A 59,611-nucleotide genomic window follows, 5' to 3' on the forward strand; every position below is an offset into this window, starting at 1 on the left:
CTGTTGAATATGTATACCTCTGAATTCACATCACCGTAGTCATTTTTATTTTATCTTGTTATACCTTTTAACGTCTGAAGTGAACCAGAAATTAAATTACTTAGAAAATATAGCACTATATCAAAATATTCTCATCAGAGAATAGCAATAAGCCTCGATAGACCTTCATGGTTTATTTACATATGCAATAAAGTTGCTAGGTAACATGTTTAATGTTTGACCTATTATTTATTATTTCCTTTGTCAGAGAGGTGCCCTGTAGTCCACCTCCTCCTGTGAGTATGGCTGACCATATGGTGATCACAGAAGCACTGGCGGTCCTGAAAGGAGCCAAACGGACTTTACTCATCATTGGCAAAGGTAGGCATTGCTTTTTTAATAGCCAGATAATCTGGGGGAAACAGAACTAAAATCTTGCATAATTGCGTCAGATACTTGGATAAGGTCTGGGGAGATGTTAAGAGAAAGATACTAACGCCACTTGCGAACTCTCCACCCCCCTAAACGGAAACTCTCTGCAAGTTTCCGGCAAGTTTATGGGCCAAATGTCCCCTCCCGTTCTGAAATTGAAAAGATGCGAGCACCTGCGAAATCGGGATTTGTCCAAATGATTAGTGGTGAAAAATCAGCGTACCGGAACAAAGTTGTCACATCCCATTCTGTTGACAGACGCTACTTCCAGTTATGTTACGTGCGTCTGTCCAAGAGAGATCAATAGCCAGCTGAGACGCACTGTAACACATATAGCACTGTACCACGGTTCAGTTGAAAACTGGGCCACGTTCAGTCGACAAATGTTGTTGACATGATTTCTCATTCTACCTGTCTGAGAGGCACGTTCGTTCTACATGCTATATTTCTATCTGAACGTTGCACAACGTTTTGCTCAGCTGAATGCATCCCAGTTGTGAAGACCAGTCTGTTGAAATCCGTGTGGCAGTGCCCTCTGTCTGTGTCCCTCTGCAGGTGCAGCCCATTGAAGAGCAGAGGGGGCTCTGAAGGAGCTGGTGGAGGGGTGTGACCTGCCCTTCCTGCCCACCCCCATGGGTAAAGGGGTGCTGCCTGACGATCACCCCAACTGTGTTGCTGCTGCCCGCTCCAGGTCAGCCTCTCCTTCTCTCAGCTGGCATCATATTCATGTACAGACCATTGACTGTATAAGTAGGACCAAGAATTTCCCTGACCATTTGAACGGACCACGAAACTCCTGAAATCCCTATCTATAACTAGTCTCTCCTGGCCAGGTCATGTCAATGTAAACTGGTGTCAATCAAACAACTACACTACTCCTATAACTAGCCTCTTTTCATTACATTTTGTTTTGTCCCTGCTCTCCTCCTCCTCTCTTCCTATCCTCCTCCTCCTCTCTTCCTATCCTCCTCCTCCTCTCTTCCTCCTCCTCCTCCTCTTCCTATCCTCCTGGTTCTATGGTCTTGGTGGGGACTGCAGAGCTCTGCTCCAGTCTGATGTTGTGGTCCTACTTGGTGCCAGACTCAACTGGATCCTGCACTTTGGCCTTCCCCCCAGGTTTGACACCCAAGTAAAGGTCATCCAGCTAGGTCAAAGGTCACCAGTAGGGTTTCTTTTTTTTCCTTCTTTTTTTCGGATTCCAGATTTTCTGCTTATTCCGTTCTGATTTCTGGAATCTTCCAACAGGGATTTCTGGGAATTTGGGGAAAGTAACTGTAATTTTGCAACCCTAGTCACAGGTCATTTCATAGTGAACTACATTTCATTGTAACCAGGTATAAAGGTATTTGACTCAGTCTATTGGATTTAGTCTATCAATTATATAGCTTCTCTATAAGTCTTTGTGGTCTCTCCAAATAATGTCATGGCTGTCTTAGTGCTGTACAGTACATCTATATTTAAGCAATAAGGCCCGAGGGGGTGTGGTATATGGCCAATATACCACGTCTAGGGGCTGTTCTTAAGCACGATGCAACGCAGAGTGCCTCGACGATACAGCCCTTAGCCGTGGTATATTGGCCCTATACCACAAACCCCAGAGGTGCCTTATTGCTATTATAAACTGGTTACCAACGTAATTCGAACAGTCAAAATAAATTTCAAATCAAATCAAATCAAATTTTATTGGCCACATGCGCCGTAATACAACAGGTGCAGACATTACAGTGAAATGCTTACTTACAGCCCTTAACCAACAGTGCATTTATTTTAAACAAAAAAGTAAAAATAAAACAACAACAAAAAAAGTGTTGAGAAAAAAAGAGCAGAAGTAAAATAAAATAACAGTAGGGAGGCTATATATACAGGGGGGTACCGGTGCAGAGTCAATGTGCGGGGGCACCGGCTAGTTGAGGTAGTTGAAGTAATATGTACATGTGGGTAGAGTTAAAGTGACTATGCATAAATAATTAACAGAGTAGCAGCAGCGTAAAAGGATGGGGTGGGGGGGCAGTGCAAATAGTCCGGGTAGCCATGATTAGCTGTTCAGGAGTCTTAAGGCTTGGGGGTAGAAGCTGTTGAGAAGTCTTTTGGACCTAGACTTGGCACTCCGGTACCGCTTGCCGTGCGGTAGCAGAGAGAACAGTCTATGACTAGGGTGGCTGGAGTCTTTGACAATTTTGAGGGCCTTCCTCTGACACCGCCTGGTATAGAGGTCCTGGATGGCAGGAAACTTGGCCCCAGTGATGTACTGGGCCGTACACACTACCCTCTGTAGTGCCTTGCGGTCGGAGGCCAAGCAGTTGCCATACCAGGCGGTGATGCAACCAGTCAGGATGCTCTCGATGGTGCAGCTGTATAATTTTTTGAGGATCTGAGGACCCATGCCAAATCTTTTCAATCTCCTGAGGGGGAATAGGCTTTGTCGTGCCCTCTTCACGACTGTCTTGGTGTGTTTGGACCATGATAGTTCGTTGGTGATGTGGACACCAAGGAACTTGAAGCTCTCAACCTGTTCCACTACAGCCCCGTCGATGAGAATGGGGGCGTGCTCAGTCCTCTTTTTTTTCCTGTAGTCCACAATCATCTCCTTTGTCTTGGTCACGTTGAGGGAGAGGTTGTTATCCTGGCACAACACGGCCAGGTCTCTGACCTCCTCCCTCAACGTGACCCATGTTATACGGTCAGATATACCACAGCTTTCAGCCAATCAGCATTCAGGGCTCGAGTCACCCGGTTTATAAAAGGGAACGTGTGTGTGTCAGCCTTAGCATTATGTGGTGGTGCCTGGTTATTTCTGTTGTGTTTAGCTTGAGGTTTGGCCACTCCTCCAGCTGCTGTTACATGTGTCACGCACGGCGCTCTTCCTGTCGTGTCGTTGCTGGTATGTTGTAGTAACGTTCCACATACGTTATTTATGTCAAGGTCAATGTCAAGGTTGATCTGTGTGCTGAGGAGATGGGGAACAACGTGCAACCTGCTGCTGCTCTCCTGGGGGACATCAATACTATTGTCAAGCAGGTAACACAACACAGTCCTGGGGGACTGGAGATCCTGGTTTGAATCCAGGCTCTGTCGTAGCCGGCCGCGACCGGGAGACCCATGGGGCGGCGCACAATTGGACCAGCGTCGCCTAGGGTAGTGGAGGGAATGGCCGGCTCAGTTCGTAGAGCATGGTGTTTGCAACGCCAGGGTTGTGGGTTCGATTCCCACGGGGGGTATGAAAAAAAAAAGTTATGTATGCACTAACTGTAAGTCGCTCTGGATAAGAGCGTCTGCTAAATGACTTAAACATGTTAAATGTAGAGGGCCCCGTAAACAGTTCCACAAACGTCAGCATGAGTGCGCTGACTGTGGAAGCACTAATCACTGGACCAAAGCTCACTGTCAGATGCACCAGCTGTGCGTCAAGTGCTTTTCTCCGGGCCACATGAGCTTTGACTGTAGTGAGGCTGGGCAGCGACAGAACCCTGGATGTGGACAGACTGGCAGGTCTCAGGAAAACTAGAAAGCCTCCGTTCTGAGGAGGGCAATGTGGGGCATTCTTATTTTTCCTCCACTGATGATGATATCCAATCTGTTTATTCTTACTTTTGTGAGTCAGTACCCAAGAACAACACAGTCATTTTTCAGAACACAATGAGAATTACTCAGAATGACAGTTTGTTTTACACCACTGTGCTAGTACAGGATAAAGTTGAGCTGAAGGGGATGTTAGATAGTGGGTCCATGGCTACTACTCTGCGCGCAGATATTGTACCTCGGTTGAGGGAGGCAGGAGTGGTAGAGGGGAACTTTCTAGCTCCTTCAGACATCATCCTGGTGGGTTGTGGTGGGAACAAACTAGCCCAGTGGGCATGTGTGACTTAAAAATGCAACTTTATGGCTTCTGTTATGTAGTCCCAGTGCTTATTGTTGATGGGCAGGTTGATGAACTCATTGTGGGAACTAATGTGTTGAAGTCTCTGATTAGACAGTGAGTTTCTATGTGCTCACGCAGGTGCCCGAGAGCTGTGGCTGCACCAAGGGCTAAGCTATTGTGTGTTGTCTCTTCGTGTACAGGTATGTCATTTATTTTGTCAGAATTATGTTGTATATCATTTTACTTGTATTGTATAGTGTGTTGTTAGGCACTGAATGTGTCCCCTGTCGGTCTGTCCCCCTGTCGGTCTGTCACCTGTTTTTCTGTCTGTGTCCCAGGAGCCAGAGTAAATGCCAAAGACAACAAGTGGCTCACTCCTCTGCACCGGGCCTTGGCTTCCTGCAGTGAGGTACGTGTACTGATACTGTCAGCCCTCACACACACTCCTGTGCATATGTGTTTGACTGTTAAGTGTGTTGTGATTTTTAAATGCACTTTAAACAAAGTTGAACATGATTTGTTCAACTTTGGACTGTGGTCCTCTGTAGCTCAGCTGGTAGAGCACGGCGCTTGTAACGCCAAGGTAGTGGGTTCGATCCCCGGGACCACCCATACACAAAAATGTATGCACGCACGACTGTAAGTCGCTTTGGATAAAAGCGTCTGTTAATGGCATATTATTATTATTATTTGAACTGTGTTCCTGTAGGAGGCTGTCCAGGTGTTATTGAAACACTCTGCTGATGTGAACGCCAGGGACAAGAACTGGCAAACGCCGCTCCACATCGCTGCGGCCAATAAGGCAGTCCGCTGGGCCGAGGCCCTGGTCCCTCTCCTCAGCAACGTGAACGTGTCAGACCGGGCCGGGCGCACGGCGCTGCACCATGCAGCCTTCAGTGGACACCAGGAGGTTAGCAATTAGCATGGACATGATTACACACTGTAGTCTACACTTTATACCTGTCCTATCCCCATGTTGAGCTTACTGTGCATCCGATTACTTACAATGGTTGAATGTAGGGCTGTGACGGTAATTGGATAACCGTGACATTGACGGTTTTGGATGAAGAACACCATGAAAATAAAATTACCGTCAAAACCAAAAAGAAGTATGATTTTCTCTCCATAAAATGTTTTATCACCTTTATTTTAATGTAGATATACTTTATCCATAGCGGGAGTGTTGACTATTGATTATATGGTATTGTTTTGCTGACTTAGTTGGAGGAGATATAGACAGTTTAATAGATGGACTATCTTTTGATGCACCGCAATCACCAAATCTGCTCTATGCGCGAATAGGAGAGAATCTTTGAAGGTCAATTCAGGTTAATTGAAGAGGGGGGGGGGGGGGGGTGAGGTGAAAAGTGGGGACCGGGGGTAACTATAGTACCTCTAGATCTATAGCCTACAGGCTGGGGGTGGGTGGGTAGCCTCTGACCTCTGACCTTCACCTCTGACCTTTTTCATTGTTACAGTAGATCAGAGGAGTGAGGTGAAAAAGATGGCTCTCATAGCAAAAAAAAAAACATAACAACCTGTTTGGGCACATTTCAGTTTCACACCTAACGACGATGGAGAACCAGATGACTTGGCCAGCCTGTTTGCAGAATATGCGCAAAACCCATAGGCTACCTACTAAGAATTCCAGCACCACAAACGGGACACCGATAAGTGGCGAGCACTGCCAGACACTGGAACTCGTTATTTAGTCATAGGAATGGTGCCTTTACGAACGGTGGAGAAACCCGCCTTCAAATAAATGCTCTGGAAATTTGACAGACTATACGAGTTACCGGGGAGAAAGTATTTGTCTCAAACAGCGGTCCCTACCTTGTTCAACAAGGTGAAGGGGGAGGTTCAGGCATGTCACGGTTTCGGCCGAGGCGGCTCCTCCTCCTTGTTCGGGCAGGTTTCGCCGGTCGTCGTCTCCGGAGTTCTAGCTGCCACCGCTCGATGTTTCTTGTTTGTTTGGTTTTGTTTGTTAGTCACACCTGTTTTGTGTTAGGTCTCATTTAGCACCCTATTTAGTTTCCTTGTTGTTAGGTTTGTGTTGTGTGTGATTGTTCGTGTCGTGGTTGCGCTACCCGTGTCGGTACGCTATTTTTCCTGAGCTTCCTCCTCGTTTTGTGAGGAGAGATTTACGCACCTGTGTGTGCGCTTGTATTTTACGCCTGTGTGCGTCTTTTGCCTCCGGGCTGTTTTGGATTAATTTTCGTGCTCAGTAAAGTCTTGTTGGACTTACCCTCTGCTGCCTGCGCCTGATTCTACACCACACCCATACACAGCACCGTGACAAGGCAGAGCTAAAGGACGTAGATTTGTTTATTTTTGCACTGAATATGGACATGTGGTCAAGTGTAAATATGACTCCTTACATGAACCTAACAGTGCACTATCTGACGAAAGACTGGACACTGAAATCCAACTGTTTGGAAACAACCTACATTCCGGAATTCCTTGACTGGGCCCTTGACGAAAATCTAATGTCCTGTATCGCCACAGACAACAGGGCCAACATTGTGGCTGAAGTGAGGCAACTGAACTGGCCTTGGCTAAATTGCTTTGGCCACAATCTCCATCTCGCTGTCACCATCAATGTGAAGCCAGAGCACAGGCCGTGTTCTAGGCCTATGTAGAACTCTGGTGGGCACTTTTTAGCAGAGCTGGCGATTTAAAAGAGGGACCTAGTAAGGCCCAGACCGAGCTGAACCTCCCAATTCACAACCTCATTCTTGTGAGAAATTAAGTTTTAATAACTAAGCTGTAATAACCATTTATAGGCTATTCAATGTTAAAAGAATAAGCTATGCAAAATTATTGTTCATGAATAATTGTAATTCAGATGCCCGAGCAAATAAACAAACAAAATAGGCTAGTTTCCTTGAATCACTTAATGTTGCATTACCATAGGCCCATTGTTTTATTTAGCCAATCATACTCTAATTAAACCACTGATTATAATGAGTTAATAATGAGAATATAGAACATATTCTGGGAATCCTACATGTTACGTGTGTATACTATACCAGAAAGCATGATCATTAGCTTCTTCTGGATTGTTTTAAATCGCGTAGCCTGTCGGAAGGCAGCGGGTGCGGCGAATAGGCTTCCAAATAGATGACTGTTGAGTTGTGAATGTCAGTGAAAGAGAGGCTCAACCAGGCATATCGCAATTTTTCAAAATACAATGGAGGGAAAACAGTTTGGAAAGCAATTGGCTTATTGCTTCAAAGAGAAGAAGATGAAAATACTAATGTCTTTTTAATGATCAAAATCCTCAACTTAATTGAGGGAACAGTATTATTGGCATCGGCTATATCCCCGGTGAGTGTGCATATTCACTGTCTTTATCACTGGGTCAGTGCCACTTGAAAGTCGTGTTGAAAAAGATTCTGCTAATCTCTCTAGTCATATAAAGTGTAGTAGAATTGCGTGATTTTAAAATAATAAAAGGCCACATTTTTCCAGTGAAAAGAAACCTACTCCACCACCCGCTGCATTGAACAGCCTGTGATTGAGTTATATTATTAGCCTAAATTATGACTATCCAATTTACTAATCACATTAGGAATAGTCAGCTATTTTACATAAGTTCCGAGCTGGTCATGGGTGCACTTCAGCCACGCTCAAGGTCCTAAACGATATTATAACCGCAATTGATAATAGACAGTACTGTGCAGCCGTCTTCATCGACCTGGCCAAGGCTTTCGACTCTGTCAACCACCGCATTCTTATTGGCAGACTAAATAGCCTTGGTTTCTCAAATGACTGCCTCGCCTGGTTCACCAACTACTTCTCAGATAGAGTTCAGTGTGTCAAATCGGAGGGCCTGTTGTCTGGACCTATGGCAGTCTCTATGGGGGTGCCACAGGGTTCAATTCTTGGGCCGACACTTTTCTCCGTGTATATCAATGATGTCGCTCTTGCTGCTGGTGACTCTCAGATCCACCTCTACGCAGACGACACCATTTTGTATACATCTGGCCCTTCATTGGACACTGTGTTAACAAACCTCCAAACGAGCTTCAATGCCATACAACACTCCTTCAGTAGCCTCCAACTGCTCTTAAACACTAGTAAAACTAAATGTATGCTTTTCAATCGAACGCTGCTGGCACCCGCCCACCCGACTAGAATCACCACTCTCGACGGGTATGACCTAGAGTATGTGGACAACTACAAATACCTAGGTGTCTGTTTAGACTGTAAACTCTCCTTCCAGACTCACATAAAGAATCTCCAATCCAAAGTTAAATCTAGAATCGGCTTCCTATTTCGCAAACAAAGCCTCCTTCACTCATGCTGCCAAACATGCCCTCGTAAAACTGACTATCCTACCGATCCTTGACTTCGGCGATGTCATTTACAAAATAGCCTCCAACACTCTACTCAGCAAACTGGATGTAGTCTATCACAGTGCCATCCGTTTTGTCTCCAAAGCCCCATACACTACCCACCACTGTGACCTGTACGCTCTTGTTGGCTGGTCCTCACTACATGTTCGTCGTCAAACCCACTGGCTCCAGGCCATCTATAAATCACTGCTAGGCAAATCCCCGCCTTATCTTAGCTCATTGGTCACCATAGCAGCACCCACCCGTAGTCTGCGCTCCAGCAGGTATATCTCACTGGTCATTCCCAAAGCCAACACCTCCTTTGGCCGCCATTCCTTCCAGTTCTCTGCTGCCAATGACTGGAACGAATTGCAAAAATCTCTGAAGCTGGAGACTCTTATCTCCCTCACTAACTTTAAGCATCAGTTGTCAGAGCACCTTACCGATCACTGCACCTGTACACAGCCCATCTGAAATTAGCCCACCCAACTACCTCATCCCTATATTGTTATTTATTTTGCTCTTTTGCACCCCGGTATCTCTATTTGCACATAATCTCTTGCACATCTAGCATTCCAGTGTTAATACTATTGTAATTATTTTGCACTATAGCCTATTTATTGCCTTACCTCCATAACTTGCTACATTTGCACACACTGTATATATATTTTCTGTTGTATTTTTGACTTTATGTTTTTTTACCCCAAATGTAACTCTGTGTTGTTTTTATCGCACTGCTTTGCTTTATCTTGGCCAGGTCGCAGTTGTAAATGAGAACTTGTTCTCAACTGGCTTACCTGGTTAAATAAAGGTGAACAATTTTTTTTTTTTTAAATAAGTTTGCAAATGTGATGATGCATGGAATGCTTGATATTTTTCATGGAGAAAATTAGCTTCCCCAAACTTGAGAGCAAGACTGGCCTAAACGCGCTAATGTTTTCCTTTGCTAATGTCCGTCCCGCCCCCCTGTCAGCTGTCAGTTTTGTCGATGACCACGTACATAAGACACGCCAATCACCGACACCTGAAGTTCCATGACCATCACAGCCCTAGTTGTATGCTTGAGTTTGTTCAGAGGAGGCTTTTAATAAAATCCGATCTGAGTGTGAAATGCCTTACTGAGGGTAAATGGAAGCTCCTCTTGTGCCCGGCTCAGCCTTATACAGTTTAAGGTACTTTACCGTATCCATTTCAGTAAGGCCAGATTGTCCAAATTCTACCCAAATATTGATGGTACATGTGACAGGTGTAAAAGCTCCTTGGCGGACTTGACCCACATGTTCTGGTCCTGTCCCCGTCTGGCAGATTATTTGTCCACTATTTAAAACCCTTTCTGAAGCATTTGATATAAAGTTGCAGCCTAGTGCAGAAATTGCTATTTTTGGAGTACCAAACAACAATCCTTCTCTGACCAATAGACAGCTAGATGCCATTGCCTTTGCCTCCATGTTAGCCCGCAGAAGGATTTTATTGGATTGGAAATCTATCAATCCTCCCTTAGCCTCTCTTTGGCTCAAAGATCTGAAGCTGTTCCTAAAATGAGAAAAAATGAAGTTACCATTCGAGGGTCAACCAACTCATTTTATTCCTCCTGGGACCCGATGATATACTATTTTGAACAGCTCCAAACACTTCCTCCAGATTAGTACTCTTGGCCCCACCTTGAGATTACTGCTATATAGGCCTATAAAATCACTTAATCACCTGAAATTGTTAGGCTATTAAATTTTTGCTTGAAGTAACGTTGTTGTATACTTTTGTTTTGTTTTCTGACATGTAACTCAATTACTTTCCCTTTCTTTTTAAATGTGTTTGGAGGCATTCTGGGGGGAGGGGTAGGTCAAAGGGGGACTAAAAGGGGAGAAATGTACCATGTCTTTACATGTTATCTTTCATTCATTGTGAATACAAAATATATAATTTTAAAGGGAAGGCTTTGAAGCCAGATTTAGCGGATTTTGCTGTTTAGTTTTCCTCAACCTGTGTTTTGTTTCTCTCTCCTCTCCCTGTTAGATGGTGAGGCTGCTTCTCTCCAGAGGAGCCAACATTAATGCCTTTGACAAGAAGGATCGCCGAGCAATCCACTGGGCTGCTTACATGGGTGATGAGTTTACCACATCATTTACATTCTGACTAATGTCCTTTATACCAATGAATGAATGAATGAATGGACTGTGTGTTAGTCTCACAGCTCAGCTGTATGAGCCACGTCTAGTGTGTTATTATGTCAGAATCATGTACTAAGTAGGTTGATTAGATGTTTTCAGTTGTACTAACATGATGTAGGTGTTGCTTATGGTGCTGTGTACCACTGTAAACTAATCTATCTCTCCCTCTCTCTGCCTATCTCTCTGTGTTTGTATCTCTGTTTCTCTCTTAACCCCCTTACTATCTCCCTCCTCTCTCTCTCTCTCTCTCTCTCTCTCTCTCTCTCTCTCTCTCTCTCTCTCTCTCTCTCTCTCTCTCTCTCTCTCTCTCTCTCTCTCTCTCTCTCTCTCTCTCTCTCTCTCTCTCTCTCTCTCTCTCTCTCTCTCTCTCTATTTATCCCTCCCCTCTCTCTCTACCATAGGGCACATTGAGGTGGTGAAACTGCTGGCCTCTCATGGATCAGAGGTGTCCTGTAAAAACAAGAAGGCCTACACCCCTCTCCACTCTGCAGCCTCCAGTGGAATGATCAGTGTGGTCAAGTACCTCCTGGACCTTGGTGTGGATGTGAGTCAACACGCATTCAAATGTGTAGGGGGTTTTCATAATAGTAATGAAGAGAGAGAGGTTAGAGCCAGTGATTTGGACCAGGGGGTTTTCATAACCAAGTAATGAAGAGAGAGAGGTTGGACCAGGGGGTTTTCATAACCAAGTAATGAAGAGAGAGAGGTTGGACCAGGGGGTTTTCATAACCAAGTAATGAAGAGAGAGAGGTTGGACCAGGGGGTTTTCAGAACCAAGTAATGAAGAGAGAGAGGTTGGACCAGGGGGTTTTCATAACCAGGTAATGAAGAGAGAGAGGTTGGACCAGGGGGTTTTCATAACCAAGTAATGAAGAGAGAGAGGTTGGACCAGGGGGTTTTCATAACCAAGTAATGAAGAGAGAGAGGTTGGACCAGGGGTTTTTCATAACCAAGTAATTTACATTTACATTTTAGTCATTTAGCAGACGCTCTTATCCAGAGCGACTTACAGGAGCAATTAGGGTTAAGTGCCTTGCTCAAGGGCACATTTACGTCATTTAGCAGATGCTCTTATCCAGAGCGACTACAAACACCCTATAGCCAGTGGGATAACCACTTTACAATTATACTTTTTTTTTTTTTTTTTTTTTGGGGGGGGGGGGGGGGGGGGGTAGAAGGATTACTTTATCCTATCCCAGGTGTTCCTTAAAGAGGTGGGGTTTCAATGTCTCCGGAAGGTGGTGAGTGACTCCGCTGTCCTGGCGTCGTGAGGGAGCTTGTTCCACCATTGGGGTGCCAGAGCAGCGAACAGCTTGACTGGGCTGAGCGGGAACTATGCTTCCGCAGAGGAAGGGAGCCAGCAGGCCAGAGGTGGATGAACGCAATGCCCTCGCCTGGGTGTAAGGACTGATCAGAGCCTGAAGGTACGGAGGTGCCGTTCCCCTCACTGCTCCATAGGCAAGCACCATGGTCTTGTAACGGATGCGAGCTTCAACTGGAAGCCAGTGGAGTGTGCGGAGGAGGGGGGTGACGTGAGAGAACTTGGGAAGGTTGAACACCAGACGGGCTGCGGCATTCTGGATGAGTTGTAGGGGTTTAATGGCACAGGCAGGGAGCCCAGCCAACAGCGAGTTGCAGTAATCCAGACGGGAGATGACAAGTGCCTGGATTAGGACCTGTGCCGCTTCCTGTGTAAAGGCAGGGTCGTACTCTCCGAATGTTGTAGAGCATGAACCTGCAGGATCGGGTCACCGCCTTGATGTTGGCGGAGAACGACAGGGTGTTGTCCAGGGTCACGCCAAGGCTCTTCGCACTCTGGGAGGAGGACACAACGGAGTTGTCAACCGTGATGGCGAGATCATGGAACGGGCAGTCCTTCCCCGGGAGGAAGAGCAGCTCCGTCTTGCCAGGGTTCAGCTTGAGGTGGTGATCCGTCATCCATACTGATATGTCGGCCAGACATGCAGAGATGCGATTCGCCACCTGGTTATCAGAAGGGGGAAAGGAGAAGATTAGTTGTGTATCGTCAGCGTAGCAATGATAGGAGAGGCCATGTGAGGATATGACAGAGCCAAGTGACTTGGTGTATAGGGAGAAAAGGAGAGGGCCTAGAACTGAGCCCTGGGGGACACCAGTGGTGAGAGCACGTGGTGCGGAGACAGCTTCTCGCCACGCCACTTGGTAGGAGCGACCGGTCAGGTAGGACGCAATCCAGGAGTGAGCCGCGCCGGAGATGCCCAGCTCGGAGAGGGTGGAGAGGAGGATCTGATGGTTCACTGTATCAAAGGCAGCAGACAGGTCTAGGAGGACAAGAGCAGAGGAGAGAGAGTTAGCTTTAGCAGTGCGGAGAGCCTCCGTGACACAGAGAAGAGCAGTCTCAGTTGAATGACCAGTCCTGAAACCTGACTGGTTTGGATCAAGAAGGTCATTCTGAGAGAGATAGCAAGAGAGTTGGCTAAAGACGGCACGCTCAATAGTTTTGGAAAGAAAAGAAAGAAGGGATACTGGTCTGTAGTTGTTGACATCAGTGGGATCGAGTGTTGGTTTTTTGAGAAGGGGTGCAACTCTCGCTCTCTTGAAGACGGAAGGGACATGGCCAGCGGTCAAGGATGAGTTGATCAGCGAGGTGAGGTAGGGGAGAAGGTCACCGGAGATGGTCTGGAGAAGAGAGGAGGGGATGGGGTCAAGCGGGCAGGTTGTTGGGCGGCCTGCAGTCACTAGTCGCAAGATTTTATCTGGAGAGAGAGGGGAGAAAGAAGTCAAAGCATAGGGTAGGGCAGTGTGAGCAGGACCAGCAGTGTCATTAGACTTAACAAACGAGGATCGGATGTCGTCAACCTTTTTTTCAAAGTGGTTGACAAAGTCATCCACAGAGAGGGGGGGGGGGGGGGGGGGATTCAGCAGTGAGGAGAATGTGGCAAAGAGCTTCCTAGGGTTAGAGGCAGATGCTTGGAATTTAGAGTGGTAGAAAGTGGCCTTAGCAGCAGAAACAGATGAAGAAAATGTAGAGAGGAGGGAGTGAAAAGATGCCAGGTCGGCAGGGAGTCTAGTTTTCTTCCATTTCCGCTCAGCTGCCCGGAGCTCTGTTCTGTGAGCTCGCAATGAGTCATCAAGCCACAGAGCTGGAGGGGAGGACCGAGCCGGCCGGGAGGATAGGGGACACAGGGAGTCAAAGGATGCAGAAAGGGAGGAGAGGAGGGTTGAGGAGGCAGAATCAGGAGATTGGAGGGAGAAGGATTGAGCAGAGGGAAGAGATGATAGGATGGAAGAGGAGAGAGTAGTGGGAGAGAGAGAGCGAAGGTTGCGGCGGCGCGTTACCATCTGTGTAGGGGCAGAGTGAGTAGTGTTGGAGGAGAGCGAGAGAGAAAAGGATACAAAGTAGTGGTCGGAGACATGGAGGGGAGTTGCAGTGAGATTAGTAGAAGAGCAACATCTAGTAAAGATGAAGTCAAGCGTATTGCCTGCCTTGTGAGTGGGGGGGGATGGTGAGAGGGTGAGGTCAAAAGAGGAGAGGAGTGGAAAGAAGGAGGCAGAGAGAAATGAGTCAAATGTAGACGTGGGGAGGTTGAAATCCCCCAAAACTGTGAAGGGTGAGCCATCCTCAGGAAAGGAACTTATCAAGGCGTCAAGCTCATTGATGAACTCTCCAAGGGAACCTGGAGGGCGATAGATGACAAGGATATTAAGCTTAAATGGGCTAGTGACTGTGACAGTGTGGAATTCAAATGAGGAGATAGACAGATGGGTTAGGGGAAAAATTGAGAATGACCACTTGGGAGAGATGAGGATTCCTGTGCCACCACCCCTCTGACCAGATGCTCTCGGGGTATGCGAGAACACATGGTCAGACGAGGAGAGGGCAGTAGGAGTAGCAGTGTTTTCAGTGGTAATCCATGTTTCCGTCAGTGCCAGGAAGTCGAGGGACTGGAGGGTGGCATAGGCTGGGATGAAGTCAGCCTTGTTGGCGGCAGAACGGCAGTTCCAGAGGCTGCCTGAGGTGTGTGGTGCGTGCAGGGACCACCAGGTTAGAGAGGCAGCAGCCACGCGGTGTGGGGCGTTTGTGTAGCCTGTGCGGAGAGGAGAGAACAGGGATAGGCAGAGGCATAGTTGACAGGCTGCAGCAGATGGCTACAATAATGCAGAGGAGATCGGGATGAAATGAACTAAACATCAGGGAAAGGAGAGAGCAGGCCTCCCTCACCAAAAAAAAAAATATATATATAACTCTCCCAACTTCCACCTCAGAAACTATAATTGTTTCACTGAACCACCCGAGTAAAACTCTCCCAACTTCCACTTTAGAAATTAGAATTGTTGTAAACTACAGCAGACTGTTATCAGTAGCTATAATTAAGTACAGCAGCTACCAACCACCTAACGTTAATGCCTCGGATGAGGTTAGAAAAACAGCTGAATGGTAGCAGCTAGCTGGCTCAATCACAGGTACTCTTAACCATGAAATAACATTGGAAACAATTAACCATAGTTGCAAAGAGTTACCAGTAGCTACCCGCTAGCTAGCTAGCTAGCTTTGTTGGTCCAAGTAGTGGGTAGGCTAGCCTCGTGCTTCGCCGGAGTCCGCCGAATACAGTCCTTACCTACAATAATTACCTACAATAACCTTCAATAACTACCTGAGTAAGCTACCTATAATACCAAACTACAATACCTACCTACAATCTAAATACATGGTTTAAGCTTAACTCAACACCATATAAGAAGCCAAGCTTACCTTTCATAACGCAGCAACGATTAAACGTTGGGTAGCTAGCACAAAGATATTGTATTTAGCTACCACAGCCTGCTGGTAGTGTTGGCTGGCTAGCAATGGCTACTGTGTTGACTTTGTTTGAAAAACGGCGTCGCTGCGAACGAATGTAGCTGGCTAAAAGGATATTGTTTTTAGTTGCAACCGTTGCTATTAGCAACTCACCAGCTAATCCAGGAGGTGTGTTAGCTAGCTAGCTTAGTAATGAAGAGAGAGAGGTTGGACCAAGGGGTTTTCATAACCAAGTGATGAAGAGAGAGAGGTTGGACCAGGGGGTTTTCATAACCAAGTAATGAAGATAGAGAGGTTGGACCAGGGGGGTTTCAGAACCAAGTAATGAAGAGAGAGAGGTTGGACCAGGGGGTTTTCATAACCAAGTAATGAAGAGAGAGAGGTTGGACCAGGGGGTTTTCAGAACCAAGTAATGAAGAGAGAGAGGTTGGACCAGGGGGTTTTCATAACCAAGTAATGAAGAGAGAGAGGTTGGACCAGGGGTTTTTCAGAACCAAGTAATGAAGAGAGAGAGGTTGGACCAGGGGGTTTTCATAACCAAGTAATGAAGAGAGAGAGGTTGGACCAGGGGTTTTTCAGAACCAAGTAATGAAGAGAGAGAGGTTGGACCAGGGGGTTTTCATAACCAAGTAATGAAGAGAGAGAGGTTGGACCAGGGGGTTTTCAGAACCAAGTAATGAAGAGAGAGAGGTTGGACCAGGGGGTTTTCATAACCAAGTAATGAAGAGAGAGAGGTTGGACCAGGGGGTTTTCATAACCAAGTAATGAAGAGAGAGAGGTTGGACCAGGGGGTTTTCAGAACCAAGTAATGAAGAGAGAGAGGTTGGACCAGGGGTTTTTCATAACCAAGTAATGAAGAGAGAGAGGTTGGACCAGGGGTTTTTCAGAACCAAGTAATGAAGAGAGAGAGGTTGGACCAGGGTGTTTTCAGAACCAAGTAATGAAGAGAGAGAGGTTGGACCAGGGGGTTTTCATAACCAAGCAATGAAGAGAGAGAGGTTGGACCAGGGGGTTTTCATAACCAAGTAATGAAGAGAGAGAGGTTGGACCAGGGGTTTTTCAGAACCAAGTAATGAAGAGAGAGAGGTTGGACCAGGGGGTTTTCATAACCAAGTAATGAAGAGAGAGAGGTTGGACCAGGGGGTTTTCATAACCAAGTAATGAAGAGAGAGAGGTTGGACCAGGGGGTTTTCATAACCAAGTAATGAAGAGAGAGGTTGGACCAGGGGGTTTTCAGAACCAAGTAATGAAGAGAGAGAGGTTGGACCAGGGGGTTTTCAGAACCAAGTGACCTGATCAGGAATGTATTGTTTTGTTCTCCCCCCCCCCCCTCTCTCTCTCTCTCCACTCTTTTCCCTCCCTTGCTCCCTCCAGATAAATTAGCCCAATGGGTACGGTAACACCCCCCTCCACGTGGCATGCTACAACGGGCATGATGTGGTGGTGAATGAGCTGATCGAGTGTGGCGCCAACGTGAACCAGGTGTACGAGAAGGGTTTCGCCCCACTCCACTTCACGGCCGCCTCGCGCCATGGGGCGCTCTGCCTGGAGCTGCTGGTGGGCAACGGGGCCCTCGTCAACATCAAGGTGAGGAGACCGGATGACCAACACTGTGTCTGAACTAAATAACACCCTATTCCCTATGTAGTGCACTACTTTTGACCAGGGGCCCATAGAGCAAGGAGCCGTGATGACACTGCCTGTGTCCCAAATGGCACCCTGTTCCCTTTATAAGTACACTACTTTGGTTCAAAAAGTAGTGTACTTATAAATAGGGTGCCATTTGGGACGCACACACTGACGCAGCACATGGCTTAGTATTTGGCCCTGGTCTACATTCAAATACCAATGGAATAGGCCTAACAATGCAAACTAAATGCCATCAAGCGCTCCTCCAATACGTGTTTGATTTTGCCTGTGGTCAGCAGCACAGACTGCCGTGTGAACCATCTTTGTCTTTCTATCTGCAGAGTAAAGATGGAAAGACCCCCCTCCACATGACGGCCATCCACGGACGCTTCTCCAGATCTCAAGCCATCATCCAGAATGGTGAGTCGCTGTGAATGCTCTCAACTGAATATATATGAACCAGTAGGCTCTTCAGCATTGTCTTTTGTCTTCAAACCATGATTCACTGGCACAGAGCAATGTTACTTGCAATGTGGTTGAACATGAAGCTTCATGAGGCCTCTAGGGTCAAGTGGTTGACGTGTGTGTGTGTCTGTGTGTGTGTATGTGTGTGTGTCTGTGTGTGTCTGTGTGTGTCTGTGTGTGTGTGTGTGTGTGTGTTCTGTAGGTGCTGAGATCGACTGTGAAGAAAAGAATGGAAACACACCTCTGCACATCTCTGCTCGCTACGGCCATGAGTTACTCATCAATACACTCATCACGAACAGAGCTGACACAGCCAAGTGAGAACACACACAGTTTCCAGCAAAAATGCAACATGCATCTGCAATTCTGTCATTGACCGAATTCCCGCTTGGAGACTATGCTCAACACATTGTGGTGTGTGGGGGGTTGATAGACAGGGCATTGCAGCATGCTGATGTGTTGATCTGCTGTGGGGTTTAATGAGGACTGTGATGTGGTGCTGTTTCCAATCTTAGCTGAATCAACTGTAAGTCGCTCTGGATAAGAGTGTCTGCTTAAAGTCTAAAATGTAAAAATGTGTTGCAGGCGAGGCGTCCATGGGATGTTCCGCCTCCACCTGTCTGCTCTCAGTGGGTTCTCTGACTGCTGTCGGAAGCTCCTCTCATCAGGCTTTGATATAGACACCCCTGACGACTTTGGAAGGACCTGTTTACATGCTGCAGCAGCTGTTGGGTGAGTGGACTGGTCCAGGCTTTACACCAAGGAATATTTAGTTCATGAACTGGAAAGAGAAAAACTACAATCTCGTGTTACAGTTACACATGTGTTTGTTTATGAGACATTTCTTGGTAGAACTTTGTCGCTTTAGGACATACGATTTATTATTGCATTAATTTATAATTAGATGATATAAGTGAAACTTCTCCTCCAAGGAGTGAATGTCCCGAGACAGAAGAGTCATTTTCCTGGGCGTTTTTGCTGCCAACTTTACTTTATTTTCCTTTTTTCCATCGCAACTTTTTTCCCTCATTCAACTTTTTCACTCCGGACGCTTTATCTGGACATGGTTCGTCAACATCTTCAACAGCCGAAGCTAAGTAGTAACATTAACATGATGTCTTCTAATTGCAGTCGCTGTACTCATAATATACAGGAGAACGATCGCCTTACGGCGAGAATAGCTGTGCTACAAGCCCAGCTTCAGACGCAATCGTTAGGCAAGGGTAATTTCAGTGTAGGAAAGGAAGAAACAGCGTCTGTGCCACCAGTAAGTACAGATAGTAACGTTAGTATAAATCCCCCCGCACAGTCCCCGCAGCCGGACAACTTTCTCATGGCTTCTGGAGGGAAATACTGTTGGAATGCTCAACCGGTGTCGCTCATTCAGCCGACAGAAACTTTCAACCGGTTTTCCCCATTATGTAGCGAGTCGAAGTCTGAGTCTGAGTCTTCTCTTGTCTCTACTCCTCCCGTTACGGGGTCTGAGACGCCGAAGGCTCCCACCATTAGCTCTGACAAATTGAAAACCCTAGTCATTGGCGACTCCATTACCCGCAGTATTAGACTTAAAACGAATCACCCAGCGATCATACACTGTTTACCAGGGGGCAGGGCTACCGACATTAAGGCTAATCTAAAGATGGTGCTGGCTAAAGCTAAAACTGGCGAGTGTAGAGAGTATAGAGATATTGTTATCCACGTCGGCACCAACGATGTTAGGATGAAACAGTCAGAGGTCACCAAGTGCAACATAGCTTCAGCGTGTAAATCAGCTAGAAAGATGTGTCGGCATCGAGTAATTGTCTCTGGCCCCCTCCCAGTTAGGGGGAGTGACGAGCTCTACAGCAGAGTCTTAGCACTCAATCGCTGGTTGAAAACTGTTTTCTGCCCCTCCCAAAAGATAGAATTTGTAGATAATTGGCCCTCTTTCTGGGACTCACCCACAAACAGGACCAAGCCTGACCTGCTGAGGAGTGACAGACTCCATCCTAGCTGGAGGGGTGCTCTCATCTTATCTACCAACATAGATAGGGCTCTAACTCCTCTAGCCCCACAGTGAAATAGGGTGCAGGCCAGGCAGCAGGCTGTTAGCCAACCTGCCAGCTTAGTGGAGTCTGCCAATAGCACAGTCAGTGTAGTCAGCTTAGCCATACCCATTGAGACTGTGTCTGTGCCTCGACCTAGGTTGGGCAAAACTAAACATGGCGGTGTTCGCCTTAGCAATCTTATTAGGATAAAGACCTCCTCCATTCCTGCCATTATTGAAAGAGATCGTGATACCTCACATCTCAAAATAGGGTTACTTAATGTTAGATCCCTCACTTCAAAGGCAGTCATAGTCAATGAACTAATCACTGATCATAATCTTGATGTGATTGGCCTGACTGAAACATGGCTTAAGCCTGATGAATTTGCTGTGTTAAATGAGGCCTCACCTCCTGGTTACACTAGTGACCATATTCCCCGTGCATCCCGCAAAGGCGGAGGTGTTGCTAACATTTACGATAGCAAATTTCAATTTACAAAAAAAAAAATGGCGTTTTCGTCTTTTGAGCTTCTAGTCATGAAATCTATGCAGCCTACTCAATCACTTTTTATAGCTACTGTTTACAGGCCTCCTGGACCATATACAGCGTTCCTCTCTGAGTTTCCTGAATTCCTATCAGACCTTGTAGTCATAGCAGATCATATTCTAATTTTTGGTGATTTTAATATTCACATGGAGAAGTCCACAGACCCACTCCAAAAGTATTTCGGAGCCATCATCGACTCAGTGGGTTTTGTCCAACATGTCTCTGGACCTACTCACTGCCACAGTCATACTCTGGACCTAGTTTTGTCCCATGGAATAAATGTTGTAGATCTTAATGTTTTTCCACAAAATCCTGGACTATCGGACCACCATTTTATTACGTTTGCAATCGCAACAAATAATCTGCTCAGACCCCAACCAAGGAGCATCAAAAGTCGTGCTATAAATTCTCAGACAACACAAAAATTCCTTGATGCCCTTCCAGACTCCTTCTGCCTACCCAAGGACGTCAGAGGACAAAAATCAGTTAACCACTTAACTGAGGAACTCAATTTAACCTTGCGCAATACCCTAGATGCAGTTGCACCCCTAAAAACGAAAAACATTTGTCATAAGAAACTAGCTCCCTGGTATACAGAAAATACCCGAGCTTTGAAGCAAGCTTCCAGGAAATTGGAACGGAAATGGCGCCACACCAAACTGGAAGTCTTCCGACTAGCTTGGAAAGACAGTACCGTGCAGTACCGAAGAGCCCTCACTGCTGCTCGATCATCCTACTTTTCCAACTTAATCGAGGAAAATAAGAACAATCCAAAATTTCTTTTTGATACTGTTGCAAAGCTAACTAAAAAGCAGCATTCCCCAAGAGAGGATGGCTTTCACTTCAGCAGTAATAAATTCATGAACTTCTTTGAGGAAAAGATCATGACCATTAGAAAGCAAATTACGGACTCCTCTTTGAATCTGCGTATTCCTCCAGGGCTTAGCTGTCCTGGATCTGCACAGCTCTGCGAGGGCCTGGGATCGGGAGAGACACTTAAGTGTTTTAGTACTATATCTCTTGACACAATGATGAAAATAATCATGGCCTCTAAACCTTCAAGCTGCATACTGGATCCTATTCCTACTAAACTGCTGAAGGAGCTGCTTCCTGTGCTTGGCCCTCCTATGTTGAACATAATAAACAGCTCTCTATCCACCGGATGTGTACCAAACTCACTAAAAGTGGCAGTGATAAAGCCTCTCTTGAAAAAGCCAAACCTTGACCCGGAAAATATAAAAAACTATCGGCCTATATCGAATCTTCCATTCCTCTCAAAAATTTTAGAAAAAGCTGTTGCGCAGCAACTCACTGCCTTTCTGAAGACAAACAATGTATACGAAATGCTTCAGTCTGGTTTTAGACCCCATCATAGCACTGAGACTGCACTTGTGAAGGTGGTAAATGACCTTTTAATGGCGTCAGACCGAGGCTCTGCATCTGTCCTCGTGCTACTAGACCTTAGTGCTGCCTTTGACACCATCGATCACCACATTCTTTTGGAGAGACTGGAAACCCAAATTGGTCTACACGGACAAGTTCTGGCCTGGTTTAGATCTTACCTGTCGGAAAGATACCAGTTTGTCTCTGTGAATGGTCTGTCCTCCGACAAATCAACTGTACATTTCGGTGTTCCTCAAGGTTCCGTTTTAGGACCACTATTGTTTTCACTATATATTTTACCTCTTGGGGATGTTATTCGAAAACATAATGTTAACTTTCACTGCTATGCGGATGACACACAGCTGTACATTTCAATGAAACATGGTGAAGCCCCAAAATTGCCCTCGCTAGAAGCCTGTGTTTCAGACATAAGGAAGTGGATGGCTGAAAACTTTCTACTTTTAAACTCGGACAAAACAGAGATGCTTGTTCTAGGTCCCAAGAAACAAAGAGATCTTCTGTTAAATCTGACAATTCATCTTGATGGTTGTAAAGTCGTCTCAAATAAAACTGTGAAGGACCTCGGCGTTACTCTTGACCCTGATCTCTCTTTTGACGAACATATCAAGACTGTTTCAAGGACAGCTTTTTTCCATCTACGTAACATTGCAAAAATCAGAAATGTTCTGTCCAAAAATGATGCAGAAAAATTAATCCATGCATTTGTTACTTCTAGGTTAGACTACTGCAATGCTCTACTTTCCGGCTACCCGGATAAAGCACTAAATAAACTTCAGTTAGTGCTAAATACGGCTGCTAGAATCCTGACTAGAACCAAGAAATTTGATCATATTACTCCAGTGCTAGCTTCCCTACACTGGCTTCCTGTTAAGGCAAGGGCTGATTTCAAGGTTTTACTGTTAACCTATAAAGCGTTACATGGGCTTGCTCCTACCTATCTTTCCGAGTTGGTCCTGCCGTACATACCAATACGTACGCTACGGTCACAAGACGCAGGCCTCCTAATTGTCCCTAGAATTTCTAAGCAAACAGCGGGAGGCAGGGCTTTCTCCTATAGATCTCCATTTTTATGGAACAGTCTGCCTACCCATGTGAGAGACGCAGACTCGGTCTCAACCTTTAAGTCTTTACTGAAGACTTATCTCTTCAGTAGGTCATATGATTGAGTGTAGTCTGGCCCAGGAGTGTGAAGGTGAACGGAAAGGCTCTGGAGCAACGAACAGCCCTTGCTGTCTCTGCCAGGCCGGTTCCCCTCTCTCCACTGGGGTTCTCTGCCTCTAACCCTGTTACAGGGGCTGAGTCACTGGCTTGCTGGTGCTCTTTCATGCCGTCCCTAGGAGGGGTGCGTCACTTGAGTGGGTTGAGTTACTGACGTGATCTTCCTGTCTGGGTTGGCGCCCCCCCTTGGTTTGTACTGTGGTGGAGACCTCTGTGGGCTATACTCGGCCTTGTCTCAGGATTGTAAGTTGGTGGTTGAGGATATCCCTCTAAGTGGTGCGGGGGCTGTGCTTTGGCAGAGTGGGTGGGGTTATATCCTTCCTGTTTGGCCCTGTCCGGGGGTTTCTTCGGATGGGGCCACAGTGTCTCCGGACCGCTCCTGTCTCAGCCTCCAGTATTTATGCTGCAGTAGTTTATGTGTCGGGGGGCTGGGGTTAGTTGGTTATACCTGGAGTACTTCTCCTGTCTTATCCAGTGTCCTGTGTGAATTTAAGTATGCTCTCTCTAATTCTCTCGTTCTCTCTTTCTCTCTGAGAACCTGAGCCCTAGGACCATACGTCAGGACTACCGGGCATGCTGACACCTTGCTGTCCCCAGTCCGCCTGGCCTTGCTGCTATTCCAGTTTCAACTGTTCTGCCTGCGGTTACGAAACCCCTACCTGTCCCAGACCTGCTGTTTTCAACTCTTAATGATCGGCTATGAAAAGCCAACTGAGAGACCTGAGCCCTAGGACCATACGTCGGGACTACCGGCTGTGGTGACTCCTTGCTGTCCCCAGTCCGCCTGGCCTTGCTGCTATTCCAGTTTCAACTGTTCTGCCTGCGGTTATGGAACCCCTACCTGTCCCAGACCTGCTGTTTTCAACTCTTAATGATCGGCTATGAAAAGCCAACTGAGATTTATTCCTGATTATTATTTGACCATGCTTGTCACTTATGAACATTTTTGAACATCTTGGCATGGTTCTGTTATAATCTCCACCCGGCACAGCCAGAAGAGGACTGGCCACCCCTCATAGCCTGGTTCCTCTCTAGGTTTCTTCCTAGGTTTTGGCCTTTCTAGGGAGTTTTTCCTAGCCACCGTGCTTCTACACCTGCATTACTAGCTGTTTGGGGTTTTAGGCTGGGTTTCTGTACAGCACTTCGAGATATTAGCTGATGTATGAAGGGCTATATAAAATAAAATTGATTGATTGATTGAAAGCCACCAGAAAGAACAAACACATATTCACACTCTTACATTTCACATTGTTTAGCAGTATAAAAAAATCGTATAGATCATTAGTGCAGTATAATTTCTGTATAATGTGGTTCCATGCCATGGTGGTATTGACTTGCGCTCTGGTCTAAATTGTCTTTATATCTTCTTGAAAGAGAAGAGAAACCTGCAAACTGCTCTTGCTAGTATCACTTTTTATTATTGCTTTTATTAGCATTATAAAAACAGTGATACTAGCAAGAGCAGTGTACGGGTTTCTCTTTTCTTTAAGGTTCTCATTGTTACCATCCACCTGATAGCTCAGATGTGAAAGGGCCTTTCTGAACTTGATATCTTGTTACCATCCACCTGATAGCTCAGATGTACGAGAGCCTTTCTGAACTTGATATCTTGTTACCATCCACCTGATAGCTCAGATGTACGAGAGCCTTTCTGAACTTGATATCTTGTTACCATTCACCTGATAGCTCAGATGTACGAGGGCCTTTCTGAACTTGATATCTTGTTACCAGGAACCTGGACTGTCTGAATCTGCTGCTCAACACAGGGGCAGACTTCAACAGAAAGGACAGCTTCGGAAGGTCTGTCTGTGGCATCAAATAACTTTCATATGTGATCTTTATGATAATGGGGAATATAGTATAGGGGCATATAGGAATTATTATGGGAAATATTGGGCGGCAGGTAGCCTAGCGGTTAAGAGCGTTGGGTCAGTAACCGAAAGGTTGCTGGTTCAAATCCCCTAGCTGACTAGGTGAAAAATGTGTCTATGTGCACTGCAGCAAGGCACTTAACCCTAATTGCTCCTGTAAGTCGCACTGGATAAGAGTGTCTGCTAAATGACGTAAATGTAAAATGTAAATGTTTTACAGCTCCAATAAGTTGTTTCTGTTGTTGATGTTGAATGGTTTCTGTGCGTTCTTTTAGGAGTCCTCTGCATTATGCGGCAGCCAATTGTAACTACCAGTGTCTGTTTGCCTTGGTGGGGTCTGGGGCCAGTGTGAACGATCTGGATAAAAGGGGTTGCACCCCGCTCCACTACGCTGCTGCCTCCGACACAGACGGAAAGTACGTCTCACACCTCTCTTACTGTTGTGTGTGTTGTGGTGCCATGACCTTTCACATTTCACTGTAGTCTGGAGAGTATGTTGTGGTGCCATGACCTTTCACATTTCACTGTAGTCTGGAGAGTATGTTGTGGTGCCATGACCTTTCACATTTCACTGTAGTCTGGAGAGTATGTTGTGGTGCCATGACCTTTCACATTTCACTGTAGTCTGGAGAGTATGTTGTGGTGCCATGACCTTTCACATTTCACTGTAGTCTAGAGTATGTTGTTGGCCGTGTTTGAATACATACTAGTGTTAAATCTGCAGTGTGAAAGCTTGGCCACGTCTCCTTTGGGAAAGTGTCTCTGCTTGCTTATCTGTCTGTCTTGATGTTGGTATAATGATTAGTGAACTCTTGACCTCTGACCTCTAGGTGTCTGGAATATTTGCTGCGAAACGACGCTAACCCAGGGATCAGGGACAATCAGGGCTACAACGCAGTCCATTACGCGTCTGCGTACGGACACCGCCTCTGTCTGGAGCTGGTGAGTCAGAACCACAGGGGACTAGACGCCCTGCATTCACAGACCATTTTGTCTGCGTCCCAAATGGATGTAGGGCCCATAGGGCTCTGGTCAAAAGTAATGCACTATATAGGGAATAGGGTGCCATTTGGGACAGACGTTGATATTCAGTAGGTTTTAAGGTGTGGTTGCATGTTTGTCGTGGCCGCATCGTCACTCTTGATGTTCTTTTTCCAGATTGCAAGTGAAACACCTTTAGATGTGGTAAGTACCAGTTGGTTACTTTTCCTCACACTAGCTTGTTTAAGATACGAATGCAACACCCCAGTATGTCTGCAGGGGCTGGTCACTGAGATTTACAACATGAAACATGCTACTAGACTAACCTTCAAAGTAAATATGTTACAAGTCTAAACTGGCCCGTCCTTGTCTTTCCCCAGCTAATGGAAACCTCAGGGACAGACATCCTGAACGACTCTGATGTCAGAGCTCCCATCAGCCCCCTACACTTAGCTGTGAGTAAAGCCTACCTACTCCTGTAGGGGTCTCGCCACATGACAAATGGCACCCTATTCCCTATTTAGTGCACTACTTTTGACCAGAACCTTATGGGCCCAGATCAAAAGTACTGCACTACATGGGAAATAGGGTGCTATCTGGGATGCAGGCATGGTGTTGTTTTTCCACGAAAAGTTGATTGTCCAGACACTCACACACCATGTTCCTATCTGTTCCTGATTAGTGTAAAATACATGCATATTTTGACACGGTGATGATGAGGATGATTTCCTTATTTTGCCATTTGAGTTAATCAACCTCCAACAGAGGAGTAGTAGTGTGTTTGTTTCTAAATCTCACGCTTGGCAGGGACCTTCGATGTTGATGCTGGGCGGGAGAAAAAATGGGCACCCGATTTGAGAGACACTGGTCTACTTTAGAGGTCTAGGACTGTTTCTGTTCAGGCATACCACTGGTCTACTATAGGACATTGATTATATTAAGAGTGTATATCTGTTCAGGCATACCACTGGTCTACTATAGGACATTGATTATATTAGGAGTGTATATCTGTTCTGGCATACCACTGGTCTACTATAGGACATTGATTATATTAGGAGTGTATATCTGTTCAGGCATACCACTGGTCTACTATAGGACATTGATTATATTAGGAGTGTATATCTGTTCTGGCATACCACTGGTCTACTATAGGACATTGATTATATTAGGAGTGTATATCTGTTCTGGCATACCACTGGTCTACTATAGGACATTGATTATATTAGGAGTGTATATCTGTTCTGGCATACCACTGGTCTACTATAGGACATTGATTATATTAGGAGTGTATATCTGTTCTGGCATACCACTGGTCTACTATAGGACATTGATTATATTAGGAGTGTATATCTGTTCTGGCATACCACTGGTCTACTATAGGACATTGATTATATTAGGAGTGTATATCTGTTCAGGCATACCACTGGTCTACTATAGGACATTGATTATATTAGGAGTGTATATCTGTTCTGGCATACCACTGGTCTACTATAGGACATTGATTATATTAGGAGTGTATATCTGTTCAGGCATACCACTGGTCTACTATAGGACATTGATTATATTAGGAGTGTATATCTGTTCAGGCATACCACTGGTCTACTATAGGACATTGATTATATTAGGAGTGTATATCTGTTCAGGCATACCACTGGACTTTGCTTCAGACTGTGTGTTTGTTTCCATTCAGGCGTACCACGGCCACCACCATGCTATGGAGGTCCTGGTTCAGTCTCTGCTGGATCTAGACGTGAGGAACAGCCAGGGGCGCACCCCTCTGGACCTGAATGCCTTTAAAGGCCATGTGGAGTGTGTTGACGTCCTCATCAACCAGGGAGCCTCCATCCTGGTTAAAGACTTCACCCTGAAGAGGACCCCCATCCACGCTGCAGGTACGCATAGGATATCACGTAAGACCTAGAGATTCTGTAATTCAAAAGTTTTCCTTACCAAGATGGACATTTGTTTGGTCATGTTGCTAGGACGCCAATGTCCACTCTAGGGATATTATATAGCATAGTGTGAAAATGCCCACTACACACTGATCTAAGGTCATTTTTTGTCATTATTGCTGAGGATCTGGGGAGGGTAAGCTGATCCTAGATCAGTGCACAGGGGGACTTCTATCCAGAGCCAGGTACACAGTGTCACGATCGTCCAATGAGGGAGACCAAAGCGCAGCGCGTTGAGCGAACATGACTTTATTATATTAAAGTACTGAACAACAAACAATGACGATACGTGAAGTCCTCAGTTACAAAGACTGATACGGAACAAAAACCCACAACACTAAGGTGAACACTGACAGTTTAAATATGGCTCCCAATCAGAGATAACGAGCCGACAGCTGACACTCGTTACCACTGATTGGGAGTCACACGACCAAACAAGGGAACACAACCAAATACAACACAACCAATACCAAACACAACCAAATGAACACACCCTGGCTCAAAATACACAGTCCCGGAGCCAGAGCGTGACAGTACCCCCCCCTAAAGGCGCGGACTCCGACCGCGCCTACACCCCAAATAGGGAAGGGCTGGGTGGGTATTGCTCCTCGGAGGCGGCTCCGGCTCCGGGCTTGACCACCACCCTACTACAATCCCCCCGTAGTGCCCCCAGTCCGATCTGACCCAGTTAGCTGGATCAGGACTGCCGACGCGCACCCCTGGCTTGGCGCGTGAGGCAGGAATGGACCGGACCTGGCAGACGATACGCACCCTTTGCATGGTGCGTGGAGCCGGAACAGGCCTCACCAGGCTGAAGACTCGCATCCCTGGCTTGGTGCGAGTAGCAGGAATGGGCTGAATCCGGCTGACGACTCGCACCCTTGGCTTGGTGCGAGTAGCAGGAATGGGCTGAATCCGGCTGACGACTCGCACCCTTGGCTTGGTGCGAGTAGCAGGAATGGGCTGAATCCGGCTGACGACTCGCACCCTTGACTTGGTGCGAGTGGCAGGAATGGGCCGGACTGGGCTGGCGACGCGCACCACAGACCTGGTGCGGAGAGCAGGAACGGGCAGAGCCGGGCTGACGAGACGCACCACAGGCTTGATGCGGGGAGCAGGAATGGGCCAGACTGGGCTGGCGACGCGCACCACAGACCTGGTGCGGGGAGCAGGAACGGGCCGTGCCGGACTGACGAAACGCACCATAGACTTGGTGCGGAGAGCAGGCACGGGCCGTGCCGGACTGACGACGCACACCACTGGCTTGGTGCGGGAAGCTTGGATGGGCCGGACTGTACTGGGGACACACACCACTGGCCCTACACCGGGATCTGGAACGGGCCGGACCGGACTGGCAACACACGCCAGTACCTCTCGCCGTGCCTCTACTTCCTCCATCCCCTCTTCGACCAGTGGCCCCCGTAACCCGGCGGCCTTCTCCGGCAACCCACTGGGCCGCTCTATCGCGGCCTCCTGCTGGTCCGACGTCGTGAGCCCCCCCCTAAAAATTTTCGGGGCGTCTCTCCTACCCGTGGACCAGGTCTCCATGTCCCTCGCCAGCCTCTCGCCTTTCTGCCATAATGTCAAGCCCTTCTCTTCCTCACTCGGCTTGACCCAGTCCAGGAGGCGAAGGAGATCTGTGAGGGATCTCCCTGGCGATGGCTCCTGGACACGCTGCTTGGTCATATCTTGGTGGGTTTTTCTGTCACGATCGTCCAATGAGGGAGACCAAAGCGCAGCGCGTTGAGCGAACATGACTTTATTATATTAAAGTACTGAACAACAAACAATGACGATACGTGAAGTCCTCAGTTACAAAGACTGATACGGAACAAAAACCCACAACACTAAGGTGAACACTGACAGTTTAAATATGGCTCCCAATCAGAGATAACGAGCCGACAGCTGACACTCGTTACCACTGATTGGGAGTCACACGACCAAACAAGGAAACACAACCAAATACAACACAACCAATACCAAACACAACCAAATGAACACACCCTGGCTCAAAATACACAGTCCCGGAGCCAGAGCGTGACACACAGCTAGCAGGTGACAGGCTTCGAGGGCCTCAGCCCCAAAATGTTTTATTATCTGCTGTGTTAACATCATGAGGATGTCATCTACCAATACCACTGTTCTAGAAATCTGTCTGTTCATGTGAAGGTAATAGTCGTCCAGCAATCAGCTCATATCCTCTCTGTTTAGCCTCCTCTAGCTACCAACGGTCAATCATCTCACATTCTTATATCCTCTCTGTTTAGCCTCCTCTAGCTACCAACGGTCAATCATCTCACATTCTTATATCCTCTCTGTTTATCCTCCTCTAGCTACCAACGGTCATTCGGAGTGTTTGCGTTTGCTGATTGGAAATGCTGACCTCCAGAGTGCAGTGGACGTTCAAGACGGGAATGGACAGTAAGTCAATTGGGTTTTGGATACAATTCCTGAAATAAAGAGATTTTGACACTAGGTCTACGTCCCAAATGGCACCCTATGCCCTACTTGGTGCACTACTTTAAACCAGAACCCTATGGGCTCGGGTCAAAAGTAGTGTACCATATAGGGAATAGGTTGCCATTTGGGACTCAGCCTGGTTATTACCAGTTTGTAATATGACCTTGTTGTCTTGTGTATCAGAACCCCTCTGATGCTGTCGGTGCTGAGCGGACACACAGACTGTGTGTACTCACTGCTCAACAAGGGAGCCAGCGTAGAAGCCAAAGACAAGTGGGGCAGAACAGTGCTACACAGAGGGGTGAGGAGGAGAGCTGGCTGTATACGCTCACACACAGAAAGAGACGGGGAGGCTCAAATATACATATTATCTTCAGAAAAGTAGTTGTCCATGGGTAGTGGTGTATTCATCCCTGTAGGGGGACCTGCCTCCAGACATCATTTGTAATAATTGATGATTCATTATTATATCATTGATTATTAGTTATTCAAATCCATTCTTGTCTCCCCGCCCTTCCTCCCAGGCGTTGACGGGTCATGAGGAGTGTGTGGAGGCCCTGCTGCAGCACAGCGCCAGCTTCCTGGTTCGGGACTGTAAGGGGCGGACCCCTGTCCACCTGGCGGCGGCATCCAGACACATCGGGGTGCTGGGGGGGCTCCTACACGCCGCCCAGTCAGTGGAGACCCTCCCCGTCATCACAGACAACCAGGGCTACACGCCACTACACTGGGCCTGCTACAACGGTACGTACTGGACTAACGGAACACTAGATCTTTTCTGATTTTCTCTCTTCAGCACCGTAAACATGTCCCTGAATTAGGCAGGCCATACAACTAGGGGTGTAACGATTCGATTTGTATCACGATTCGTGGTTGTCGATACGATTCAAGGACGATATTGGTTCATTTAGAACGATACGATCCGAAACGATTCAGTGACTTGAAATCGATTCAGTAACCTTTTAGCCAAAAATTCAACCAGTGTGACTGAATTGTTCCTTGTAAGGACCGCAATGGTGGCTTGATAATTTCTCGCTCGTCGGCTTCTCCTCTGTCGTCCGCCATGCTATGTTTTGTTGTCTTTGCGCCTTTGCGCTGCTGCTGGCGTGGGGCGATGACGTCACGGATAGGCAGACTGAATCGAGTAATGTTTAAAGCCTTTATCATTAAAAGTGCTAAGAAAAAACATCCATATAAAGTCTGACGAGCTTAAATCCAATGGGTTATTTCCTAGTATCGATACAATCGATTTATTACATTTTAAAACGATGTTAGAGTGATATATGTTGTCCAAAAGGCCAACTCGCCGAGCACAGATCGATGTAGTTGGATCATAGGAATATAAATCGATACATCGATGTAGTAGATGGATCGTTACACCCCTACATACAACGGTACGTACTGACTAACTGGACTGTAGCTCTGTTCTCTCCTCCATGAAGTGTACACTCATTCACTCCCTCTTGTGGCTTGAAAAGCATTCGATTGGTGTGGACGGAGCCATGTGGGGGAATGAACAAGACTACAACAGAATTAGGGGTTATGACTCTCAGTGGAGGACCTTACACTGAAACAGGACTTTGTCAGGGATTGACATAGCATATGTTGTAGCTAAAACATATTTTGTGACTTCACCATTGTCAGATGTGTAGCTTTCTCTGAGAGTATTGTTGTGGTCTGCAGCGACGTCATCTTTTTCCGGTATGAATCAATCTTCCACTAGGCCATGACACGTGTGTAGAGGTGCTGCTGGAACAGGAGGTTTTCCACAAGACCGAGGGCAACTCGTTCAGCCCCCTCCACTGAGCTGTGATCAATGACAACGAGGGGGCTGCAGAGATGCTGATTGACACTCTGGGGCCGGCCATTGTCAACGCCACTGACACCAAGAACCGGTAACTACAGCACATGACAAAGTCCTTTTCTTCTGGAGAATAATGTTGTCTTGGGAATAAAATGACCTCTGGGGTTGGATGAGGGATTGTAGATTACTTTTAATACATCTATTAGTGATTTTATATTTCTATGGTATAAACAGGGTTAATTGAACAAACTTGTTTACAACAGTCCTACATGATATCGGTGAAATAAGTTTCCTCTCTCTCCAGGACCCCCCTGCATGCGGCGGCTTTCACGGACCACGTGGAGTGTCTTCAGCTGCTGCTAGGCCACAACGCCCAGGTCAACTCCCCCGATGCCTCCGGGAAGACCTCCCTCATGATGGCTGCTGAGAACGGACAAACCAACGCTGTCGGTACGCAGCCCCCTCTCCTCCGCTTTGCCTCGCCCAGCCGGCTTAAGTTCAACATGTCTGTTTTACATTTTAATAAGTCGCTTAATTTCCTAATTGAGTTTCTTTATGTTTCTCTGTCTGTGTCAGAGCTGTTGGTGAGCAGTGCCAAAGCAGAGCTCACCCTGCAGGATGCAGTCAAGAACACTGCTCTTCATCTGGCCTGCAGTAAGGTGAGCATCCCCACATGAAGATGACGTTCATCTGAACAGTTGGCTCTCTCTGGTTGAAATTTTGGTCTGACATGTTTGACTCTGGTTTTTAAAGGGGCATGAAACCAGTGCTTTGTTGATATTGGAGAAGATTACAGACAGGAACCTCATCAACTCGACTAACGCAGCCTTACAGACGTACGTATGGTTCAGCTGTATTAATTGGGCCAGAAGAATTAGAAGAAGTGCACTATATAGGGAATAGTCTGGCATTTGGGAGGTATCCTCATTTGCTGCTGGCTAATCTGACGGTACTTTCTCCTCAGGCCGTTACACGTTGCAGCCAGAAATGGTCTGACGGTGGTGGTTCAGGAGCTACTAGTGTGCTCGCAGTCGATGAGAATGGTAAGATCCATAACGCTAACACCGTTTTCTTCTGTACTTCTCTTCTCAATGTGTCCACAAATGTTTCTCTCTAGTCCACTGCTTGGTTATTGTCTTAACTTTGTATCTCCTAGCCTGGTGTTATTTCATGTTTTTCACCAAAAGTGTTATAGTAAACGGTGATGCTCCTGAAGTGACCCTCTGCTGTTCTGTTTGAACCCCTCAGGTTACACGCCTGCCTTGGCCTGCGCCCCCAACAAAGACGTGGCGGACTGCCTGGCGCTGATCCTGGCCACCATGATGCCCGTGTCCCCCTGCAACCCGGCGCCCAGCCTGTCCTTCAGTGCCATTAACCACTACACCACCAGCCCCTCCAAGAGTGTGACCTTCGACAGCCTGCCCGTGCTGCGCAGCGAGCACAGCTCCTACTGCAGCTTCAACAACATCGGCCACCGCGACCACGATGGAGGCTTCTACAAGGATGAGGAACTCAACGACTCAGACTCAAAGACATACTGAGGGGGGTGGTGGTCGCTGCCCAGGAGAGGAGCCAAGGGCAGGCGGATGGACAGTGAAGTGGGGCAGAGGCCACAAACAAATCCACACATACACACCGTGTCTTAAATCACCACAGCCAGCTTTGGGAGGGCACGAGCCGAGACAGTCCGCACAGGAGCCTTAAGAGTCCCGCAGTTGGAGAGAGAGAAATGGAGGGAGGGAGGGAGGGAGAGGGGGAGGCACAACAGGCTGGCTGGCCACACTCATCCTCTCATACCACCAGGTGTCCTTCCAGCAGATACTGGACTTCAGAGGAACTGCTGCTGCTATACCCCACCTTTACCTTTACCCACAAAGGTCCTAAACGGTAGAAACTGTCCAGCCAACAGACAGACGGACACCTTATGACGGCAATAACCTGTAGTCCAAGGGGATAGTAGCACTTCACTGAGTGAAAAACAGACATGGACCAAAAGATGTGGAAGAAGCCTTTTCAAAACCTGTTTTGACAGTAGAAATGGGATTGAGCGTTTTGGCCTGAGAAAAAACATAAGGAGTGATGTTTCATTTAAGTTTTATGAGAGTGATGGTCATGTTTATCCGCACACTAAGACAGTCAGAACGCACCTAGCCTCTTGTCTGTAATCCATGTGGGAGGAGGGGAAATCATTTATTTTTTATGAACAAACATTTTAATAAAATCATTCATGTCTTAAGCTCCTGACCCTCTGTGGGAACCAAAGAATCGTAGTATTTGCTCTCATGAGTAATTTCAAAGAATTTCCATCCCCAATGGCACCCTATTCCCTTTATAGTACACTACTTTTGACCAGGGCCATAGGGTTCTGGTCAAAAGTAGTGTACTCTATAAAGAATAGGGTGCCATTTAGATTTTGCATTTGTATGTGAGCGACAGGACTTTTTACATTTGCGTTATTAAACCTACCTGTCCTTTGCCCTCTAGAAAATATTTTAGAAAGTAAATTATTAATTCATGTATTCTTTCTTGTGATATTTATGTCATCATTTTGTGCCTTCTTTAGTTACTGAGGGGAGGTTAGGAGAGTAGGGGCAGCTGTATGAGCGAAAACAATGATGCACACTAAGTACTACAACGTTTGTGAAAAGCACTGATACTATTCCGAGGCATACGAGGGGGAAAACATGCCTCCCTTGGAGAGGAGAAACACTGTAAACCAATGGTAGGACAGCAGCACTTAGATTTTCTTCTGTTGAAAAAAATATATATATATTATTTGTCTTGGTCTTATAATCAATGTATTTTGACAGGTTTTGCTTGCTTAACTTCTTCAAAAAAATGAAACCACTCAATCCTTTTATGTGATTGCTTGTTCAAACCCCCGTTTTTGTCTCTTTTTGAAAATAATTTTAACTGGAAATATGTACAATACATATGCTATGTTTGTCAAATCAGGATCAGGAGGTTCACAGGTTTTTTCGTGTCCTTTTTTTTTCTTTAAAAGGATGAAACTAGCATGTACATATGAAATAGTGACTGAATTCGAAACTCCCATGAATTCTTTCAGTATCTGAAGATTGCTGTATATTTTATGAGTAATAAAATAAAGAAATGAGTTATGTTATTTAATAATGAACTATGGGTTATCTGTTTTATGTGACAACCGCAGTATCAATTTCTAGGTGACAGTGGTGCTAATCCCAAAAGAAAGGCTACATACAACAAGGAACAAGAAGTCTATTGGCAAAGTGATGAATATTGCATGTACCTTGGCCTAACGGTGTGGGTTATGTATTTTATTTTTCATGGCGTCCTCAACATTACAGTTTTAAGGGCAACAATAGCCTACATTTGTTTACAACTCGCAGGATTTCCATACATGAGCTTTCAACAACACAGAGTGTTGCATCAGCACGAGATCGAAAGTGCGTCAAATCTGTACAGGTCATTGTTACGTCATCACTGATAAATGTTGAAACTGATCAAAAACCGCTGGAGCAGTTCAGTCTAATCCTCCCTAGTGCTGGAGGATTGCGTTTGTTTTCGCTCTGGATGCGCGTTCATTTTGGCAAGGAAATGTGCTGATTTTGCAAGGAGATGGAGAATAAAGAGTTCAAGGTAGACATGTTATTTATTTTTAAATCTTCAATTATATTAATTACTGTGGATTAAATATTGTTTAACAAATGAAATAATGTGCTATTCATGCTGTAATATCAAACTAGAAAGTATATGGCCGGGGAGTCATGAGAGTTGGCTAAAGGTACAGTAGGGTCAAATGGGGGTCAAAGGTTATGACAGCACCTTCATAAATTCGTCCAAAATGGCACCCTATTCCCTATGTAGGCTAGTGTACTACTTTTGACCAGGAGCCATAGAAGGGTTGGCTGACGTCACGAAAATGATGCTCGCGCATCGATGGCCGGAAGTCGTGTATCTTGTTATGATTCTGTACCTCAGCTAACAACAAGCTGCCATGTGGGGAATCGTAGCTCTATGGCATGTTTCAGCTCGTTGTATGGTGTTATTGATACCATGTCTTGTTTTGAGGTGTTTTGACTGATATCATGTCTATGCAATGACTAAAATTCGCTACCTAGCTAACCAACAACAACTGTAACAATGTATTTGAGACGAGTTCATTGTTCAAATGTATTTATGTTTGCATTAAACATTTAGAGACTAAATATAGTTTACATGTTGTCTAAGTCAAACCCTGTCTATTTTGCCCCATAGTTGCATGCCAGTTTTGTTGCTAAACAACCAACCCCTCTATAGAGTGTTACAGTGGAGGTGTGATAATACCCATAAAACCTAGCGGTCAAACAGGGAAATGGTTCCAATCGTTTTTCCACCATTAATTTTTCCCATAGGCGATTTTAGAAACACATAAAATAAGGGCTGTATTTCGTGTAGGCTTTTATTTTTATTTTTATTTTATTTATTTCACCTTTATTTAACCAGGTAAGCCAGTTGAGAACAGGTTCTCATTTACAACTGCGACCTGGCCAAGATAAAGCAAAGTAGTGCAATAAAAACAACACAGAGTTACATATGGGGTAAAAAAACATAAAGTCAGAAATACAACAGAAAATATATATACAGTGTGTGCAAATGTAGCAAGTTATGGAGGTAAGGCAATAAATAGGCTATAGTGCAGAATAATTACAATAGTATTAACACTGGAATGCTAGATGTGCAAGAGATTATGTGCAAATAGAGATACTGGGGTGCAAAAGAGCAAAATAAATAACAATATAGGGATGAGGTAGTTGGGTGGGCTAATTTCAGATGGGCTGTGTACAGGTGCAGTGATCGGTAAGGTGCTCTGACAACTGATGCTTAAAGTTATTGAGGGAGATAAGAGTCTCCAGCTTCAGAGATTTTTGCAATTCGTTCCAGTCATTGGCAGCAGAGAACTGGAAGGAATGGCGGCCAAAGGAGGTGTTGGCTTTGGGAATGACCAGTGAGATATACCTGCTGGAGCGCAGACTACGGGTGGGTGCTGCTATGGTGACCAATGAGCTAAGATAAGGCGGGGATTTGCCTAGCAGTGATTTATAGATGGCCTGGAGCCAGTGGGTTTGACGACGAACATGTAGTGAGGACCAGCCAACAAGAGCGTACAGGTCACAGTGGTGGGTAGTGTATGGGGCTTTGGAGACAAAACGGATGGCACTGTGATAGACTACATCCAGTTTGCTGAGTAGAGTGTTGGAGGCTATTTTGTAAATGACATCGCCGAAGTCAAGGATCGGTAGGATAGTCAGTTTTACGAGGGCATGTTTGGCAGCATGAGTGAAGGAGGCTTTGTTGCGAAATAGGAAGCCGATTCTAGATTTAACTTTGGATTGGAGATTCTTTATGTGAGTCTGGAAGTTGAGTTTACAGTCTAACCAGACACCTAGATATTTGTAGTTGTCCACATACTCTAGGTCAGACCCATCGAGAGTGGTGATTCTAGTTGGGTGGGCGGGTGCTAGCAGCGTTCGATTGAAAAGCATGCATTTAGTTTTACTAGTGTTTAAGAGCAGTTGAAGGCTACTGAAGGATTGTTGTATGGCATTGAAGCTCGTTTGGAGGTTTGTTAACACAGTGTCCAATGAAGGGCCAGATGTATACAAAATGGTGTCGTCTGCGTAGAGGTGGATCTGAGAGTCACCAGCAGCAAGAGCGACATCATTGATATACACGGAGAAAAGTGTCGGCCCAAGAATTTAACCCTGTGGCACCCCCATAGAGACTGCCATAGGTCCAGACAACAGGCCCTCCGATTTGACACACTGAACTCTATCTGAGAAGTAGTTGGTGAACCAGGCGAGGCAGTCATTTGAGAAACCAAGGCTATTTAGTCTGCCAATAAGAATGCGGTGGTTGACAGAGTCGAAAGCCTTGGCCAGGTCGATGAAGACGGCTGCACAGTACTGTCTATTATCAATCGCGGTTATAATATCGTTTAGGACCTTGAGCGTGGCTGACGTGCACCCGTGACCAGCTCGGAAACCGGATTGCATAGCGGAGAAGGTACGGTGGTATTCGAAATGGTCGATGATCTGTTTGTTAACTTGGCTTTCGAATACTTTCGAAAGGCAGGGCAGGATGGATATAGGTCTGTAGCAGTTTGGATCTAGAGTGTCACCCCCTTTGAAGAGGGGGATGACCGCGGCAGCTTTCCAATCTCTGGGGATCTCAGACGTTATGAAAGAGAGGTTGAACAGACTAGTAATAGGGGTTGCGACAATTTCGGCGGCTAGTTTTAGAAAGAAAGGGTCCAGATTGTCTAGCCCAGCTGATTTGTAGGGGTCCAGATTTTGCAGCGCTTTCAAAACATCAGCTGTCTGAATTTGTGTGAAGGAGAAGCGGGGGGGGCATGGGCAAGTTGCAGCAGAGGGTGCAGAGTTGGTGGCCGGGTTAGTGGTAGCCAGATGGAAAGCATGGCCAGCTGTAGCAAAATGCTTGTTGAAATTCTCGATTATTGTAGATTTATCGGTGGTGATAGTGTTTCCTAGCCTCAGTGCAGTGGGCAGCTGGGAGGAAGTGCTCTTATTCTCCATGGACTTTACAGTGTCCCAAAACTTTTTGGAGTTAGTGCTACAGGATGCAAATTTCTGTTTGAAAAAGTTAGCCTTTGCTTTCCTGACTGCTTGTGTATATTGGTTCCTAACTTCCCTGAAAAGTTGCATATCGCGGGGGCTATTTGATGCTAATGCTGTACGCCACAGGATGTTTTTGTGCTGGTCAAGGGCAGTCAAGTCTGAGGAGAACCAGGGGCTATATCGGTTCTTAGTTCTGTATTTTTTGAATGGGGCATGTTTATTTAAGATTGAGAGGAAATTACTTTTAAGGAACAACCAGGCATCCTCTACTGACGGAATGAGATCTATATCCATCCAGGATACCTGGGCCAGGTCAATTAGGAAGGCGTCCTCGCTAAAGTGTTTTAGGGAGCGTTTGACAGTGATGAGGGGTGGCCGTTTGACCGCGGACCCGTTACGGACGCAGGCAATAAGGCAGTGATCGCTGAGATCCTGGTTGAAGACAGCTGAGGTGTATTTAGAGGGTATGTTAGTCAGGATGATATCTATGAGGGTACCCATGTTTACGGATTTAGGGTTGTACCTGGTAGGTTCGTTGATAATTTGCGTGAGGTTGAGGGCATCTAGCTTGGATTGTAGGATGGCTGGGGTATTAAGCATATCCCAATTTAGGTCACCAAGCAGTACAAACTCTGAGGATAAATGGGGGGCAATCAATTCACATATGGTGTCCAGGGCACAGCTGGGGGCTGAGGGGGGTCTGTAGCAAGCGGCAACAGTGAGAGACTTATTTCTGGAAAGGTGGATTTTTAGAAGTAGAAGCTCAAACTGTTTGGGCACAGACCTGGATAGTATGATAGAGCTCTGCAGGCTATCTCTACAGTAGATTGCAACTCCACCCCCTTTGGCAGTTCTATCTAGACGGAAAATGTTATAGTTGGGGATGGACATTTCAGAATTTTTGGTGGCCTTCCTGAGCCAGGATTCAGACACTGCTAGAACATCAGGGTTGGCAGAGTGTGCTAACGCAGTGAATAACTCAAACTTAGGAAGTAGACTTCTGATATTTATGTGCAAGAAACCAAGACTTTTGCGATTACAGAAGTCATCAAATGATAGCGCCTGGGGAGTAGGAGTGATACTGAGGGCTGCAGGGCCTGGGTTAGCCTCTACATCACCAGAGGAACAGAGGAGGACTAGAATAAGGATACGGCTAAAGGCTTTAAGAACTGGTCTTCTAGTGCGTTGGGTACATAGAATAAAGGGGGCAGATTTCCGGGTGTTATAGAAAAGATTCAGGGCATTATGTACAGACAAGGATATGGAAGGATATGAGTAAAGTGGAGGTAAACCTAAGCGTTGGGTAACAATGAAAGAGATAGCATCGCTGGAGTCATCAATTGAGTCGGTCTCCGCGTGTATAGGGGAAGGTGCAAAGGAGCTATCTAAGGCAGGTTTAGCTAGGATGGGGGGTCTACAGTGATATAGTACAATTAGAAATAACCGAAACAACAATAAACTAACCATGTTTGGGCTGAGGCTAAACATAAACAGGATGTAGTACCGTAAAAAGGAACAGTCCAGCAGATATCAGCTGTATATCTGAGTTATCATAAGGTCCGGTGGTGAAGCACTAGTAAGAGGCCACGGCTAGCGTGTGCTAGCGGGCCAGGGCTAGCAGATGGACGGAATCTTCGTGGTTAACGTCGTAACCACATCAGACGATTTCGTCGGCAGACCAGTCGTGTAGGATCGGCGGGGCTCCGTGTCAACACTAGGTGGTCCCGTCCGGTTGACAGAGAGGTAGATAGCCGGGAGATGGGCGATGGGCCTAGCTCAGGATGATTAGCCAGACCACAGCGTCCGTTTTGTTGTAGCTGGCTGGTGGTAGCTAGCTGGTAGCGATGAATCCGGAGTTAAAGGTCCAGTGATTCCGGCTGAAAAACTGATATGTTCTGGGTCGATAACGCGCTGTGCAGACTGGCCGAATATCCGGTGATCAATGTCCAGTGATTAAAATTAATCCCGCGGAAAAAAATCCAATGTTCTGGGTGAAACACCGCTAGCTGTGGCTAATAGCAAGTAGCTAGTTAGCTGGCTAGCTAGTTTCAACTGGAGATTCTAGATTCTAGATAAAGGTAAGTCGATAATAGAATCCGTTCCACATTGAGTGAGGCGGGTTGCAGGAAAGTATATTTTGTAGAAGGATGAAAAGTCTGATAGGGAAATATGTACGAAAAATACAAAAAACAGGGTATTTACAGGCTGTTACAGACACACGACAGAAACAGGACTGCACTACTTCGCCATCTTGGAAAAAAGTGGCGTGACGTTTTTGTAACCATGTAAATCTCTCTCGGACAAGTTGATGTATTTGATGTATTTTTCTATTACATGTATGACATTTCATTGAGATATTTTGTGTTTTAATGACGCAAAATTGAATTACAGCCTAACTCTGCTTTCTGTTGTCGCCATCAGGCTGCAGTGGTGACCTTCACTACCGTGACCCACAAGGATGAAACTTCCCAGACCAGCCTCACCCTCAGCAGGGGAAAGAGAAGCTACCCAGACCTACACACCTTTGTGCAGGACATGAAGGACGAGTAAGTTGCTCTTTGGCTTCCCCATGCATCCCCTAGATATGTTCCCTATCTCAATTGCATACTCCTCGTGTCCTCTCTTCTCAAAACCCATTGGATGAGAAAGCCAGAGGTCCCGCCCTTCTGACCTTCTCATCCAATGGGTTTTGAGAAGGAGGCGAGGAGATTGAGAGTCTCCCATAGTCTCGGGCCAATACAAAGGACTCAACGGACCAAATAACCAATCAGGGATGTCTGGGTGTGGCCTAGTTCCATAGAGGTCCATCCATAACGTAGTCTAAGATAATAGAGGTAATGTCCATCCATAACGTAATCTAAGATAATAGAGGTAATGTCCATCCATAACGTAATCTAAAATAATAGAGGTAATGTCCATCCATAACGTAATCTAAAATAATAGAGTTAATGTCCATCCATAACGTAATCTAAAATAATAGAGGTAATGTCCATCCATAACGTAATCTAAAATCATAGAGGTAATGTCCATCCATAACGTAATCTAAAATAATAGAGGTAATGTCCATCCATAACATAGTCTAAGATAATAGAGGTAATGTCATGTAGTTCATTGTGTACTTGCATTTATTTACTTTTCAGCCATTGGAATCTGCTGAGTGAGAATATGCGTGCCGGGGTGAGTTATAGTCACCTCTAAAGTAGTTAATGTTGGTAAAATGGACCAAACATTCATTTGTGGAAATCCTGCAGGACCTTTAATCCTGAACCACTGCTTTAATTGACTAGCTTGAGTAAATGGTTCTACATTTTATATCAGTGCAGCCCCTTTAACAAACTAACTCTGTATGGTCTTTTAACATTGCAGATGAGCAGACATGAGTTTAGTGCCAAGTGCATGGATATTGTAGCATGGGTGATGGAGTCTACATCCACTGTGGTTGTTCCCGCCCTTGACCTCACCATGCAGATAGAGCTCTCTGATTCGCCAAGCTCTTCTGGATCAGGAAGTAATGAGGCAGGAGAGGTGACCTCTCTTGGCCGCAGCGTCAGATTCAGCTGTAGTGGAGGACCCAGCAGGTGCACCAGCGCCAGAACTGCCTGCAGCACACGCACTCCCACGCCTTTCCCCTCCTCTCACAGGTACCTAGCCCTATCCCCTCCTCTCACAGGTACCTAGCCCTATCCACGCATCTCACAGGTACCTAGCCTTATCCACGCCTCTCACAGGTACCTAGCCCTATCCATGCCTCTAACAGGTACCTAGCCCTATCCATGCCTCTCACAGGTACCTAGCCCTATCCGCTCCTCTCAAAGGTACCTAGCCCTATCCTCTCCTCGCACAGGTACCTAGCCCTATCCCCTCCTCTCAAAGGTACCTACCCCTATCCCCTCCTCTCACAGGTACCTACCCCTATCCACGCCTCTCAAAGGTACCTAGCCCTATCCCCTCCTCTCACAGGTACCTACCCCTATCCACGCCTCTCAAAGGTACCTAGCCCTATCCCCTCCTTTCACAGGTACCTAGCCCTATCCCCTCCTCTCACAGGTACCTACCCCTATCCACGCCTCTCACAGGTACCTAGCCCTATCCCCTCCTCTCACAGGTACCTAGCCCTATCCCCTCCTCTCACAGGTACCTAGCCCTATCCCCTCCTCTCACAGGTACCTACCCCTATCCCCTCCTCTCACAGGTACCTACCCCTATCCACGCCTCTCACAGGTACCTAGCCCTATCCCCTCCTCTCACAGGTACCTACCCCTATCCACGCCTCTCACAGGTACCTAGCCCTATCCCCTCCTCTCACAGGTACCTAGCCCTATCCCCTCCTCTCACAGGTACCTAGCCCTATCCATGCCTCTAACAGGTACCTAGCCCTATCACCTCCTCTCACAGGTACCTAGCCCTATCCACGCCTCTCACAGGTACCTAGCCTTATCCATGCCTCTCACAGGTACCTAGCCCTATCCATGCCTCTAACAGGTACCTAGCCCTATCCATGCCTCTCACAGGTACCTAGCCCTATCCCCTCCTCTCAAAGGTACCTAGCCCTATCCTCTCCTCTCACAGGTACCTAGCCCTATCCCCTCCTCTCAAAGGTACCTAGCCCTATCCTCTCCTCTCACAGGTACCTACCCCTATCCCCTCCTCTCACAGGTACCTACCCCTATCCACGCCTCTCAAAGGTACCTAGCCCTATCCCCTCCTCTCACAGGTACCTACCCCTATCCACGCCTCTCAAAGGTACCTAGCCCTATCCCCTCCTTTCACAGGTACCTAGCCCTATCCCCTCCTCTCACAGGTACCTACCCCTATCCACGCCTCTCACAGGTACCTAGCCCTATCCCCTCCTCTCACAGGTACCTAGCCCTATCCCCTCCTCTCACAGGTACCTAGCCCTATCCCCTCCTCTCACAGGTATCTAGCCCTATCCCCTCCTCTCACAGATACCTAGCTCTATCCCCTCCTCTTTTTGCAGGTATTTCCTGTTATAGGTACAAATATCCATTCCAGATCCACTTAGTGAGAAATACTACTTAGATACTACACAACCACTCTAAAACGTTTACTCTGAATGTTAATGTTTGCTCTGAGTGTGGTTTGAGATGGTTCACAATGCTTCCTTTGAATAATAATAACAAGGTTGAGTTTGTGTCCCAAATTCTTGGATCATATTTTTTATTTTGTTACCATATACTATTAATTTATGTTGTGCATTCTGCAGGTCCATGACCTCTTTGCTAAGTGAGAACGAAGAGCGATATGTCTCCTCACCTGAGGGTGGCGATAGAGAGATGAGACACAGACAACACTCAGCACCACTGAGATCTGTGTTTGGCATCTCTGAGGACTCTGTCTTCGACATGGTCCAGAGCGGCCAGTCGCAGGGTGACATCGTACCGCTGCCCAAACGGAGTAGACAGGAGAAATACAGACCTAGCAAAATGTCAACGGACGGCAAGTTTATGATGGGTATTGTCGAGTTGGTTATAAACCTTCTCAACTCCAGATTGGCTGAGCTAATGCGAAGTGTCAGTCAGGGAACTCTAGTTCTGCTGACTGGAAGTATCTCAGCAAGTCAACAGTTTGCCCAAGAGATGCTAAGCATGGCGACTTCTAAGATGTATTCCCATGCCATAGAGCATATTGCGCTCGGCCACAAGTCTCCCCTTGAGTTAGAGAGGGAGCTTGAGGCCATCTTGGGTCCTCTGGCTGGACAGGTCATAGTCATCATCATAGATAGCATCATCAAGGCTAAAGCCAACGGAGGAAATGAGGGGAGAGCGTCCAGCCCCTTGACCTATTTTCTAACTGCCATTTCGGCAGAAATACAAAGCCTAGTGGTTCACAGATCGGCTAGCAGACCATCCACCAGACTGTCCAACAACGACCCACTGCTGAACATTTCCAAGTCAAAGGTCTTAAGATCAGTTCTGCTCAAAATGGCAGAGCTCTTTGGCCAAGGTCCAAGTGAAACCTGTCTAGTTCCACTAGTCCAGAGTCAGTCCAACAACTCCATTTGCGACTGGACTGTGAATGCAGGCACCATTCATCCAAGTACATTTCTGTCCGACAACAGAGTGACAGAAGTGTCATCCGATGTTGTGGATCTTGTACTTGAGGTTTTTTGGATAACAGGATTTTTGGATAACAGGAACCCGTCAAGGCCACAGAGTGCCTGCTCCCACAACTCAGCTAGTGGAGTAATAGATATGAGAGCTCTTGCTGGGGACTTGGTCAGACAGGTGTCTGTCAAACTCAGCCCATTTGTCTCTGAGAGTCAACTCTCCACCATGTCCATGACAGATCTGTCATCATCTTTTTCTGACTCCACCTTGAAGCAGTTGTGTTCTCGCTCTGTTGTTGCTCTGGCAACTGCCTGTCAAGCAATCAAAACAGAGCTTGAGAACCAGAGACCTACCAACCTGGCAGCCAGAGACCTACTATCGTCTCTGGTAGAGACCATTGAGGACATGGATATCTCTGACATCCTCCAGGGCCCGTCGGCCATTTTGGAGGAGGCTGCTGTGATAAAGCACCCAGAGATGTCCACCTCGACAATATACAGATCTCTGCTTCTCGACTCATCTCTCGCCTCCTCTAAGATGGTCACTGAGAGCATTATCTTCAACAACCCATGCCCATCAGAGGAGAATGTGAGTATTCAGAAGGAGCTCCCTGCTGATAAAGTTGACATCCTCCATGGTCAACCAGTGGAGGAGTATATTGTCAAAGCTGAGCAATGCATCACTCAGGTCATTCAGGATGCAGCTGTGACATATACTGCTGCGCTGGATAAAACCGACACTTGTGGGAAACTGTCGGAAATCCTATCTGTCCATGTTTCCTCAGAGAATATTGAGGAGGCATCCTCTGATCTCTTTGGTGGAATTATTTCCGACCTGCATGAGGTATCTGAGGTCAATAAGGCCTCCATGCGTACGAAATCAGGTCGCAAAATGTTCTGGGTGGAAGTGAGTTCAGGTTCCCAGAAGATTTATACCAAAACCCTGGACAAACTAAGGAAGCTGTTCACCTCCCACCATCTCACTGAGGGAAAAAATACTCCTGTGCAAATCGAGCTTTCTGCAACTGGACTACTTGTAACTGAGGCCACTGTGCAGGAATCTCCTGTAACTGAGGCCACTTTGGCAGTGTCTCCTGTACAGAAGACAGACAGTAAGACCCTTCTAAGTCCCCAGCCTTAGCCTACCAGCTCACCCTCGACACCTGCACTAAAGGGGTAATCAAACAGGTGATCTCGGTGCTGAGGGTGGACACTTCAAAGGAAGACTGCTCCGCTTCCGTTGGGGAGAGCACGTCAAATTCATCCTTCGACTTCAACCAGAAGTTGGACTCGATAATTTCGAAATTGGAGGACCTCACCATTTCGAGTGATGTGACATCAGCCGAGATTGCCACACTCACGCGATCTCTTAGTGCAGCCAGCAGAACCTCTAACATTTCCATCCAGAGCTTTCACAGTGCTGAGTTCCGAGCTAAGGCCAAACACATTGTGAGTGAGACCATTCTCAGAGCTGCTAGCAAAGCCAGCCATTCTTTGCTACAGAGCATGCCTAGCACCACCTTCTCACACCATGCGGTTTCTACAGCCGAAGATATAGTAAATATTATCATGCAAGACCTTGAAAGTGTATCCCAGTACACTGTGGACGACGCAGACTCCTTCCCACTAGGAGAGAAAAAGCTGGAGTTCCAGCTCAAACCCAGAGTTGTCTTTGACAACTTATTGGATGCTGCTCAAACCATGTACCACAGAGTAAAGGATAGACTGAACATCTTTTTCTCTTTTCCACCAGTGTCAGTCACCACAGCCAAATATGTGCTGGACTCCGCCCCTGTGGAGACACTCAGACATTCTAAGTCCGCTGACACTGCTCTTGTTGAGGACAGGAGCCGCCCTCCGTCTGTGAGAAGTGAGAAGCCTTTGTCAAAAGTCTGTTTGGCTAAAAGGTCTAAAGCCCTTGTGTCTTCGAGTGGCTCTTCAACAGACCACCATATAATTGACACATGCAGTGAGGATGTCACTCTGCCCACCAGGAGTATGTCAGTTGTGAGCAACAACAGTTTGAAGAGAGCCTCTCCTCTCCACGGCAGTGGATTGAGTGAAAGTTGCAAACCTCTTGTGGCTCTAAAAGACGTAACAGTGGCAGTCAGCCAAGAAGGCTTTAGCAAAACTGCAAAGAAGACGCTCAGCTTGATCCTAAATGTGATCAAGTGTAGAGTGGCCAACTCTGAGAGTTCATCTGTTGGGCAGATTGCAAGTGAGGAGTGTCTGATAGCCACTAACATGTTAGACTCTGTACTGGAGAGCCTTGACCAGTTGCCTGACATGAGCGCTGCCGATGAAATCACAAGGACAGAATCCCATACCTCTATCGCAATGGACGAGACAGGTTCACGGTCAACGCTTGTGAGCCAACAAGAAATAAACATATCTGACACCAATATCATAGTGAAAACTATAATGGACACATTGAAGACGGACGACCCAGAGATGACTTCAGCAGAAGAACATCTGGATAGGCTCCTGTCAGTTGAAGCCCTTCAAGGTGCATCTGGCAACCTGATCGCAAAGGTCCATGGTCTCATTCAGGAGATAACCATAAACCGCCAGCTTCAATCCATGGTTGGCCACAGAAGCCTCTCTCAACCAGCGCTGCCTAAACCAGCCCTGAGGAAGCTGTCAAAGGACGATGCCTCAGAGCTCATTTACAACTTTGCCCAGACTTCTGTTAGGAGACTCCTGGGGCAGTGTATGGGAAGGCCTATGCCACCATCGGCTGAAATGGTTTTGGATCAGGTCATCAAGTTGATGACAGACGTGGTGATGGACAGCCTGACTTATGTGTCCAAGTCTACAATGGAGGATGGTAAGTGAAAGTACCTATTTTCATCTGCATAGGACTTAATTGTAACATGATGCTCAATACATTGCGTTTTATGATGTGAAATTCACTGGTTGTGTCCAAAATGGCACCTTCTTCCATATTTAGTGCACTACTTTTGACCAGACCCTATGGGCCCTGGTCAAAAGTAGTGCACTATAAAGTGAAGAGAATGCCATTTGGGATGCAGTGACTGACTTCAATGGCTGCGTCCTCTTCTCCCAGTTATTGTACACAGGTCGGTCACACTAGCGTGCTCTTCTCACTCAGACACCAGCAATGCCACAAGTGACATCACTCATGGTGTTGTAGCTGACCTTAATGCTACTGAGGAATTCCCTGCCAGGAGCCTTAGCCCGGCTGATGTAAAGGCTGACGGCATGGCCCGTCTTCCCTCTGCCAGAGGGGAAGAGACTAAGAAGAACAGGAAGTGGCGTTTCCTACCGAAAATGCATAAGTTTCCAAAGATCATGATTAAGGTAGGGTGCTCTGTGTTTTGAGATTACCTCTGTAAGGCAGGGCTGAAATTTACCCTACAGATTCACTACACCCCTATTGTCTCTCAGCATTAGAACAAAACTGTTGTCATTGTCTTTAGGAGGTTGAGTGAGGACGCTGTAATGCAATCCTAATACACATGGGAGAGTCCCAAATGGCACCCTATTCCCTATATAGTGCACGACTTTTTACCAGAGCTCTCTGGGCCCTTGTCAAAAGTAGTGCCTTACGTAGCGAATAGGGTGCCTTTTAGGATGCACACTCTGTATTTTACACAGGCTCAGTTGTCCTGATGTGTTTTGTCAACAGCTGTTCAAGACAAAAGGGGAACCGAAGAGACACCCTGAACAGGATGCGCTGCCTACCAAACATCTCAGAGAGACTCATATTTCACAGGGTAAGTGATAAGCATCGATAATGTCATATTGATGTATCACCCTATGACAAGCTTGTTAAAACAGTGACAACAGATACAGGCAGACCGACGGACAGACATGCAGACAGACAGGCAGACTGACAGGCAGACGGACGGGCAGACAGACATACAGGCAGACAAAAAGACAGGCAAACAGGCAGACAGACAGACGGACAGGCAGACGGACAGGCAGGCAGGCAGACAGACAGACAGACTGACGGACAGACAGACAGACAGACAGGCAGACAGGCATACAGACGGACAGACAGGCAGACGGACAGACAGGCAGACAGGCAGACAGACGGACAGGCAGACGGACAGACGGACAGACACAAACACACACATTCATTTTCTGATTATGAAATGTTCTCATGACAGATGCTGAGTGTGAGGTTCCAGAGGTTCCATCCACTTCCCCACCCAAGGAGGACCTGACAACCACACCGGCCCCTGCTCCCCAGGAGTCCCAGTCCCGTAAACGCCCACTCATAGTCAGGGTGTTACACGCTCTCTCCAGAGCCATCTCCAAACCATTCACAGGAGCTTCTGGGAAGAAGAATTAGCCAAATGCCTGATTTTATTAATATGATATTTTAATCAGAGCCTTTATTTAATAAAACATTACTGCATTGATTTCTGTCTATAGTAGTCTTCATGTATGTGCAAGATAACGGTAAAGTACTTCAAACCACATAGTCAAAAGTATTCATAGTGAAGTACCGTTTATGATTATTGATTGTGGAAATACACATAATACAGAAAAGTTGTTGTCACATATAAAGACAGACATAAAGGAGAACTCCGTAGACCAGTCACATTCTCAAGCCATAACTAAATCCATGAATGGATCTCCTATAAGATGACAGGAGAACATTTGTAACACTTTCTATGAAGCCTATATCTATAATGCATACACTCAAGTCATTTACATTTTACATTTTAGTCATTTAGCAGAAGCTCTTATCCAGAGCGACTTACAGTTAGTGAGTGCATACATTTTTTTTTTCATACTGTCATACACTCATAATGACTTAACTGAGTTAAGTGTTAAGTAAAGTGCAGTTATAAACACATAATGAGGGCTTATTATGTATTTCTTGCAATAAAAAAAGAAAAATGCTACTAGTTTATTAAATATTCATGACTGCTATTGCACGGCTCATGTCCACACCTCTGTACAATAGGGGGCAGTAATGCACCATAACGTTGGATGCCAACTGCCTATAAACCCCACTGAAGAAGAAAAAGCTACTCATGTAATGCATGCTGGAAAGCAGACAAAACTAATGATTTGCAAGAGATCTAAACACGATTTATAAGCTACTGAACAACAAGTCCAAGAAATCATTGCTAACCGCGTTTGCACTTTGAACAGATTTCTCGACAATAATAATGGAAGATGTGACTGGGGCTCAGCTCATTGCAGAGGCACTAAAAGCTCAGGTGAAGTGTGTGCAATATATATAAAACAGTGTTATACTGTGTAACCGTGTTGCTAATAATATATTAGTCGCTGATCATGTCCTTGGCAGTGAGAATGTAACACTATGAGTTGTGAAAGTGTGCCATAGGTCATTGCACTGGTATAGCTAACTATTAATATTGTTGTAGAAAAACATTTAGATGTTTATGTGGAATAGTATATGTTAACACCCTTGTTGATGCATGCCAATGTGTGTGTCAATGCAAAGAAAATCTAAACTACATTGTAACAATTCATATACAATTCAGTATGAAAATGTATGCACTCACTAACTGTAAATCGCTCTGGATAAGAGCGTCTGCTAAATGACTAAAAATGTTTAAAAAAAGGTAAATATACTGTATCTACATGTAACTCTCTACAGAATGTAGAATATATGTTTGGAATAGTTGGTGTTCCAGTCATTGAAGTAGCTAAGGCAGCTCAAGCCTCAGGAATCAAGTATGTGGGAATGCGCAATGAACAAGCCATAAGCCACCTTTTTATTACTAAACCAGCTCTCCCCAAATCATGTGATATTAACTACCCGTACATAGACTACAGGAGCGTGTAGTGTGTGAGGGTCAGTTTCATAGCTTTTTTGCATTGCTAATTATGTCTGCCTGTCTGTCTGACCCTTTGTGTGTCTGTCTGCCTGTCTTCCTGTCTGTCCCTCTGTCTGTCTGTTCCTCTCCAGTCCAGGTGCGTGTCTGGTTGTGTCTGGACCGGGACTCATCCATGCACTTGGTGGAATGGCCAACGCTAACATGAACTGCTGGTATGCTAGAACTCCACAAACAGAAGACCCTACTACTCATGTTCAGTGGTCCTTTCAAAAGAAGGGATGCTATCCGCACACTGCAAAAAATGATCTGAGGACTCCAAACTATCTCAGATTGTCAGTTGATGTCATTGTGTGATACCTCTCTCTCTGTAGGCCTGTGATTGTTATTGGAGGCTCCTCCGATCAAAACCAAGAGACCACTGGGGCGTTTCAAGAGTTTCCACAGGTACCGATTGAACCATGATATTTATGACTTTTGAACATTAGGGGGTTGTTTCCCAGGACACAGATTAAGCCTAGTCATGGCCTAAAAAGCAAACTCAATAGAGAATCTCTGTCTGGGAAACTGGCCCTAGCAGTTTAATTGCTGAAAGAGGAAATAATTTGTTATTTGTGGTCCTCTTTCTCTGTCAGGTGGAGGCATGCAGATTGTACAGTAAGTTCTCTGCTAGGTCTAGCAGTCTGGATATGATCTCCTCAGTGGTAGAGAAGGTATACAGTCTACTCTGACTCCCTCTGTGTAGTCCTCTTCATATCATTTGGTATCACCTGCAATTGTCTTTTTTCTGACCTCTAATTTTCCAGCTTAGCAAGGTACCTTAACTGCTTCATAAGAGCACAGCACAGCCTTAATTGATCTGAATTTAAGGGTGTTTGGTATGTCTAAGGCAGCACGCACTAGCATGTATGGACGTCCAGGTGCTGTATACGTAGACATATCTGGGGACATGGTCAATGCTAAATTGGACAGGAGCAGAGCCAGGTTAGTGGCCATCACTGTCTTTCATCCATTTAAAATGTATACTAATGTGTTACTGTTGAATATGTATACCTCTGAATTCACATCACCGTAGTCATTTTTATTTTATCTTGTTATACCTTTTAACGTCTGAAGTGAACCAGAAATTAAATTACTTAGAAAATATAGCACTATATCAAAATATTCTCATCAGAGAATAGCAATAAGCCTCGATAGACCTTCATGGTTTATTTACATATGCAATAAAGTTGCTAGGTAACATGTTTAATGTTTGACCTATTATTTATTATTTCCTTTGTCAGAGAGGTGCCCTGTAGTCCACCTCCTCCTGTGAGTATGGCTGACCATATGGTGATCACAGAAGCACTGGCGGTCCTGAAAGGAGCCAAACGGACTTTACTCATCATTGGCAAAGGTAGGCATTGCTTTTTTAATAGCCAGATAATCTGGGGGAAACAGAACTAAAATCTTGCATAATTGCGTCAGATACTTGGATAAGGTCTGGGGAGATGTTAAGAGAAAGATACTAACGCCACTTGCGAACTCTCCACCCCCCTAAACGGAAACTCTCTGCAAGTTTCCGGCAAGTTTATGGGCCAAATGTCCCCTCCCGTTCTGAAATTGAAAAGATGCGAGCACCTGCGAAATCGGGATTTGTCCAAATGATTAGTGGTGAAAAATCAGCGTACCGGAACAAAGTTGTCACATCCCATTCTGTTGACAGACGCTACTTCCAGTTATGTTACGTGCGTCTGTCCAAGAGAGATCAATAGCCAGCTGAGACGCACTGTAACACATATAGCACTGTACCACGGTTCAGTTGAAAACTGGGCCACGTTCAGTCGACAAATGTTGTTGACATGATTTCTCATTCTACCTGTCTGAGAGGCACGTTCGTTCTACATGCTATATTTCTATCTGAACGTTGCACAACGTTTTGCTCAGCTGAATGCATCCCAGTTGTGAAGACCAGTCTGTTGAAATCCGTGTGGCAGTGCCCTCTGTCTGTGTCCCTCTGCAGGTGCAGCCCATTGAAGAGCAGAGGGGGCTCTGAAGGAGCTGGTGGAGGGGTGTGACCTGCCCTTCCTGCCCACCCCCATGGGTAAAGGGGTGCTGCCTGACGATCACCCCAACTGTGTTGCTGCTGCCCGCTCCAGGTCAGCCTCTCCTTCTCTCAGCTGGCATCATATTCATGTACAGACCATTGACTGTATAAGTAGGACCAAGAATTTCCCTGACCATTTGAACGGACCACGAAACTCCTGAAATCCCTATCTATAACTAGTCTCTCCTGGCCAGGTCATGTCAATGTAAACTGGTGTCAATCAAACAACTACACTACTCCTATAACTAGCCTCTTTTCATTACATTTTGTTTTGTCCCTGCTCTCCTCCTCCTCTCTTCCTATCCTCCTCCTCCTCTCTTCCTATCCTCCTCCTCCTCTCTTCCTCCTCCTCCTCCTCTTCCTATCCTCCTGGTTCTATGGTCTTGGTGGGGACTGCAGAGCTCTGCTCCAGTCTGATGTTGTGGTCCTACTTGGTGCCAGACTCAACTGGATCCTGCACTTTGGCCTTCCCCCCAGGTTTGACACCCAAGTAAAGGTCATCCAGCTAGGTCAAAGGTCACCAGTAGGGTTTCTTTTTTTTCCTTCTTTTTTTCGGATTCCAGATTTTCTGCTTATTCCGTTCTGATTTCTGGAATCTTCCAACAGGGATTTCTGGGAATTTGGGGAAAGTAACTGTAATTTTGCAACCCTAGTCACAGGTCATTTCATAGTGAACTACATTTCATTGTAACCAGGTATAAAGGTATTTGACTCAGTCTATTGGATTTAGTCTATCAATTATATAGCTTCTCTATAAGTCTTTGTGGTCTCTCCAAATAATGTCATGGCTGTCTTAGTGCTGTACAGTACATCTATATTTAAGCAATAAGGCCCGAGGGGGTGTGGTATATGGCCAATATACCACGTCTAGGGGCTGTTCTTAAGCACGATGCAACGCAGAGTGCCTCGACGATACAGCCCTTAGCCGTGGTATATTGGCCCTATACCACAAACCCCAGAGGTGCCTTATTGCTATTATAAACTGGTTACCAACGTAATTCGAACAGTCAAAATAAATTTCAAATCAAATCAAATCAAATTTTATTGGCCACATGCGCCGTAATACAACAGGTGCAGACATTACAGTGAAATGCTTACTTACAGCCCTTAACCAACAGTGCATTTATTTTAAACAAAAAAGTAAAAATAAAACAACAACAAAAAAAGTGTTGAGAAAAAAAGAGCAGAAGTAAAATAAAATAACAGTAGGGAGGCTATATATACAGGGGGGTACCGGTGCAGAGTCAATGTGCGGGGGCACCGGCTAGTTGAGGTAGTTGAAGTAATATGTACATGTGGGTAGAGTTAAAGTGACTATGCATAAATAATTAACAGAGTAGCAGCAGCGTAAAAGGATGGGGTGGGGGGGCAGTGCAAATAGTCCGGGTAGCCATGATTAGCTGTTCAGGAGTCTTAAGGCTTGGGGGTAGAAGCTGTTGAGAAGTCTTTTGGACCTAGACTTGGCACTCCGGTACCGCTTGCCGTGCGGTAGCAGAGAGAACAGTCTATGACTAGGGTGGCTGGAGTCTTTGACAATTTTGAGGGCCTTCCTCTGACACCGCCTGGTATAGAGGTCCTGGATGGCAGGAAACTTGGCCCCAGTGATGTACTGGGCCGTACACACTACCCTCTGTAGTGCCTTGCGGTCGGAGGCCAAGCAGTTGCCATACCAGGCGGTGATGCAACCAGTCAGGATGCTCTCGATGGTGCAGCTGTATAATTTTTTGAGGATCTGAGGACCCATGCCAAATCTTTTCAATCTCCTGAGGGGGAATAGGCTTTGTCGTGCCCTCTTCACGACTGTCTTGGTGTGTTTGGACCATGATAGTTCGTTGGTGATGTGGACACCAAGGAACTTGAAGCTCTCAACCTGTTCCACTACAGCCCCGTCGATGAGAATGGGGGCGTGCTCAGTCCTCTTTTTTTTCCTGTAGTCCACAATCATCTCCTTTGTCTTGGTCACGTTGAGGGAGAGGTTGTTATCCTGGCACAACACGGCCAGGTCTCTGACCTCCTCCCTCAACGTGACCCATGTTATACGGTCAGATATACCACAGCTTTCAGCCAATCAGCATTCAGGGCTCGAGTCACCCGGTTTATAAAAGGGAACGTGTGTGTGTCAGCCTTAGCATTATGTGGTGGTGCCTGGTTATTTCTGTTGTGTTTAGCTTGAGGTTTGGCCACTCCTCCAGCTGCTGTTACATGTGTCACGCACGGCGCTCTTCCTGTCGTGTCGTTGCTGGTATGTTGTAGTAACGTTCCACATACGTTATTTATGTCAAGGTCAATGTCAAGGTTGATCTGTGTGCTGAGGAGATGGGGAACAACGTGCAACCTGCTGCTGCTCTCCTGGGGGACATCAATACTATTGTCAAGCAGGTAACACAACACAGTCCTGGGGGACTGGAGATCCTGGTTTGAATCCAGGCTCTGTCGTAGCCGGCCGCGACCGGGAGACCCATGGGGCGGCGCACAATTGGACCAGCGTCGCCTAGGGTAGTGGAGGGAATGGCCGGCTCAGTTCGTAGAGCATGGTGTTTGCAACGCCAGGGTTGTGGGTTCGATTCCCACGGGGGGTATGAAAAAAAAAAGTTATGTATGCACTAACTGTAAGTCGCTCTGGATAAGAGCGTCTGCTAAATGACTTAAACATGTTAAATGTAGAGGGCCCCGTAAACAGTTCCACAAACGTCAGCATGAGTGCGCTGACTGTGGAAGCACTAATCACTGGACCAAAGCTCACTGTCAGATGCACCAGCTGTGCGTCAAGTGCTTTTCTCCGGGCCACATGAGCTTTGACTGTAGTGAGGCTGGGCAGCGACAGAACCCTGGATGTGGACAGACTGGCAGGTCTCAGGAAAACTAGAAAGCCTCCGTTCTGAGGAGGGCAATGTGGGGCATTCTTATTTTTCCTCCACTGATGATGATATCCAATCTGTTTATTCTTACTTTTGTGAGTCAGTACCCAAGAACAACACAGTCATTTTTCAGAACACAATGAGAATTACTCAGAATGACAGTTTGTTTTACACCACTGTGCTAGTACAGGATAAAGTTGAGCTGAAGGGGATGTTAGATAGTGGGTCCATGGCTACTACTCTGCGCGCAGATATTGTACCTCGGTTGAGGGAGGCAGGAGTGGTAGAGGGGAACTTTCTAGCTCCTTCAGACATCATCCTGGTGGGTTGTGGTGGGAACAAACTAGCCCAGTGGGCATGTGTGACTTAAAAATGCAACTTTATGGCTTCTGTTATGTAGTCCCAGTGCTTATTGTTGATGGGCAGGTTGATGAACTCATTGTGGGAACTAATGTGTTGAAGTCTCTGATTAGACAGTGAGTTTCTATGTGCTCACGCAGGTGCCCGAGAGCTGTGGCTGCACCAAGGGCTAAGCTATTGTGTGTTGTCTCTTCGTGTACAGGTATGTCATTTATTTTGTCAGAATTATGTTGTATATCATTTTACTTGTATTGTATAGTGTGTTGTTAGGCACTGAATGTGTCCCCTGTCGGTCTGTCCCCCTGTCGGTCTGTCACCTGTTTTTCTGTCTGTGTCCCAGGAGCCAGAGTAAATGCCAAAGACAACAAGTGGCTCACTCCTCTGCACCGGGCCTTGGCTTCCTGCAGTGAGGTACGTGTACTGATACTGTCAGCCCTCACACACACTCCTGTGCATATGTGTTTGACTGTTAAGTGTGTTGTGATTTTTAAATGCACTTTAAACAAAGTTGAACATGATTTGTTCAACTTTGGACTGTGGTCCTCTGTAGCTCAGCTGGTAGAGCACGGCGCTTGTAACGCCAAGGTAGTGGGTTCGATCCCCGGGACCACCCATACACAAAAATGTATGCACGCACGACTGTAAGTCGCTTTGGATAAAAGCGTCTGTTAATGGCATATTATTATTATTATTTGAACTGTGTTCCTGTAGGAGGCTGTCCAGGTGTTATTGAAACACTCTGCTGATGTGAACGCCAGGGACAAGAACTGGCAAACGCCGCTCCACATCGCTGCGGCCAATAAGGCAGTCCGCTGGGCCGAGGCCCTGGTCCCTCTCCTCAGCAACGTGAACGTGTCAGACCGGGCCGGGCGCACGGCGCTGCACCATGCAGCCTTCAGTGGACACCAGGAGGTTAGCAATTAGCATGGACATGATTACACACTGTAGTCTACACTTTATACCTGTCCTATCCCCATGTTGAGCTTACTGTGCATCCGATTACTTACAATGGTTGAATGTAGGGCTGTGACGGTAATTGGATAACCGTGACATTGACGGTTTTGGATGAAGAACACCATGAAAATAAAATTACCGTCAAAACCAAAAAGAAGTATGATTTTCTCTCCATAAAATGTTTTATCACCTTTATTTTAATGTAGATATACTTTATCCATAGCGGGAGTGTTGACTATTGATTATATGGTATTGTTTTGCTGACTTAGTTGGAGGAGATATAGACAGTTTAATAGATGGACTATCTTTTGATGCACCGCAATCACCAAATCTGCTCTATGCGCGAATAGGAGAGAATCTTTGAAGGTCAATTCAGGTTAATTGAAGAGGGGGGGGGGGGGGGGTGAGGTGAAAAGTGGGGACCGGGGGTAACTATAGTACCTCTAGATCTATAGCCTACAGGCTGGGGGTGGGTGGGTAGCCTCTGACCTCTGACCTTCACCTCTGACCTTTTTCATTGTTACAGTAGATCAGAGGAGTGAGGTGAAAAAGATGGCTCTCATAGCAAAAAAAAAAACATAACAACCTGTTTGGGCACATTTCAGTTTCACACCTAACGACGATGGAGAACCAGATGACTTGGCCAGCCTGTTTGCAGAATATGCGCAAAACCCATAGGCTACCTACTAAGAATTCCAGCACCACAAACGGGACACCGATAAGTGGCGAGCACTGCCAGACACTGGAACTCGTTATTTAGTCATAGGAATGGTGCCTTTACGAACGGTGGAGAAACCCGCCTTCAAATAAATGCTCTGGAAATTTGACAGACTATACGAGTTACCGGGGAGAAAGTATTTGTCTCAAACAGCGGTCCCTACCTTGTTCAACAAGGTGAAGGGGGAGGTTCAGGCATGTCACGGTTTCGGCCGAGGCGGCTCCTCCTCCTTGTTCGGGCAGGTTTCGCCGGTCGTCGTCTCCGGAGTTCTAGCTGCCACCGCTCGATGTTTCTTGTTTGTTTGGTTTTGTTTGTTAGTCACACCTGTTTTGTGTTAGGTCTCATTTAGCACCCTATTTAGTTTCCTTGTTGTTAGGTTTGTGTTGTGTGTGATTGTTCGTGTCGTGGTTGCGCTACCCGTGTCGGTACGCTATTTTTCCTGAGCTTCCTCCTCGTTTTGTGAGGAGAGATTTACGCACCTGTGTGTGCGCTTGTATTTTACGCCTGTGTGCGTCTTTTGCCTCCGGGCTGTTTTGGATTAATTTTCGTGCTCAGTAAAGTCTTGTTGGACTTACCCTCTGCTGCCTGCGCCTGATTCTACACCACACCCATACACAGCACCGTGACAAGGCAGAGCTAAAGGACGTAGATTTGTTTATTTTTGCACTGAATATGGACATGTGGTCAAGTGTAAATATGACTCCTTACATGAACCTAACAGTGCACTATCTGACGAAAGACTGGACACTGAAATCCAACTGTTTGGAAACAACCTACATTCCGGAATTCCTTGACTGGGCCCTTGACGAAAATCTAATGTCCTGTATCGCCACAGACAACAGGGCCAACATTGTGGCTGAAGTGAGGCAACTGAACTGGCCTTGGCTAAATTGCTTTGGCCACAATCTCCATCTCGCTGTCACCATCAATGTGAAGCCAGAGCACAGGCCGTGTTCTAGGCCTATGTAGAACTCTGGTGGGCACTTTTTAGCAGAGCTGGCGATTTAAAAGAGGGACCTAGTAAGGCCCAGACCGAGCTGAACCTCCCAATTCACAACCTCATTCTTGTGAGAAATTAAGTTTTAATAACTAAGCTGTAATAACCATTTATAGGCTATTCAATGTTAAAAGAATAAGCTATGCAAAATTATTGTTCATGAATAATTGTAATTCAGATGCCCGAGCAAATAAACAAACAAAATAGGCTAGTTTCCTTGAATCACTTAATGTTGCATTACCATAGGCCCATTGTTTTATTTAGCCAATCATACTCTAATTAAACCACTGATTATAATGAGTTAATAATGAGAATATAGAACATATTCTGGGAATCCTACATGTTACGTGTGTATACTATACCAGAAAGCATGATCATTAGCTTCTTCTGGATTGTTTTAAATCGCGTAGCCTGTCGGAAGGCAGCGGGTGCGGCGAATAGGCTTCCAAATAGATGACTGTTGAGTTGTGAATGTCAGTGAAAGAGAGGCTCAACCAGGCATATCGCAATTTTTCAAAATACAATGGAGGGAAAACAGTTTGGAAAGCAATTGGCTTATTGCTTCAAAGAGAAGAAGATGAAAATACTAATGTCTTTTTAATGATCAAAATCCTCAACTTAATTGAGGGAACAGTATTATTGGCATCGGCTATATCCCCGGTGAGTGTGCATATTCACTGTCTTTATCACTGGGTCAGTGCCACTTGAAAGTCGTGTTGAAAAAGATTCTGCTAATCTCTCTAGTCATATAAAGTGTAGTAGAATTGCGTGATTTTAAAATAATAAAAGGCCACATTTTTCCAGTGAAAAGAAACCTACTCCACCACCCGCTGCATTGAACAGCCTGTGATTGAGTTATATTATTAGCCTAAATTATGACTATCCAATTTACTAATCACATTAGGAATAGTCAGCTATTTTACATAAGTTCCGAGCTGGTCATGGGTGCACTTCAGCCACGCTCAAGGTCCTAAACGATATTATAACCGCAATTGATAATAGACAGTACTGTGCAGCCGTCTTCATCGACCTGGCCAAGGCTTTCGACTCTGTCAACCACCGCATTCTTATTGGCAGACTAAATAGCCTTGGTTTCTCAAATGACTGCCTCGCCTGGTTCACCAACTACTTCTCAGATAGAGTTCAGTGTGTCAAATCGGAGGGCCTGTTGTCTGGACCTATGGCAGTCTCTATGGGGGTGCCACAGGGTTCAATTCTTGGGCCGACACTTTTCTCCGTGTATATCAATGATGTCGCTCTTGCTGCTGGTGACTCTCAGATCC

At 46.1% G+C, this 59,611-nt stretch overlaps 2 pseudogenes across 2 annotated transcripts; both read left to right on the top strand.

The window, feature by feature from the left end:
- Window positions 1-4,545: 4,545 nt before the first annotated feature.
- On the top strand, window positions 4,546-33,453 carry LOC311119054 (serine/threonine-protein phosphatase 6 regulatory ankyrin repeat subunit A-like; annotated as a pseudogene). Its single transcript has 24 exons — window positions 4,546-4,576; window positions 4,609-4,679; window positions 4,980-5,180; window positions 10,621-10,708; window positions 11,177-11,328; window positions 16,939-17,142; window positions 17,526-17,604; window positions 17,852-17,966; window positions 18,235-18,381; window positions 24,576-24,644; window positions 24,991-25,131; window positions 25,546-25,657; window positions 25,874-25,900; window positions 26,077-26,151; window positions 27,387-27,588; window positions 29,982-30,069; window positions 30,292-30,409; window positions 30,633-30,852; window positions 31,832-32,003; window positions 32,217-32,362; window positions 32,489-32,571; window positions 32,666-32,748; window positions 32,877-32,955; window positions 33,161-33,453. The product of its transcript is annotated as a serine/threonine-protein phosphatase 6 regulatory ankyrin repeat subunit A-like (transcript).
- A 10,261-nt stretch (window positions 33,454-43,714) lies between these two features.
- On the top strand, window positions 43,715-54,820 carry LOC311119055 (2-hydroxyacyl-CoA lyase 1-like; annotated as a pseudogene). The gene is made up of 9 exons: window positions 43,715-43,719; window positions 50,490-50,570; window positions 50,730-50,802; window positions 50,991-51,068; window positions 51,245-51,339; window positions 51,639-51,751; window positions 52,358-52,493; window positions 52,841-52,946; window positions 54,737-54,820. The product of its transcript is annotated as a 2-hydroxyacyl-CoA lyase 1-like (transcript).
- The last annotated feature ends 4,791 nt before the right edge of the window (window positions 54,821-59,611 follow it).

This window comes from Coregonus lavaretus (assembly GCF_964263955.1).
Source record: "Coregonus lavaretus genome assembly, contig: HAP1_SCAFFOLD_3693, whole genome shotgun sequence".
NCBI lineage: Eukaryota > Metazoa > Chordata > Actinopteri > Salmoniformes > Salmonidae > Coregonus > Coregonus lavaretus.